A 71448-nucleotide genomic window follows, 5' to 3' on the forward strand; every position below is an offset into this window, starting at 1 on the left:
CCTCTGTTGCAGCTCTCTTTGGAGAGGAGCTGGTCATGGGTGGAAGGGCATCACGTTATATGTAGGCAGAACTAAGGAATCTACTAAAGATTCCCCCAACCTTCTCTAGGACTCTGATGAGTTCACAACGAATTTAAATTAACTGTTAGAACACATAGCCCTGGCTTTTCTGATTTATTTCAATTAGTGCACCTACTGGTTTCTGAGAGAAAAACAACAGAATTACTAAATAAGTTTTGCTAGGGAAACCCCTGTAGAGGAGTCTGCTTCTATTGTAAAAAGTCAGGTCACCGTAAGGATTGTAGAACTCTGAAATGGGATTTAGAAAAAGAAAAGAAATAGAAGCGAGCATAGGGCTGCTCCAAGGACTCTGAGGGCATTTCCCCTTCTTACTAATACTGGGGCTACTTTATCTGTTAACACCACCCGGCTAAGTCACCCTCTCTCGGAGTAAAGCTTCTGTACAAATGGTAGGGATAGCTAATCAACCAATGTCTGTTTTTTTTAAAATCAGTACCTGTTCCCTTCCAACTTGGAAATGTTAAGGGGCAACATATATTTTTACCCCTTAAATCTGCCCCAAATCACCTGATTGTGTGAGACTTTCTAACCAATGATGCTCACATATCCTCCCAGAAGGGTGAAATGTACTTAAAACTAAATGAATCAGATTGGGAAAACGATTTTAAACGAAAGTACATGAGAGAAAACTAGTCTTGAGACTGACTGAATGTTTGTTGCAGGATGTTCCAATGCAACTTTAAGCTTTTTCCAGTACAGATATTGGCAAGGTTAAGTCAGCCACTCCTATTTAAATAACTATGGACAATACTTTGCCTCTACTGCATATTTACCAATATACTTTGAGGCCTGATACACTAGCTGGAATTAGCTCATTATACAAGATTACCTTTAAAAGGGGGGCTTATAATTCCATGTGTGAGTGCCTGTAATTCTCCCATCCTTCCTTCCAGTAAAGAAATCCAATGGAAAAGGATGGAGATTTGCACAGGATCTCGGAGTTATAAAGATATTCTGTGGTTCCAAATCCACATACCCTGTTATCAGCGAATCCTGTGCGTATTGCCAATATTTTTCAGTGATAGATTCATGTAGTGCCCTTTTCAGCATTCCTATGATTTAAAAAAAGGAAAAATCTTTTTGCTTTTCCATCTGGGAAGATCAGCGTTTACTTGGACAATAATGCCCCAGGGGTATACAGAGAGTCCCACCTATTTCTCTCAGATACTAAAAGCTGATTTAAATAATGTTGAATTTCCCAGAAATTCTACTCTAATCCAATATATGGACAATTTACTCTTATGTTCTAGGAAATATTAGATTATTAAGAGGACACAACTTACCTATTACAATAGCTAGTCATAAAAGACATTGGGTCTCAAAGGACAAGCTTTAATTCTGTTTTCCCCAAGTAAAATACCCTAGTTATCTAATATCTAAAGATAGGCTACTAATTAACCTAGACTTAGAGGAATAATAGCCCTTCCTCTTCAAATAACAAAAACAGCTTAAAGGATTCCTGGGTCTGACTACATGCTCTCAATTAGGTTCCAAGTTTTTCATTAAGGCTTAGCCTCTATATATCTTATCAAAACGAGGTCAATCTGATCCAACTCAATGGAACCCTGAAGGGAAACAAGCTAAAGATCTAGACAGTTAAACTCAGTAGTTAAAGGGCTCTCTTCCTGCATGACAGCCATCTCTGCTACAGTCATGTTATGCAAACAGGATAGTTATAGATGCTCCTTTATTTATGTTACTCATTCTGTTAACTCCTTATTGAACACAACGTTTCTGTCAGCCGACTGACTTCTTATAAAGCACTCTTGCTTTCTGCACCTAATATTACTTTAAGTCAATGTAACAGTCTGACTCAGCAACTTTATTATCCTCTTTACAGGATGCAGACATCCACAAGTGTGTTTTTCTTACCAACCACCTTCTTGTTTCTAGGAATGATTTACAGGTAACCCTGAATGATAATGCTGACTCTTATGGGAAAGATAAACAGAAACATTACCAAGCTGGATATATAGTAACTTCCATGGTAAACATAAATTTAAGTTTCTTATTTACCTGAATAAGATCTACCCAACAACCGAAAATAACTGATCTAACAGGAAGTTGTAAATGAGCCAAAGATCAAATAGCCAATATTTACATTGACAGTTGCTATACCTTTGGTGTAGCTCACAACTTTGGAATGTTGTGGAAGCAGCAAGCCTTCTTAATTTCCTCAGGGCAGCCCATTAGAACAGAAAGCAGCTTGCAGAACTTAAATTAGATATCATACTGTTACCAGAGAGTGGGCCCTCCTCGGCGTGCTGTTCAGGTTCTTGGCGTCTTGAGCAAAGAATTGAACGAGACACAGAAATAAAGTGGTGAAAGAGTAGTTTATTAGAAAAGACAGTACACTCCAAAGGAACAGGAGCAGACCCGAGCAGTAGAGAATGGCTCAAAGGATCATTATTAAAAGAAAAAGTACACTCCAAAGGGTTTGGAGCAGGCCCCTAGCAAAGGCAAGGCTCGAGAGGTCTGACTGGCGACGACTTGGAGTTTTTATCCTTTTTTTCTCTAGAATGGGCTGTTTCTTTCCAGGCATGGGACCACTTGATTGACACCTGTGATTGACAAGGGGCTATTACCTCATCTTTTTAGACTGCGCATGTTCCTTCCCAGAATTCAGTCTGTTCTAATGATATTAATGAACTTCCAGGCATATGTATGATATTATAATGATGGTATAATGAGGCCCAGGTGAAATGAAGGTCGTTGTGGCTTTTACTGAGCAGGTGTGAGTGACCGGTTTAGTCTAGCTGGGTATTTTGTACTCATTTGTTTCCTCATAGGGGTAGATAATTACAGTGAAAAGGGGAAGTTTTGGACAGAGAGGGGAGGTCTTTTGGGCGGTCGCATTCTGTGGGTTGGGTTGGATGTGCAAGAATGTAGAGACCCAATGCCTGCCTTGTTTTCCCCTTGAGAGATGTGATCCCCATAAAATCTATATGGGAAGTTGAGGGACAGGAGGTCTTTTCTTCTGTATCTGCTTCCTGCTGGGCACAGGCATGGAGCTGTCCCTACGTATTGGGGGATTCACGGAACTCTCCCTATCTGATCTTAGATGAGAGGAAGGGGTCTTGAGATCTGCCTGGAAGACCGTGTTGGCTTCTTTGGTTGGGACTGGTAATCTTGCTGGGGTATCCGCTGTATCGCCAAGGCCCCTGAATGAGGAAAAATAGATTTTGGTTAAACAGAGTTAAAAGTGTTGGCCCAAGAAGCAAGACCCAAAGCCATCCATGCAAGGTGGCTGTGTGATAGAAATTCTGTTTAGCTTTGTGGAGGCTGTGGTTTTCTTTGGTTAATCCGGTCATTCAGGTGGCAGTGTTCACCCAGGAGCTGGGCCTGGAATGGCCTGGAGCAGGGGAAGGGGGCTTCCTATGATTCAGGCTAGGAACAATATTCTGTTTAAGATTAAAAAGCTAATTTGAAAGCTAATTAAGATCAGGAACTAAGGAGCTAAGAAACTCCTTTGGCCCGTATCAAAACAGTAACCGAAACAACTGGCAATTATCAAAATTCCAGAACATTCTAAGGCTGCCACCATGGAAGCAAAAGAAAATAATTTAGTTGATATGCAGCTAGACCAGCAACAATAAACAGCCAAATTATCCAGACTTGAGAATGTTTCTTCTCCCTATTAAATCATTAAAAGGCTCTTTTACAGTTCCAATGGACAGCTGCAGAAGAAGAAAATAAAATATGACAACAAAAAGGGGAAAACTTTGACCTAAACAGATATAGCTTAGCATGTACATGAGCTAATGCATTGGGGTCTTAGAAAGATGGTTTCATGGAGTAAAGAATATTATTGAAAACCTTCTACTGTAGCTCATAAGATGTACAGCAGACGTTCTATCTGTCCAAATGTAACCCTGGAAAATCACTCCATGGGTCCCAAGGACATTTCCCTTTTCCTTTAGGTCCATTTGAGGTATGGTAATTGGATTTTATCCAAATGCCACCATCTCAAGAATACAAATATGTATTAGTCATGATTTGTTTGTTGTTTCACTGGGTTGAGACATTCCCTTGCAGGAAAGCAACAGACTTACTGGTAGGTAAATTATTTATAATAATAATAATAATCCCCAATTGGAGAATTCCCTGTGAGTTACATAGTAACTGAGAGACTCATTTCACTAGGCCAATAATATAATCTATTTGTAATATTTGGCTTCTTTTACCTCATTTTCATTGTGCTTATCCCCCAGTCCTCTGGATTGGTAGAGTGTACAAATAGTAAATTAAAACTCAACTAGGTAAATTTTCAGAAGCTTTTAATCTCCCTTGGCCAAAAGCCCTCCTTATAGTACTTCTCAACCTGAGATACACTTTCGGTAAACACAGGCTTTCTCCTCATTGGTCATTGTTCACATTATGTGAAGGGACATGTGAACCAATCTTACTAAAAGGGGACATTCTACATTATTATCAAGGACATCAATTATCTGAAAGAAAGAGACAAATTAGTAACCGATTCATTTCAGTGTGCTCCCAGAAGACGAAGATTTCAAGGAACACGACTCACAACCAGGAAATTTTGCCGATTGGAGAAGACATCAATTAAAGACTCTCCAACTTTGTCAGAAGGGACCTATCAGTGGATATCAAAGACTCCTCAAGGACGAGAAGCCACTGACATCAGGGTTAGACAGCTACCCCAAGATATCGAGAGGCCTGTGTATCTACATAATTGACATTGAACTTAAAATAACTATTTGTTTACTTGTCTTTGCCTGTCTCCTAATAATATTAGTAATGAAGATAGTTATGCTTGTTATTTAGGCTTTTCTCAAAACTTGTACTTATATAGCCCAACTGTTAATAATTGCTGAAGGTATATAAGATAACTTTTATATTATCAATAATATTATTTTTATGGTTTTGAAATTTAGAAGGAATGTTATTATAGAAGGAAGAAAAGGGATGTGTATGTATTTTTGAGAGAAGTTAAAAGGAAGTAGTATGTCCTAGTAAGTTGATTATTTCTGAATGAGAAAAAGGAGACAAACTGAGGACAAGTGAAGTTGTAGGTTAGTGGAAAAGAAATATTGAGAAAGGAATTTTATATTAGATCCCACTTATGCTTACCCCCTAACTCAACATAGACTACTAATTCTATTAATTCAGATAGAATCTGATGTGGATGTATATATATATTTTTTAAATGGCCCTCTATAATGGCTGCTGAGGCACAGAAAATTTATTTATGAAATTTAGTGTCCTCCTGGCCTCTAGAAATTTTTAGGTAGTAATTGTAATTTACACCATTATGTTCTTACAGCCCTGACCCCTATTAAACCTTAAAGTTATAGTTCCCAGTTATACAACTAGCAGAAATCAGATTAATGAATGACATTTGATTGCTTCCAATGTAAAGTAGACAGGCCATATTAAATCAAAAAGGTAAATGGTTATGTCTCCGATCAAACTGGAATTCTGAATTTACCCAATCCTGGCGTCGTATCCACCTCAACAAACAACAATATATGGTATGTGGGAAGGGGACTTTTTTTGTTGGGAAGGGTTAAAAATTCTTCTGTCATGCTGATTTCTATTGTAATGACACCAGGTTTATAGTAAATGCAATGGGAATATAGTATAATACTAAAATCATAGGCAAATTAACTTTGCCTGAGGTTAATAAAACCGATGATAATAGTGATAGTGAAAATCCAATATACGGGGAAATTGAACTTAATCCTCTTCTTGAAGTCCTTTCTATGGAAACTAATTGGCCAAAAGAAAAAGTTGGCAAAAAGAAAAAGGAATATAGTCAATAATATTATAATTACTGTGTATGGTGTCAGATGGGTACTAGACTTATTGGGGTGATCACTTCAAAAGTTATATAAATGTCTAATCACTACATTGTACACCTAAAACTAAAATAATATTGCATGTCAACTGTAACTGAAAAATTAAAAAAGGAAAAGGAAAAAACAGAAATCACATCTTATTTTTTTTCTCTGCTTAAACATATTGAGAGTTTCTCATTGCACCTGGAATAAAATTCAAGTCACTAGAAGACTTAGTCTCCATGTAAACTGGCTTCCTGTCTATGTCTCGGACCTTACGTGCCATTACTATTCACATTGATCACTATGTTCCTGTCACGCTGATCTTCCTTGTTGCTGAAACCCAAGCACATGTCCATACCTTACAGCGTTTGCACTTGCTGTTCTTCTGCTTGGTACACTCTCTTCCCAGATCTTCACAAAGATAGGTTCCTTCTAATTCCTTGTATCTCAGCTCAGATATCACCTTTTCAGAAAAGTATTCACTCACCATTCAATCTAAAGTAGCCACCCACTGACTCTCTTTTACATCTTTTTGGCACTTACCACTCACTTACAGGCATTAGTAAGACAGGGGGGTGTAATGGTGGCACTAAATCTTCTATTTTGAGATTTGGAACTCTAGTATAATTCAATTTAAAAAGTGTAATTTAGCTTGGGACTTTTAAAAAGTTCTTTTTCTTTTCTTTGCCTCCCTACCCTCAATGGTTCTGTTTACTTTGGCCCTTGCAGGGAGAGGTTTATCATCAGTATGGGATCCACTCCTGGCTGCAATTTAAATCTACATAATATATGCAAAGGTTGTGATAACCAGTTTAACCACACCTTCCCCTACCCCAACTGAGCAATTTACATCCTGGTTAGAAAATATAAGACTGGGCTGCCGGTTGGCTCAGTTGGTTAGAGCGCAGTGCTCCTAACACCCAGTTCTCCAGTTCGATTCCCACATGGGCCAGTGAGCTGTGCCCTCCACAACTAGATAGAAAACAATGACTTGCCTTGGAGCTGATGGGTCCTGGAAAAACACACTGTTCTCCAATATTCCCTTTTAAAAATTTAAAAAAAAAAAAAAAAGTCAGACTAAAAGACTCAAGGCAGTAGTTTCCAGCAGACTGCCCAGCTCACCCTCCTCCTACTTTAATAAATCTGTCTTCTGTATTTCTATCTGTGTCGTGAATTCACAACCCTCGAGTGAGCAACCACTACAAGCACACCTCGTTTTATTGAGTTTCGCTTTATTGTGCTTCAGAGATGTTGCATTTTTTACAAATGGAAGGTGAGACCCTTCACTAGCAACTTACTTTACTGAGGTGGTCTGGAACTGAACCTGCAATATGCCTATGTTTGAAATTTGTATTTATTTTTTCAAGTTGTCAGTTTCACCATCTACCAACTAAAATGTGAGCTCCAACAGAACAAATATTTTGTTTCTTTCCTCTATTCCCAGAGCCCAGAACAGTTTTGGGCACATAACAGCCTACTCAAATATTTGCTGAATAAAGAAGTTAGAAGTGTTAAAAGGCCTCAGGTAATAACACACTGGATTCTCTCAGATTTAGAGTTCAATCTCTCTTTTAAAAGATTTAATTTACACAATAATAACATTCAGATATGTAATAATCCTGCTGCATCAAGAACTAGAAGGCACTTTTCCAGGTTGCTCTTTGTTTTGTGCAGGTGGACAAGCCATCTATGACACATGGATTGTTTTCTCCTCTTTTTTTTTTTTTTTTAATTTGTATTGGGGAATATTGGGGAACAGTGTGTTTCTCCAGGGCCCATTAGTCATTGTCCTTCAACTAGTTGTGGAGGGTGCAGCTCAGCTCCAAGTCCAGTTGCAGTTTTCAATCTTAGTTGCAGGGGACGCAGCCCACCATCCCATGTGGGAATTGAACCGGCAACCTTGTTGTTAAGAGCTTGCACTCTACCAGCTGAGCCATCCGGATGCCCTGGTTTGTTTTCTTCTTGGTAGCTTATTGAATTGTTTTCAAATGCTTTTAGGAGTGTTTTCTGATGCCCAACTGGTATTTCTTGAAATAAGATTTTTTTTTACCTTGTTTGGTCTTGTTGAAGGAACTCATATAGAATCTGAAGGCTAGAAATAAATGATAAAGATTAATTCAAGGCTCTTAGAGTTTGCAAAGAGGAACACAGCTAGGCAAAAACCCAGCAAAAAAACAAAGAAAAGGTGAGTTCTTATAGTGAAAAGTACATTCTTGAGAATTATAGGTTGTTCTGGGATTGGTCCAGGAGGGTCATCAGTCAGATGTCAGGTGGTCTGGTTACATGTGTCCCTCAGGGCATAATAAGGGGGTTATCTGGAGGTCTGGTATATGTCCAGATGTATATCCAGGCATTGATGCAGGACTGGAAAGTTCAAAAAGCTTAAGTTCCCAGGGTAGTTAGAATAAGAATAGAATCATTTCCTTAGGCCTCAGCCTACTTGATTTTAGTAATGTAGGAGATTGATTATAGTGACTCCTTTTTATTTCTTCACTCTATTCCTCAGTCTGGACACAAGTCAGCAGTCTTTTCATAGAAACTTTCATTTATTTTGAAGTATTAAAATAACTTTGAGAGTCGATACAAGAAACAAGTTTATTTTCAAGAAGCTTGGTTTTCCTTTCCAGTTAGTTCCAGAAAAGTTCTGTTATTTGAGGTAAGATGTTAGAAAGAATTAAGTACATTTCTGAAGGCATAACAAACCATCTTTAGGAAGCAGGAATACTGAACCGTAAATGTAAATGAAATGACCAATATCTGTGTTAACATTTTTATCTTAATTTTTTAAAAATCTATTATGCTTTATGGAAATGTTAATATTTCCTTGTGTGAAACCTGCTGGTAATGTTAGCTTCTCATTCTCTTTTTTTTTTTTCCAATTTAGAATATAATCACTATTGAAGTGTTTATCCGACAGATTACATTTAAAACTGTACATTTAATTCTCTATCACTAAACCACTAGTATTATAAAAAAGAATATGCTGCAACGTTAAATTTATCAGCCTTAATTCTTAAAGGCCTTAGTGCCGTCCAATAAGATAGCCACCCAGCTACAAGTGGCTACTGAGCACTTAAAGTGTGGTTAATCCAAATTGAAATGTACTATAAAATACACACTGGCTTCTTAAGATTGTAAAAAAAGACCAACGATTGTTTTTTTTCTTTTTTCCCCAAGTCAAGTTGTTGTGCTTTCAATCTTAGCTGTGGAGGGCACAGCCGTTGCTAGTTGCAGGGGGCACAGCCCACCATCCCTTGCGGGAGTCAAACCGGCAATCTTGTGGTTGAGAGGATGTGCTCCAACCAACTGAGCCATCTGGGAGCTCAGCCGCAGCTCAGCTCAAGGTGCCAGGTTCAATTTTAGTCGCTGGAGGTGGAGCCCACCATTCCTTGTGGGAGTTGAGGAGTCAAACCCTCAACCTTATGGTTGAGAGCCCCCCTGGCCCATGTGGGAATCGAACTGGCAGCTTTTGGAGTTAGGCACACAGAGCTCCAATAGCCTGAGCCACTGGGCCGGCCTGTGGATCAATGATTTTTTAATACAGGAATGTGAAATCGATAATTTCTATATTGATTACATGAAGAAATGATGTCTGGATATATTGAATTAAGTAAATATATTATTAAAATTAATTTCACCCATTTCTTTTTACTTTTGTAATATGTAGGGTTGCCAGATAAAATACAGGATGCCCAGTTCCATTTGACTTTCATGTCTTTGCATATATTTTTTAAAACTTTTATTTCAGTGTGGTTTTTCCAGGACCCATCAGCTCCAAGTCAAGTAGTTCTTTCAATCTAGTTGTGGAGGGCACAGCTCACTGAGGCCCATGTGGGGATCGAACCCACAACCTTGTTGTAAAGAGCACCAAGCTCTAACCAAATGAGCTAACCTGCAGCCCCTTGCATATATTTTTTTAACACTACAAAACTGTTATCTGAAATTCAAATTTTAACTCGGTGTCCTATATTTTTATTGGCTACATCTGGTAACTTTATTAATATGGCTACTAGAAAATTTTAAATTACAAATTAGCTACTTACTGTATTGGACAGTGAAGCTTTAGAATCACTTTTTTCTTTTTTTACTTTTTTAAAAATTGGCGGTCAACTGTGAGTTAACTCCTGTGCAGAAATAACTAATCTCAGAAGAATATTAATCCTAGGCTGGGATTGTCAATAATCTTGAAGTTAAATTTTTACATTTGTTCTAGTCGCTAAAGGACAACAAAAGGGCTTATTACAGACCAAATATGGAAAGGGCACTTGTATTAGAATTAAAAGTCATTGCTCCCAGCCTCTCCGTTGGGTAGTTTACAGTTCAGGTTTCAAAACAATCCCTGTCACTCTTACCAGGATGCGCGATGCCAAGGGCAGCTAACTAGCAGTGAGACCCTGGGCCAGTTGCAGTACCCTCTAGGCCTCAGCAAACACTTGTGAGATGGGGGCAGTATTTTTAACACTGTACTTGAGCCTCGCTACCCGATCGCCAACGCGTCCCTTCCCCTGGCTCCGGGCTGGGTCAGCTTGGCTCAGACACCGAGGTTACGAGTCCCGCCGTCTTCCGAAAGGCAGCCAGGGCTCCTCTGGTTGGAGCCTCGGGACTGAGTCCCAGGTGCTCGCAGAGGCCGCGGCGGCCCACCCGCCGTCACGCGCGGCCCCAGCTCCGCCCCTGTTGGGGCCGCTCCGCGGGCGGCGGGGCGGGCCTTGCGGTCCAACCCCAGAACCCTCCTCGGCCTCGCGCCCTATGTAAGGCCGGTGGCTGCGGCGGGGCCGCTGTAACAGCGGCAGCTCGCGGGCCTGCTCAGACGGCCGACAACCCCGAGTCCGTCCCTCGCTCGGTCCCGCGGCGGGGGCCAGCTGCGCACGCGCACACGCCCGCCGCGCCCCGCCCCCGCGCCCCGCGCTCCGCCCCCGCGCGCCGCCGGGTCCCTATAGCCCGGGCCGCGCGCCTCGGGCTGTTGAGGGTGGCATGCGGGACTACGACGAGGTGACCGCCTTCCTGGGCGAGTGGGGGCCTTTTCAGCGTCTCATTTTCTTCTTGCTCAGCGCCAGCATCATCCCCAACGGCTTCAATGGTATGTCAGTCGTGTTCCTGACGGGGACCCCGGAGCACCGCTGCCGGGTGCCAGACACCGCGAACCTGAGCAGCGCGTGGCGCAACCACAGTGTCCCGCTGCGGCTGCAGGACGGCCATGAGGTGCCTCACAGCTGCAGGCGCTACCGGCTCGAGGCGATCTCCAACTTCTCGGCGCTCGGGCTGGAGCCGGGGCGCGATGTGGACCTGGAGCAATTGGAGCAGGAGAGCTGCCTGGATGGCTGGGAGTTCAGCCAGGACGTCTACCTGTCCACCATCGTGACCGAGGTGGGTGTCAGCCCCGGGCCGGGGCCGGGGACCGGGGTGTGAGGAGGACCTCCGCAGCCTTTGGCTTCACACACCACCGCTCACCACCACCGCTCCACCTCCCCACCCCCCCGCAAGGTGTGAATTGATGCTGTCACTTTCGTTCCCCCAGCTCGCTACACACTGGTGATGGGCATCCATCCTCCAGCCAGGTGGCTCTGGAACGCCTTGCGCGGTGACTTCCACCCAGAGCATGCCCCCTCACAGCACGGGTGTCAGGCTGGCCGCCTATCCTGATGGCCATGATGCTGAAAAGCGCTGAGGAAGTGGGTCAAAGACTTCCTCTAGTTGGGGTGAGCGTGTTAAGGAACAGAGCCAGCGCTTGGGTCTAAGGACTCACCATTTTTCTTCCAGCCTCTTGGCATTTGTTCAGGAAAAAAAAAAAAAGAAATACTCCTTTGTGAACTTTTAAAGTTCAGGGAAGCATGTGTACAAAACTGTTTCTTGCTCCTTTTTCCTGTTACTGCTTCCCCAGCTACCCTCACCCTAAAATGACAGTCTCATCACACCCTCTAAGGTATGTTTACCTTTTACTCAGGGTTAGTTATCAGCCTGTTAGGCTCCATGCATCTGAAAATCCGTTCAGGGTGACTTGTTGACCTGGAATGTTATATCTGAAGTAGTTTGTAGGACGTGGGGGAAAGCTTTTCTCATTCCCCAGCCCCTTGGATTTTTGTTTTGGGTGGCTTTGTCTATTCCCTGGTGACCCCGCAGTCATTAGAGCTGGACATGTGACATGATGTTAATGGATGAGTGTGGATGTGCTTTGCATCTTATTCAGACACTGGCACTAACTCCCTGGAGTTTCAGGGGAACGGAGCAAGCAGGGCAGTGAAAGAACCCTCCTTGATAAGCACCAGGGTCCCCAAGTTCACTGAGTGTCAGATCAGGGATTTGCAGATTAGGGAAGGCTTCCTGGAGGAGGAAGCTTCTGGGTGAATCTGGGGTGTTCAGCTCAGCAGGTGCAAAGTCTGGAACAGCAAGAAACAACCTAGTGGGAGGGCAGAGTTCACAGGGGCTCTCTCAGCTAGTGACATTATTCTAGTGTCCTGCGGTGTTAACAAAAAGACACTGAATGGAGGTAGCTGACTGTGCTTTGTGGCCCAAGAGTCCACAGAGAATCAAAACTTGCAGTCATCACAAATCTTCAATCCCAGCCTCACAAGACAGCCGGTCACCTTCCTAGAAACCAGTGAGAATTGTGAAAGCAGAGACTGCCCTTCCGGTTGCAGGCAGAGGCTATAGAGGGAAGCTGTACCCCATGACACAGGAGTCCCTACAAATTCTGCTTCTGGCTGCTCATGGAACGGGGCAGGGGCAGTGACGTCAGAAGAAGCGCATGGCATCTCTGGATTTTACCCTGGTCCCTAGGGTCCCTTGGCAGTTTATTCTAGTCATCTGCTCTTGCTTCACTGAAAATGTCGGTGGCACTGTGAGCTCCCAAAGGCTGGCCCTTTTGGAAGGGTCCTTGAACTATGTTGCTGCCAGTGTCAGTCTTTCCTTTTTTATATTTAGTCTATTTATTTCACTGTCTTAGCAGTTTCGTAAGAGCTGTGTGCCCTTTCCCCTACTAACAGGTTGTCAGTCTTTGCTGGGAGGCTAGATTAATACTTTACTTAGCCCTTTGTTTGGGGATGTTGGAAAGCCTGACGTGACACTCAAGGCTCTTGTGCCTCTCAGGTGAATAGGCACTGTTGGAAGCTGTTGCATTAACATTTTTCTCAGACCCATTTTCTTTCAACCCAGACCTGGCCTGCTGACCATTGCAGTTAGTCCTGTGCCTGCAGAATGTCCCCAGGCCTGCCCTCTACCCCATGTCATATGTAGAGGTGTTTCTAAGTATACTGGTATTGATTTCCTAGATGTGTTTTCCAACAGAAGAAAACCTCAGGTCTTCTGTATGATACTTTGTTGAAGTTAATCTGTGTACAGGTACTACAAAAATTAGTGGTAGATTTACATCTTTGCATCTCCCACGGGTCCTGACATGCTGTTGGATACAGAAAGGGATACTCAGGAAAATTTTTGTTGAATGTATTAATGAATCATTTAAGAAATCTTCTTTAAAGTTTGAGAACTGAAGAAGAAAAAGAGTTTAATTCATAGAAGTGAAACTTGGAGGTGGTTGAAAAGCATTGACTGAATATTTTAAAGGAAATGTAATACCCCTCCCCCACAAACTGGGGCTTACCCATATGTGGGTCTCCCACCAGGCGCTGGGATTGGCAGAAAGAATGGGACACTATTTATGAAGTGAAAGAGGACGTTCTCCCATGTTTCAGGAATGGTTTAGCGGCCCACATGCATCTGGCCTGGCCATTTCTCTGGTTCCTCAGTCATCCCTGGTGTTGGGGAATCAGCCACCCCACCGTGCAGCTCCAGAGTGCTGCGTGGCCCAGGACTGCCCCCTCCTCTGGGAACCTGGGTGATTTCTCTGGTGGCCTGGGCCACTTGCATTTTGGTGTCTCCATAGCCCAGCCTGCAGCCAGAAAGTTTCGTTTTGAAACTTCTAGCTCTTCTGACACCCACCCATGAGCTGTGTCTGTTCAGCTAAGACCTGACAGTCCTCTGTGTCCCCTTGCCCCCAGCCTGTCTCTGTTTCCCAGAAGCCCCCTGCCCCAGCCCTTGGCAGCACTTGGACTCATTCCCTGTTGTCCTAGAAAGCCTCGTCGTCTGAACTAGCTTTTCTACCAGCCTTACCTCATGCGTAGATATTTTGGAAGATAAGAGAGCCCCCACTGTTGTCCGCAAGCCCACAGCACCTGAAGGGAAGGCCACGTCAACCAGAGAGGTGGGCTGGGCCGACTCGGGTGGGGAGTCCGCCCAGACCTTGAGCTTGTGCCTCACCACTGTGCCTTCGCTGACTTCTCTAACTTAAGGGACACGCAGACCCTCATCCCTGCCTTTGCAGCTCACGGCAAACCAGAGAAGCTGCTTGCTGGGCCCTGGAGCCCCTGTGCACCACAGGCATAGCAGACCCAGCCGGCCAGAGTGGTCAGACTGAGCCCGTCTCTAGCTGCCGGAGAACTCACACCCTGGGTCAAAGGTCTGACAGTTGACACAGGGAAGCGCTGACAAAGCAAAGAAAATCTGTCCTGGAGATTGAAGTTCAGGGTTCATCTGGGCTTTGGGCAGCCAAACTGAAAGACCAAGCCCAAAGGATACTACAGTGTTGAAGGTTCACAGCCCTTTTATTCATGTGTTTACTCACTCACTCACCTGTACATCAAACAGCTACTCAGCCTGTCCTCTGCAGGGCACTGCCAGGCATTGTAAAGGATATGGTAGCAGATACTTCTCCTTGCCCTGACAGCCTTGGGACAAGGGTCTGCCACTAATTGCCGCAGGAGGCAGGATGAAAGGTGTGTAGTAATACATAGCATTCGGTAACAGGTGGTTTGACCATTGAAGCAGTCAGGCCAGGTACATCTCAGGGAAGAGCTTTTGCCCTCGGGGCATAAGCCCTATCTCTTTTCCCTTCCAGCCATATCACAGATAAGAACATTTAGTCCCAAGAAACTGCATCATTTCTATACTTCCCAGAACTGAAAAGCAGCACCAATTACATAATGAGTATAAGAGACACGCTTCTCTCTCTTAAAATTTTTAACGACTTTATTGCAGTATAAATGACATAACATAAACTGTACAGAACTAAAGTGTGCAATTTGAAAAGCTTTCATGGATATGTATGTCCGTAAAACTATCACCACTAGAGAGGTATACTTCTTACCAGGAAAGATGGCAAGTCTAGGCACCCTGCCAGAGTTGCTCTGAGATTTTTTCATGTGGGTCCTTGGACCCTCCCCTTTCACAACTCACCCAGCTAAGAGGTCATGATGACTCAGGACCTGATCTTAAACCCACACATTTTGTTCTAACTTTACTACCTGTTGTCATCAGCCACTACAGCTCATCCCACATATGGATGAGCTGGTTTGTAATTGCTTTAGTCACGGCTGGGGAGCCAGGAGCTCAGTGTAGGAACACTAGATTCCTTTGTAAACACAACAAGCCGGGGTACATCGCCTGGACTCTGTGGGCTTCTTAGCCCACCCGCCTCAGGAGGATTCAGGCCGAGTCCCGGAGCCCACTGCGGCCTAGCTGGTGGTTGACAGGGAAGTGGGTGGGTTGGCTGGGTGGGACCTAATCCATGACTGCCCTTGGTTTATTTTTTGAGATCTATTACCTTTCCTGACCCTACACACAGGCCCCCTGTGGCCAATAGGAAGTGTTAGCCCATGTTTGCTTTTGGAGGGCCCAAAGCCAGGCCCTGAGAATTGTTAAGAATTGTCAGTGGTGGGTAGAGAGCCCAGGCACTCCTGGGAGTTTCCCGCTCAACCGGAGTAAGGACAGGCTGGATCAGGTGGCAGGGGTGAGGCTGCGGGAGCTGGAGACGTGCTCCGGGGACCTCTCCCAAGATGAGCACTGTTGTCGCCTGGTCTCCTGCAGAGCATAGCCTGACCTGTTCTCAGGTAGCACCTGGCTCTGCCAGGCCACATTTCTCTAGAAGCCTATATAGGGAGACCTGATGTGGGAGTGGAGGGCCCACCCCAGAACTTCCTGCAGACACCCCTGTGAATTTCTAGTCTGGCTCAGCTGTGTTAGTCCCCAACCCTCATGAGAGACCTGTTGAGAAGCAGCTACTGATTCTTTTTTCATTTTTTAAATCTCTTGCTACAAAAGTGATGCTTGCGAGCTGAGAGTAGATTCCATCTGATCAAGAATAGATCGCACAATCCGGGCCCTGAAGCTCTGCCTGACACCCTACCTAACACCCAGACGCCAGTGCCCGTCACTGAGTCCCCCATCCCTCAGCTCTGACTCCCCTACCACTCCTGTCCTGACCTTAGCAGCCGACTCTGGATGGGCCCTGCCCTAGGGTAGCACGTACCCTCTTAAGAGATGGTATCTGGGTGCCACCCCTGAGGCTGCGGAGGTGGGAAGGCTGCCATCGCCTGAGCACCCAGGCCTTGGTGCGCCGAAATACTGGCTTCCTGCTAGTCTGGACTTTCTCTAGATGTAGGAGTTGGAGACCCCACACTGTTCCCTGGGGCGGGGACTATCACCCATTCTCAGCCTAAGGGCTGCCCTCCAGCCCTGCTGAGGTGCCCAGAGGCTGTGTGCACACACTGCCCAGCAGGGCAAAGAAGCAGACTTGTTTTTCCCCGCTGTCACTAGCCTTGGAAGCCACACACTCCCCCCCGCCTCTGTGTATTACCAGGGAGCCCACAGACTGCCCAGAGGGCAAGCCAGCAGCCTGGTGCCGGGCAAGCAAGGGTCTGACTTCCCTAGAGGGTGGCCGTCTCGCTTACTGCTGAGTGCCCTCTTTCTGTTCTGGGAAACGTTTCTCTGGGAAACACCAAGCTTCCTGTTTTGCTTTTCTTCCTTCATTCAGCTCCTTGTTAGGCTGGGCGACCTCACATCTAAGTGTTCAGCTGCTTCCATATGCCCGCAGACCTCTTTTCATGGTAACGATCAGATCAGTGGAACCGCACATCGGGTTCGGGGAAACTCCAGCAGTGTTGCCGGTTCCCTACCCCAACCCCTGCTTTACAAATGAAATTAAGGCACAATGCGGGGTGGGAAGGGGGATCTTATCTGAGGTTGGATAATCAGTTAGCAGTAGAATAGAAACTAAACCTCAGTTTCTTGACTCCCAGCTCAGAGCTCTTGGCTATAACTGGGCCTGGTGTTGTTAGCACAGCATCAGGGATCCCAGCTCTAAATGTCACCAGAAGGACCCAGAGGTCCAGGGTGGAGACCTGAGCGGAGCGGAAGGAGCAGATCCACGTGGTGCATCCCAGGCCCACTGGCCTTGGTCCCTTGCTGGATGCCTTGACCCTTAGAGCCCCAGAACCCTGCTCCAGAGCCACTCCTGTGCCATTCCTGCCGCTGGCCTGAACCCCACTGAAAGGGTGCCCTGCCCCGTCCACAGCCCTGGGCTCTGCCCAGATTCTTCAGAGCGACCACGAGAGGCCGCACCTTCTCCTGGGGTGGAACATGGGCCGAGTACCTCCTCAAACTGGAAGCAAAACAATGGAGCTGAAAGCTGTGAAAAACTGAATGGGGAGGGAACCCACTCTCCGTGTGGGGGAACCTGCTCTCTGGCTGGCTGCCCAGAAGAGCCGTCTCTCACCTGAGCTCCCACACTCGCGGCGTGGAAGCAGAGGGGACAGGGATGCAGGTGTTCTGATTGCATTTTCTGAGAAGCCGTACATTTCAAACACTTTCAAAAAGAAGTGAGTGATACATCCCTTTGCTCCTTTTACAGTGGAACCTGGTGTGTGATGACGACTGGAAGGCCCCCCTCACGACCTCCTTGTTTTTCGGGGGTGTGCTGGTGGGCTCCTTCATTTCGGGGCAGCTCTCAGACAGGTAAGGGGGGGCTCTATCTCCTGCAGCTGCAGGGTCCCAGCAGTGAGCAAGGAGCGTGTGTGTGCCTGGCCCTTCACGTCAAAGGGTAGCATTCTTTAGCCCAGGGCTTTGTGTTTTAAAAGAAGGGGAAGCCTAATCTACAGACTCCGCACCTAGTAAAGAGCTGAGTGTATCCATGCTGAATGAATTGGATTTGACCAGGAAATATGTCAGGATTCACTTCTGTACGAGCCTGGCTTTCCCAAGGTGAGTCCCCGAGCAGGGGAGAAGTAGACAGCACACACATGCACGGAAACTGTTTTGCAGACCTAAGGCGTACCCGCCTCTTCCCAAAGCCATCGCTTTCTCTACAAGGTGAGACTAGTCAGTAGTGGCTTCATGGGCAGAACTCTTGTGTCCACAGGGCTGATGCCCCTTAGCTAAGACGCTTGTGGATATGGCCTTTACTCCACCACAAGCAGGAAATGGGCTGTGTTGACCTATAAGCAGGTTATTTGTGTAACTTAAAGGCTCTTAACTCAAGGTCCATTCATGACTTAGGGAGTTCAGTACTCCCTGTGCAAATTGTATGCAAAATTTTAGAGATCGAAAGGTCCATAGTTTCAGTGAAGTTCTCAGAGGGGCCTGTTATATTGTATCTCCCTACCCCCAAGGTTTGGAGTCTGTCAGAGAAGCCTCTAGGGAGAGGAGCGGCCTTCAGCAAGGTCCTTGGTCACACTGTGTCCCCCAGTAGAGAGGAGTCCCAGCGCTGTCCCAGCTGGTTGGGGTCTCTAATAGAGAAGTTCAGGATGAGACTGTCATTCCACCTTTAGAACAAGGCCCGTTTATCCTGTAGCACAGACTCAGGGTGAAGTTTTGGCACATTTACATCTATGGATTATTGTCCTTACTGGAGAAGTCCATTTCTCACTAAATTTGTCTTTTCTAGAATGTCATCTAGCGATTAAAAAGGAGACAAACTCCCACAGTCACCAGTGTGCATTAGAGTTCAGTGGGCCACGATCACGACTAGTAGAGATACTTGCCCCTTCGGGGAAAGGCCTGTGCTTCCCCAGATCCTTAATCTAGCAACAAGCATCCGCTGATTACTGACATTTATTTAACAAACACATAGCACCTACTATGTGCCAGACACTCTTATAAGCACTGTGCGAATTAACAAGTTAATCTTCATAACCCTATGAAGTAGGAAGTATTAGTATTCTCATTTCACAGATGGGGAAAATAAAACCAGAGGAGTTAAGTGACTTGCCCAGAGTCACACAGCTGGCAAGTGGCAGAGCGAGGGTTTGGGCCCAGAGAGTGTTGATCCTCTGTTTTGTATGGACTACTGTTCTAGGCTCTGCTCTTCTAGACCGTACCTTCAAGCAAGGCAGGAGGTATTAAACAACTAATTGAGGGAAGCACTTGCCATCTTGGTGAGGCAGAAACATGCAGGATGCTAAGAGAGGCTCTGACCAAGGGGGCCGGGAGAGGCCGCCCTGAGAAGGTGAAGCATGTGCTGGGAGTTGAAAGGTGAGGAGAAATTAGCCATTAGGGGGTGGGGAGAGGAAAGAGCATTCTGGGCAAGAGAGAGCAGCATGTCCTTAAGTCTAGACTCAAGAAAAGGAATAGCACATGTTAGGAACTAGAACAGTCCCCTGTGGTGCAGAGATGTTATGGAGACGAGGTGGGGAGGCAGGCAGAGGCCAAGCAGAAGAGTGGGTGGCTTAGCAGATGGCAGGAGTTGGGCTTTAGTCACAGAGCAGTGGGGAACCATTGAGAATTTTTTAAAATGGGAGTGTGACATATTCAGATTTGCAGTTTTGAAAAGATTATTTGATACCTTTGTGGATAAAGGATTGAAAGGAAGAATAGGGGCTCTGGAGAGACCAATTCAGAGGTTAGCGCAGTAATTTATGCAGGACGTGGTGGTGGCTGGGGCTGGGCTGAGTGTGGTGGAAACGCAGAGGAGTGGTAGGAGGGCAGGCCAACAGGACTGGGCTGTGGGGTGGATGGGGGAGGTGAGGAAAGGAAGGTTTGCAACCTGGACAACCGCTAGGTGATGATACCCTTCTATGACAAAGCACTCTGGAAGAGGACCGTGTTTGCAGAAGAAGACGGTGAGTTGAGTTTGAACCTACTGAGTTCGGGATGATTGGAGACGCCTAAGTGGAGGAGTTGAATGTGCAGTTGGATAGTATGGATACGGTGCTCCGTGAGAGGTGTGGGCTGGAGAAACACATTGGGACTTGTCAGCTCATAGACTCCTCATCACAACCCAGACAAGGATGAGCTTGCCTGGGAAGATTGTACAGTGAGAAGAGGGGAGGCTGGGACTGAGCTCAGAGGCCCTCCAGTGGGATGGTGGGAAATCCCTTCTCTTGGGGCTGAGTGGTGAGACTTCGAGGTGAAAAGCAAGGAGGAGTTACCCCAAGTGCAGAGTTGAAACTCAGTACATTTTTCTGGGTCAGCTGTGTCATGGGTTAGGTAGGTTTGTGGGCGAGCCTGAGAACCCGATCACCATGTAACACGCGATTACCTGAGGGAAGTGTTCCCAAAAGACCTGCTTCCAAGGCAACGAAAGAAATGTAATGAATGTGTTAAGGACCACCTTAGTCTTCAGAAGGGCTAGTACAGTGGTTTTCAAAACTTAAAAAATCTTGTCAGCGAACTACTTCTTTTAAGTAGGATCATTAGAGTTCAATAAATGAAATACAGCTGAAAGTGTGGCTGTTCTGGCTGTGTCCCCTGCCTTCAGCTCCCAGAGCCACCCCTGAAGCTTGTCTGCACCCCCACGGGAGGCCCAAGGCTCCATAGGGTGGACAGTTTCTCATCATTACAGCTAAGTACGCCAGTTCAAACACCCAAGCCAAACAACTTACCTAAGAGCAGTAGATTCATGCCCTCAGCTTGTTGTCTAGTATACCAGCAGTAACTTTTTATATCAGACAAAGGCTTAACCTTCTTTCTGGAATATAAATAAGGCTGAAATTCAAGATCAATAAAATAATCCTGGATTGTCAAAGCCTTTTATCTGACATAATATTAAGGTACCTTTAAGTGCATGAATTACAAGAAGCACAACCCCGGGAAGAAGTAGACTGATGTTTCCGGGTATTGTAGACATGTGTGTGTTTGATGTTTTGTTGACAGAGTTTCAAAGTGAGTGTTTCTAGACCCTCTCTGGACTGCCAAGGACTGGTGCTATGGAAGGATTCCCTGGGTCTTTTTCTCTCCCGCCATCCCAGGGAGGCCTTGGGCAGGGAAGGCAGGGATAGAGGTTACAGCCATCTGCCTGCAGTAAGGGACCACCCTTGGATGGCATGCAGCATGCCCTATAACAAGAAAATGCAGGGGGAGTCAGAGGCTCCTTCTAGACCAGGGCTTCCCAACCTCGACCCTATCGACATTTGAGCCAGAGAATTCTTTGTTGTAAGGGGCTATCCTGGGCATTTTAGGATGTCTAGAACATCTCTGGCCTCTACCTACCAGATGCCAGCAGCACCCAAAAAGAAAAAACACACAAACATGTTGCAGTAAGTAGAAGCAGCACACTCATGATAATGACCGCAAGCCCCCCCGCCCCCCTGCAGTGTGGCTCCGCCCACCTCTGCAGTCTCCTTGTGACTAGCTGGCACCAGCTGTGCTGTCCCGTGGTGGTCGTCATGCCTCTGCAGCCACAGTTGTGTGTGCGCTTCTCAGTCTGAAACATTCCGCACCCCGCCCTCGTGGCCTCCTGTGACCGGAGGCTAACTCAGGGTCCCTTGTGCCTTTCCTTCATAGCACCTATCAGAAATTGTCCTCATGTGATTAATGTTGGTCTCCCCATTATTCTGTGAATATCATTGAAAATTTAGTCCCTGTCAGTACTTCCCGTTGTCAACAACTGCTCTTCTTTGGGGCCTCACGTCAGTGTCCCATCATCAGGGATTCTCTCCCTGAATGCCCACGTCCCAGTCGGTTCCCTCACTGTGTGCTGATCCCTCAGTGCCCTTGTCTCAGTGTGTAGCTGTGCATTCAGTAGTGTGGTTGTTGGACTAAGTGTGGTTACCGTCTGCCTCACCGCCTATAGACTATAAGGTCCTGGAGGGCAGAAACAGCGCCTTTTTTTATTCAGATGTACCCCTATTGCCTGGTATATAACAGATGTTCAAACAAACATTCATTGATTGAAAAGGGGTGTCAGCCTGCTCTGGGCCAACTCAGGCCGAATCTGATGGTTGACCTGCCAGTGGCACTGTCTTTAAAAACAAAAACAAAAAGAAAAACTTTTTTTTTAAGGAGGGCACAACTCAAAGTGGCCCATGTGGGGACCGAACCGGCAACCTCAGTGTTATTAGCACCACATTCTAACCAACTGAGCTAACTGGCCGCCCCCAAACCAACATTTTTTAAATTTAAAAATGAACAAAAGTAAGAAAACCACACAGAACAAATGTGTGACTTGATGAATTATTCCAGGGAGATAACCTCATAACTACCACCAAGTCAAGAAATAGAACTTTGCTGGCCACCAAGAAGCCCTCCCCCAGAAGTAACCACTAGCCTTTTACAATAATTACTTTCTTGTGGGTTTTTTTCGTAGTTTCATCATCCAAATGTGCATCCTTAAACACAAATTTAGCGTTGCCCACTTAAAAACAATTTGCTACATCTTCATCTGCTTAATCTAGGGACTCTTCTTCCATCCCTTCCTTTGCCTTACAGTTGATTTTTTGAAGAATGCTGGCTGTTCCACTTGTTGAGTTTCCCAGAGTAGATTTGGCTGATTGCATACTCATGGTGCAGTTCAGCGTATTCCTCTTTCCTCTGCATTTCTTGCAAATTGGCAGCTGGATCTAGAGACTTGATCAGATCCAGGTTCAGTCCCTTTGGCAAGACTGTAGAATTCATGCAATGTTCAATTGTCTCTTTATGATGTTAAACAGTCATAGAAATACAATGCCCATGTCTGTTCATTCACTGGGAGTTGTAAAATGGTGATATTCTAATTTGATCCCTTCTTTTTCATTCCATAGCTGTCATACTTTTATAAAATGATACTTCCCCTCATCTATGATTGGTTACTGTTCACATAGGAAAGTCAGGACAAGTGTTTCTTTCCCTTTATTTACCAGATTTCATTTATAATGAAGTGTTTCCCCATCACCCTCCATCGTAAACCAGTTCTTTTTAAAAAGAACATACATTATGTATGTATAGATTTATACATAATAAATGTGTCGCAATCCTTGGTAATCATCATCATAATTGTGGCACTGCGTTTTCCGCACCGCTGGTGCCCGGGTTACACATTGGTCCTGAGGAGTGGGCTGGCGGGGTTACAGCATAGGCGCTGGGAGACTGGGACGCTCCCTGCACCAGGGGCCCTGCCCGCACTGTCTGTGACCCCTCCCTGAGTGGCTCTGGGGAAAGCCCCTCTTGGTGGAGCCCATTCCTGCCGTCTTCTCCCAGCTGCTTCTGTCACTCCCCTTTCCTTCCCAGGTTTGGTCGGAAGAACGTGCTGTTTGTGACCATGGGCATGCAGACGGGCTTCAGCTTCCTGCAGGTCTTCTCCAAGAACTTCGAGATGTTCACCGTGCTGTTTATCCTTGTAGGCATGGGCCAGATCTCCAACTATGTGGCAGCATTTGTCTTGGGTATGGCCATCACGTCGGAATTGAGTACTTGACGCTGTGTTTCACCATCCTCTCTACTCACTTTCTGGAGACAGCTCTGATACCCCTCAAGGGGAATTGGCCTCTAGCAACGCCGAGCAGGGCTTCTTGGAGAACCCAGTTTGTAGTCAGGGAAACTGAGTGCATCAAGGCTCAGCCTTGGGTCCCCAGCCGCACCATAGCCTGACCGCTGCATTCCAGGTCTTTTCTGGCCTCTGAGGTCGCATTAGTACTTCATGACCATTGTACTAGAACTCACCCAAGATCATCCATCAAAAAAAGGGCTGCCACTGCCCAGGGCTGAGGTAGTTAAGGAAAGAGGGAAGTATGACGTAAAGAACAAGGGCCAAGATTGGCAGGCTCGCCAAGGAAGAAAACTGCCTCTTCTGCAAAGCATTGTGGCCAGTGAAGTCGACTGGCAAGAGTGAATTGCTAGGCATGGGCTTTGGTCATGTGAGCTTCGGGGTTGGCATTCAGAGTTCACACTGCAGGGCTTTGGCCTGTTCTCACTGAAACGTTGCCAGTCTCACTGTTTGGAGGACTCTAACTCTAGCTTATAGGTCTTTGGCTTCCTTGGGCTGTATTGTTGAAAGGATTACTTCTTTCTTTTCACATTTAACATACTTTTTTCCCCTTAAAGTTTAACAGTCAGCATGTGCAGCCTTAGTAATGACTTCCCCTTTAATGAATTCTTCCTCATGTGAGGATTAAATTTTGAGGCCTAACATGGCATCTTTAGCGTATGGTTTTGGGAAGCGATGAAGTTTTCATGTAAGAACTGTCGCTGAGGAGCCTGCGAGGGCTTCCCTGAGGCACCCAGCAGATGGTCAGACAGGATTGGGTTCAGAATCCCATCCTACTCTAGGGCTTGGGAACGTAAGAGATAATTCTAGCAGCTTTCGTGTCTTTATGTTGAAAATTATAACAAGAGAAGATTAATAAGGAAATCACCTAAACTAAAATGCTAATACTCCTCCCTTGTTTTGAACAGGAACAGAAATCCTTGGCAAGTCAGTGCGTATTATATTCTCTACGTTAGGAGTGTGCATATTTTATGCAGTTGGCTACATGCTGCTGCCACTGTTTGCTTACTTCATCAGAGACTGGCGGAAGCTGCTTCTGGCGCTGACGGTGCCTGGGGTGCTGTGCGCGGCGCTCTGGTGGTGAGTGTGGCCTTGTGCCTAGAGGTGGCCACCGGCAGGATGTCTTCTGTCAGGCCTTCACTAGGGGGCAGCAGCAACCCACAAATCCTTGTTTGGGCTCCCAGAGACCGGAAGTATAAATATCTATGTTGTTTCAGAATGTTTTCTCCACACTCAGAAAAGCCAGAACCAAACAAAGTCTCAAGAGATCAACAGACTTGTTCTCAGCCCTGGGCTGGATAGATTGGAGTCCAGGGAAAGGAAGAAGCAGTAGCTGCAAGATGATGGGGTCCTGCATGACCTCCAGGAAGTTATAAGACCACAGGACAGGACAACATAGGACAGGACAACGTAGGCCCTGCTTCTGGCTGCGTGTTGCCAAGGCCTCAGCCACAGGCACTGGAAGAAGAGGGAGAGCAGTGCAAGCGAGAGTCCTCGGGAGCAGCACAGAGGAGGCCAGGCTCCATCTGAGCCTCCAAGACCGAGGAGTTGCACAGGGGGAGAGGAGGCTGTCTCACACCGAGAGAGGGAGCACAGCAGAGGGGTTGAGGCGGGATTGCCCCTTGCAGGCGGGGATGGTGAGAGCACAGCCCCCACGTGTTGCTGAGACATTTCAGAGCATAGTGGGAGAGGATACAGGGCACAGCATGGGTCCTGGTCATGACTGAAGGGCAGGGGCTACTGGTGAGGTAGAAAATAAGATCCACAACATCCCAAAGCACCTCGGTGCTTTAATAAGCATAGGTAGAGAGTCTAACAGGTCAATTGGATGAATCCATAGGGGGTGAGGAGAAACTAGAGGCTAAGAGACCAGTGTAGAAGCTTCTGTGGATGCCATAGACAAGCAGGGAAGTGCAGCCCAGCAAGGATCTAGGCTGGGCTGAGCCCACAGCAGAAGCCAGGCTTCAGGAGCCCTTCTAGCACCCGGCTCCTTAGTGTCCAGCAGGTGGCACTACTGCTCTTCAGAAAGGGAGGTGGCCAGCCTGAGGAGGAGCCCCATGGAGTGCTGAGTGCCAGTCCCTCCAAATTCTGTGCACTCCAGGACTCAAAAGCTCACTCTTCAGGTCATTACTGGCTGTAGTATGGACCATCTCTGCTTCTGTCTTGGAAACACCAAATATTCCCTAAACCTAGCTTGATTCTGAAACCCCATTTCCCACCTCTACCTAAGCTCCCCCTGGGCTGTCGGGCAGGAAAACCTCAGGGCGTTGCTCCTTACACTGCAGGTTCATCCCTGAGTCCCCCCGATGGCTCATCTCTCAGGGACGATTTAAAGAGGCAGAGATGATCATCCACCGGGCTGCCAAAATCAATGGCATCGTCGCACCCTCCACCCTCTTTGAACCAAGTGAGGTAAGCGCTACATGGGAGCTGGTGGGAGGGTCTTGGTGACCATGATTTGAGGGAAGCACAACAAAGGCCAGAAGCCCTCCCCTCACACAGGACCCCAGCCCTCTCCCTGCCCGAGCCCCAGCTGCCCCCAAGGCAGGCCCTGTTAAAATTCTGAAGCTTGAGGAGAAGGTTCCAACTGCCTCAGTCTCTCCACTTTTCCCATGGGTTTTAGGTTTTCATACTTGATATACATCTTTTCTAGATAATCATATAGTCTAACCATTACTTTCAATAATAAATACTCTGTGAGTAATAGGCCTTTCATGAAGTTGGCATTTGGGAAAATAATTATTTCTTATACCTTATGTAGTTTCTCATTGTAAAAAAATAGTACAATACAAAAATTTGAAGCGAAACGAAACTTGGAGTTAGTTGTGTTCTTTCTCCCTCTGCCCGCCAGTGGTTGGTTGTTTATTGCATGATCTTGCAGCCAGGTCCTTTCTGATATCTGCCCCTTTGACCTACCCCGACCCAACCCTCCCTGCAGACCCTATTCTCTCGCCATGAGTGATTTCCTGGCTTTGCTTCATTCCTGTGTCTTGTTTATCCTTGTTCTCTCTCCTTCCACCCTCTCAGCAGCAGGCAGTTCTCTTCAGTCTCAGGACTATAAAAGAGGTTGGATATTGCAATTGCTGACAGGGTTCTGGGATGTGTGTCTACTCTGACAGGAAGACAGGGGACTGGCTATCAGCTACCAGCAGTCCTGCTGAAGTGTGTGTGGAAGGCATGTTAGAGACACTCAGGACTCAAGATGCAGGCCTGGGGCTTGGAAAAGAGAGGCCAGTTATTATAGGCCCCAGAGAAGCCACTAGCTGCCGCCAGCCCTGCCAGCCTCATAGTTAAGTGACCAGCAACCACTCTCAGCACGGATTGGAAAGGGCTTTGGTATACAAAGGTCAGGGTAGAAGATGGCAGAGACGGCTTTTAAGTGAGGTAGCTTTGGTGGCTTTTCGGTGAGGGGTCAGTCTGGGTGATCCCATAAGGCCCACTGGCACCCTTGAAGAAATGAGGCTTTTTCAGGGGATCCATTCAGTCAAAAGTTGACCTTTTGTTGAACTGCTAACTCGGGAAAAACAAGCTCCAAAGCTGGGTTTGCTTAAGAAAGCAACATCAGTGTGTTTAGACGTGTGGTTTATTAATGACCTTGGCTGTGCTGACTTTCATAGGAAGTTACTTTGGGTGAAGCTGAGGTCAATTTTCCTGTTTTGCTATTTGAAATTTTTTTGGGTTTGGAAGTAGGCCAGTAATGACATGGTATAAAGACTGGAAACATTAACTCTTTTAAAATATCAGATCAATAAACTACATGGCCAGTTTCTCTCTGACCCAGAGGGCAGGGATCCAGCCTTGGGAAGGAATGCTCAGAGGCCTCCCTGGAATGTGGCCACTGATGGAGGCTGGGGGTGGTGCCTCCGCCTTGGCTGCGTCCCCTGAGGGACTGGTCACCTATTCTGCCTCCTCATTTTTGTTCACTAATTTGCTACGGACAAAGCCTGGGGAAGCCTTCCACTGGCTGAGATACAGTCATTCCGCTTACTCTTCTTTTCAAGAAAGAAACAAAGCACTCCCCAACTCACAGACACAGAAAGCTCAGATGCCAGGGTTCCAGGTATGTTATTGGGTCTCTGAGTCTCCGACCTTCTCTCCCTCCTGTGCCCTTGTCCTATCGTTCCTGCAGCTGCAAGACCTAAGGTCCCAGAAGCAGCAGTCCCACAGCATTTTGGATCTGCTCCGAAGCCGGAACATCCGAATGGTCACCATCATGTCCATAATTCTGTGGTGCGTAATGGAGACCTGCCAAGGCTTCCAGACAAAGCCTATGGCAGTGGCTCTCATGCCTCTCGCTGGCAGATATGTCTCAGACCAAAACAGAAAGCCTGTGTCATCAGAGAGCGAAGAGCTGTGACTTGCGATCAAAGAAATGAACGTGTCACAATTCTTAACTTGACGGAATCTCAGAAAAGGAGAATGAAAACCTCTGTGTGGGCTTTTTTTTGGGAAATAAGGGATCTTTGGGGATCCCTCCAGGTCCTGAAGTGAATCCTTTCTCACTCTGGGCCCTAGTTTAGTTGTTCCTGTCCCCTGTGCCTCAGATAGTGACTGAGGAAGACAGGTGAGGCCCTCGAGAAGGCTCTAAGTGGAGACGTCCTGTTCTTTCAGTGACAGAGGCTGCTGAGTACTTTCTGGAAATGTGGAAGCAGGATCCCTCCCTCTGGGATGTCCTGGAGACTGTCCTGGAGGTAGTGCCATGGCCTAGGTGTCCTCGTCAGTTTCCTTCTAATGAGGCATTTCACCAAGTTTGTCAAGCAGGGATATGAGTTACCAGAGAGAGGGAACACATCCGAGTGCCTGGAGAGCGCTTGCTCAGTGGCCAGACCCTCGGGATTCTAGGCCACTGCCTGGTCCTGCTGGGTGAGGAAGGCGGACTTCGTCTCAGAGTCCCTTTTACTAGAGTCAGTCAGCCTTGGGACAGCCAGCTATTTTGCTCGCTGGGGTTTATGATGAGTCACCCATTTCCAAGGAAAGGCCCAGGATCCCTCAGGGCAGTGTGCCACCCAGGAGCCGGCCTCAGACAGGGCCAGCATTCAGTCTGCACCACAGGCGTGCCAGCCTCTGATGCGTCACCATTCTGTGGTTCATGCAGGCTCCTGCTGTGGATTCCCCAGAACTTCTGCATGTGCCCTTTCTCTGAGTATACCAGCTGTGCTTTCAACCTGCAGATGAGTCCAGTCTGACCTACAAAGGCCTGGTTTGCCAGAGAGAATGCCCACAGGGGACAGGGACCAGGCCGGGAGGCATGCAGATGAGAGACGATGTGGTGATCCCTCCATTGGGAGCTCCCTCTCCTGTCCGTGAGCACCATGGCACAGCCAGCTGCCTCTGGCCAGCCTCTTCCTGCCTGGTCGCCACAGAGGGTCTGCTAGGGCTCTTTCTCCAAATGTTTGACCTGATAATCGTGCCTTAGTTTTTCTTATCCCTCCAGTCCTATCCCATTCCCCTTGCTATCTGCCTCCTGACTCATTCTCCAGTTGCTCCTGCAATTGCTGGGTTTGGGGAGGTCCAGAGAGTAGGGAAGTAGGCTTTGTGAGAGCTTCCGGCTTAGGATTTTTAAAGCTGAAAGGTAGGTTGGATTTGGGTTTGTCTGTTTTTCCAACAATGTAAGTCTATCTGAATTATATAAGCCTTTTTGCTGTTTGTGGTGTTCTGAAAGTGTTCTGGCCTGGAGTTTACACTGGGCTGGGGGAAGTCATCTTTCGTTGTAAGAAGTAAGACTCGGGGTTAAATCTGCTGCCCTGTAAAGATAGTTTAGACTTTCCTGCAATAACTGTACTTGAAAAGTCCAGGTTGGGAGGCGCCCGCGTGATTCTGCTCCTCCAGCTTTCTTCTGCACTGTTTCAGGATGACCATATCCGTGGGCTACTTTGGCCTCTCCCTTGATACCCCTAACTTGCACGGGGACGTCTATGTGAACTGCTTCCTTTCGGCAGTGGTTGAAGTCCCGGCGTACATATTGGCCTGGCTGCTTCTGCAGCACCTGCCCCGGCGATATTCCATGGCCACCGCCCTCTTCCTGGGTGGCAGCGTCCTCCTGTTCGTGCAGCTGGTGCCCCCAGGTAGGGACCATGTACATCTGCGGTCTGAGGTCTTTGCTGAGTTAGTCTCTACTACCAGGCTGTCTCCTCCAGTTAATAAAGAGAATAAAAGCATGCTGTCACAGCTCACCTGCATATCTTCATTCTTGGCCAAAAAGTCAAGAGAAAGTGTCTCCTAGGACCAGACACGCTCATGGCCCGGGTGTGGGGGGAGTGGGCAGAGCAGCCTGGTGGAGCTCGCGGTTAAATTTACTCTCTACCCAAGTTAGTGTGTGCATATTTGGTTTTCTCCGTACAGTAAACCGGCAGAAAAGAGAGCCATCCCCATTACTTCTTAACCTGGCCGGCCTGTCTTAGTCATTTATTCAACAAATAGCTCGGCAGTGCCTGCTGTGGGCTGGGCACTAAGCTCGGGGCCAATGGTGCAGAAGTAAACAAGTCGGGCAGAGCCCCAGACCCTCCTGCAGCTCACACTCTAGTTGAGAAGACAGACAACAAACAAGTAAATAAAGGCTTAATATAGTGCAGACTATTACCTTTTATAATAACAATAAAGGACTGTGGAGAGCTGGTTCACACAGTGGTCACGGCAGTGTCCCTGAAGAGGGGGCACGTGAGCAGAAACATAGAGGAAGTGATGGAGAAAGAAAGCCATGAGAAAGTTTAAGAGCAGAACATTTCAAGCCAAGGAAATAGCAAAGGCACAGACCCTGAAGAGGGAATGAGCCTGCCTGGCATGTGTGAGGAGAGAGGGAGAACAGAGGGGCCAGGTCACAGAGTGGGTCTCACAGGCCATTTACAGGACTTCGTAAAACCGCCTTGTATCCCACAGGTAGGGGAGGCAGCCTTTTCCAACAATTCATAGCACAGTTCATGGCTTATCATGACACCTAGAGTTGTCAGTGTACCCACGGATTTGGGAGCCTCTGGTGATCGATTGTGGGTGCCTGAGGCTGGCAATACTGTGCAGGAGCAGCCCCCCCGCTGTGGCGTAGCGGGAAGCCTGGGAATGTGTGTGGAGGTTCCCCCGCCCCTCACAGCCACCTCCTCGGCACAGTGAGCAGGATAGATCGGAGGAGGATTGTTTCTGAGGGTCTGCTGGTCTGTGAATTGTTGAGGTCTGAGTAGAACAAAAGCGTGAAGTGAGTTTGAATGAAGTCCCCGTTCATCCACAAGTCATCAGTGAGTTTCGTGGCACCTGCAGCATGAGCCTCTGGGTGTCAGCTGACCCCTGACAGACTGTAATGACTTCAGGCCTGGACAGCAGGTTTGTTTGGGCTGTTGAGGGGCTCACTCTGGTGGTCTGTAGGCTGAGGAGACAGCAAGGCCTCACACAGCTGCAGGTCCCCACCTCCTCTCAGAAATCAACTTGGAGGGCTGTTGCCCCTTGTCCCACAATAAGAAGTTATGGAAACTGCGCCCTCGCCCCCCCAAAAAAAGGGAGAAAGTATCTACCCGCAGACAGAACTCTCGGTAGCAGTGTGCCTGGAGCTGGTGCCTTCTCCTCCTCTCTTCCCTTTGCCTCTCCAGACTTGTATTATTTGGCTACGGTCCTGGTGATGGTGGGCAAGTTTGGAGTCACGGCGGCCTTTTCCATGGTCTACGTGTACACGGCCGAGCTGTACCCGACCGTGGTCCGAAACATGGGCGTGGGAGTCAGCTCCACGGCGTCCCGCCTGGGCAGCATCCTGGCTCCCTACTTCATTTACCTTGGTAGGTCCCGTGGCGGAGGGCCCGCAGGAGTGATGGGGGCAGGCACTGGTGAGCTTTACTGTGCGCCAGACATGGCTTGGCAACAGGAAAACAAGCACACACAGCAGATGGGATCTGTCCTGTGCTGGGATCTGTGCCTGGAGACGGTTCTCGTCCAGGTGCGTGGTGGGGGAGGCACTCACGTGTAAGTGGGAAACAACCTATCAACCAGCTAGAACGGGATGAGCAAAGGAGAGAGTTTTGCTGCTGTTTGGGGCCTTCCATCAGAGAATACAGTTCCCTGATCCCAAGGAACGGCGAGTGGCCTAGGGTGCCAGTGTACCCGACTGGAGAAATCTCTTCTTGGAATCAGAATTTAAAAGGAACCTGAAGGGCACAGATGCCCATTCAAGAGGTCTGATGAACTGAGAATTTCTGTAACTGGGAGCACGTGACACAGTGCTTTCCTCCTGTGTGAAGATCCCTTGTGCCATTTTCTGTAACGGCACCAGTTTTCTCTCCTTCAAAATCATTTTCTGAAACATGACCGCTGCTGTTGCCCTGTATATCCCTCGCTGGCACATCTTTGGGGAGGGGTGGCATTCACCTTGAGAGTTCCCAGAATGCTTTGTGGTGTACATGCTACATAGATCTGACAAGCAGAAGCACCTTGTTTGGCCTGAAGGCAGATGGGTTCTGACACATCTGGGGAGGTGGAGGAGCTATTCCGGTCCCTGGATTAGTATCTTGAGTTCCTTGGAAAATTGGGAAATAGGAATAGTAATCATGGCGCACCTCCCCTCCCCTGCACCTTGGGCACTGCTGGACCTCTGGGCATGTCAGTGCCAAGTCTGGGTTCTGAGACCTGTCTAGGTGCCAGGCTCCAATCTGGCAGCTCAGACTGTGGGACCTGCAGAGGCTGAGAAGGCAGGTGATCCCCTGTGGAGAGTCCTGGGAGCACAGAGGGTTGGAGAGAGACCAGGTCTAACTGCACCCCGGCTTGGGGCTCTGTCTGCTTTGCCCTAGGGGCCTACGACCGCTTCCTGCCCTACATTCTCATGGGAAGTCTGACCATCCTGACAGCCATCCTCACCTTGTTCCTCCCAGAGAGCTTCGGCACCCCCCTCCCAGACACCATTGATCAGATGCTAAGGGTCAAAGGGTAAGGAGGCCTCCTTCCTTCACAATGTGGTGCCCTGGGCCTGGGCCTGGGCCTGGCAGAGAGCGCCCCACAAACCGTCACAAATGCCACAGCCTAGTTTAGCCATCAGAGGGTTAGAAACGCCACGGAAGTTACATTCTGTCCTCTGGTCGGACCCAGACCAGTGTGTCACCATGTACATCAACACAGCACCAGAGGCTCTGGGGTAGTGCAGAGATGAGGAGAAACCTTTCAGAATCTGCTGTATGACTTTTGCACCCTTTCGCGAGATCTCAGTTCTGGGTTTGCTGGTGGGTTTGCTTTAAGACTGGTAGACGTCTTTTTAAGATTTGTTACTAGCATTTGTCTTGCTCATTTTTATAGAATCAAGTACAGGCAAACTCCAAACCACACAAGGGAGTTAAAAGATGGTGAAGAAAACCCCACGGTCCTTAAAAGCACAGCCTTCTAGCAACCTCAAGTGAGTGAGAACGTGAAGAGGAAAGACTGCATCTTGTCGGAACGGCTGGTGCAGGCACTGAGTCCTTGGGGCAAAGGTCTTCGCTGTTCATTCTGTTGACTTTGAGTCTGGTCTGCTCGTGGGTGGGCACCTGGCCACAGAGGCTGCACGTGGTCCTAGAGCGCCACCTTCCCTCAGAGGACCTTGTGACCACCGACAGACAGCTTTAGAGAAGTCCTGACTAATGCAGTGATGGACTGTGCGCTTCCCAAGAAGTTAACGATTCACTAGAACCAGTGGGATTTGGAAGAATATGAGAGGCATCTGCTAAATTTACATTTTAATTTCGGACGGCCTGAAAAGGTCTCCGATAAAGCTGGAGGTCTAATCTTACCCCTCCCCACCCCCGAAATCTTTTCCCCCTCTCTCTCTAATGGTGCACTTTAGAGGAAAAGAAATCATTTCACAGGGAATTTGATTTCTCACACCTTGTGAGCTACCAAGGATATTAAGTGGGATTGTTGCTTCCCCAGGGCAGGACAGCCAAGGTCTGGGGAACTCAGAAGGTAATTAACAGGAGGGGACTGAGCAGGTACTGAGCACAGGCAAGTGCACTGACGTGGGAGCTCCTGGACCACTCAGTGTGACTACCGGAGAGACGTGTTTACATCTGATCGAAACACTGGGCTTGTCTGGGCCCATAGCAAACACATCATTGAACCTACTGTTCTTGCTTTCATGCCACGTGACTCAAACCTCCTAGCTGTAATGGTTTCGATGTATGGTTTGAAGGAGTATGTCAGTGAGAAAGAAAGATGAGCAAACTTGTCTCTTCTCTTAAAACCATAATGTGGATTCTGTGTTTTGTTTGTTTGTTGTTTATTTGTTATGTATTTTCCTCCTTAAGTTATTTGCCCTTCAGAGTCGACTTAGGAAAGTCTGGTTCCTTGGCCTCCTGGTTTGTGTCTTTTTATTTTTTCCACCCAGAATCACTCTGGCTATGGTCTGCAGTTGCCACTTGTTACCAGCCTTAGCCACTAGCACTTCTCTGAGTGCCAAAGCTGACGTCGTTGTGTGTGTTTTTTTTGTGATGCCTAATCATGGAAAAAATTTACAAAGGAGAAAGTTAAATCATGTTCACAGTCTTTCAGAGTTGCTCACTTCAGTCGTGTGACATTGGGAAATATTTTGTATTCCGTGTAATTGTCTTCTCTTTCTGATTGTTACCATGGTACTCATAAAGCAGACACTTCACCTGGTTAAAAAACCATATCTTGGGGAAAGCTACTGAAGTGCCTTGGAAATGAAAATGTTTCAATAAATAAAATGATTTTTTAAATAATAGCAACTGGAAACCTTTATTTCCACAATTTGCTGAGCCATACCACATCATCATCTGACTTCTCTGTGTTACCTTGGGTTAATTCTAACAGTGGTTTGTGATTGTCTCTAAGGCTAAGTTAAGATTTAATCTCAGTGTGCTAGAAACCTTCGCTCTATATTAATTGATTATGGATTGAGCCAGCCTTCTTAGACAAGTGTCTTAGCCTGGATTCCCCTGAAAGCAGAGCCTGAGACCAATGCTTCTGTACAGTTAGGGAGTTTAGGAATAAGATTCAGGGAGCAGGAATAAAGGATGGGGGAGGAAACAGGGAAGGAGCGAGACCCATTACAAGGATGCATTTGCAGGTTGGCCAGAGCCAAGCGCACAGCTCCAGCCAGCCAGAAGTTCTGAAGAGCCTTATGAAATACATCTCAAAACCATCTGCACCCTGGATAAAAGGGGGAAGTGTTTATATATTGGCCCCCACCCCCTATTTGTCAAAGGCAGCCCATAGATGTCAGCTCCCCACATTTCCAGGTTACACATGCGTGAGTCCCAATGTAGAAAACAAGAGGTAATTTTGCAGGCCTGAGGTGAGGCAGTGTCAGGTTGCACCACCAGGGTCAAAACCTGTGTGAACTGGTCACTGCAACAGTGGCTGGAGTAAGTGGTGGGGCTGAGAGGATTGGGGTTTGGATGTGGTGCCCAGACATATGATTATATACCAGGGGTGCCAAAAAAATGTATACACGTGACTTGTATTCATCTTTTGTTAGCGGTATGTATTGAGCATTACTATTTGGATACAGTTTTTTCCTTTCTTAAAATGCGTATACATTTTTTTGGCACTCTCCGTATATATGTGTCAAACGGCAAATTGAGCTAGAATGCGTAGATAGATCTGGGTAAAAAGCTCCAGTGTTAGATAGATAATTCAAAAAGCATGTTGCATAACTAAACAAGCAGCATCAAACTTAGGTGGGAAGGAAGGAAGCTTGTCTTCTGTGCCTGTTGGCTTCTCTACTCTCCTCAAACCTGGTCCTAGGCTGGTTCCTGATTAACTGACTGCATTGGCTCCAGAATATGAATTATGGTCCTGCCTGTCCTTTCTCCTCTTGCATGAATGAAGTTTCTGAGTTTTCTCTCTTATACTCCGTGTCACTGATTTCAGTGATTTGTGGCTTCCTGGGAGCAAAAAACCACAATTACCTAAATGCTTGGAGCTCTTACTGTGGGGACAAGAGCCAAGTCACTACTTCTTGGGCTGAGCCAAGTATCGGGAAACCCAAGGCCTCTGTCTGGGCCTGCTGGACTCATGTGGCTTGTTTCCATCAGACCTATGCCTGGATGACTGACCAAGTTGCCCTGACCAGGGATCTCCTCTTAGGAAGAGAGGCATGCAACACCTGTAGTCCCAGGAAGAGTTGGTGAGTGATGAGCTGCTCAGCTAACACTGTGAGAATTAAAAGCCAGGGCACCCATAGAAATACGAAGGGCAAAGCAAAGGAGGTGGAGGAACAATTCAGATTAAAAATATAAAAATTTTCTACTACAGATCAAAGTTTACCCTCTAATTTTTTCCTATGCATAGCAACTTGTTCCTGTCTCCATCAGAGTTCCCTGAACACCCTCCTGAAGGGCCGATGTTTGCCAAAGAGAATATTCAGCTTAACACCTAGTCTAAGTGATGGTGAATGAATTGGCAGAGGGCCCTGTTCTGTTAGTAACGCAACAAATCATTCCCTTGTTCCATTTAGTTCCTGTTCCTAGAGGGCTTCTAGGCTGATAGAAAGAGGCTTAATGCAATACATCATTAGCAATACCTTACATTGTGTGCCAGTGCTATAGCAAAAGCACTTTGGAAAATACGTTATCTCATTTGATCTTCGTAAAAATCTGATGAGATTGATAGAGGATGCCCAGGATGACAGAATCAAAGGTATCTCAGTGGAAATCACGTGTCTTCCTGGAGTCCCAGGCAGACTCACCCCACAAGGTCTCACCTTAGGAAGAAGGAGCCTAATTTCAAGGACAGTTGTGCAAGAAGCGCCAGCGATGCTGGAACGTCATATTTCTGTTAGGCCAGCCAGAGGGCAGCAGCCAAAAAGAGTCACCTGACTCTTTTTACCCTCTCCCTCTCCCTCTCCCTCTCCCTCTCCCTCTCCCTCTCCCTCTCCCTGACTCTTTTTACCTCAGAAATGTCACCTGACTCTTTTTACCTCAGAAATGTCACCTGACTCTTTTTACCTCAGAAGAAGTCTCACATCAGAAACTCTTCATGGATGTGTGGAGGATGTATGGAAATATACTCTACACATCAAGGATAGAATGCTAAATGCATGCAGTGGTATCAGTATTTGCAAATATTTATATACTCGTATACCAGTTTGTTTATTCATTCATCCGTTGATGGAGACTTGTGTTGTTTCCACCTTTGTCTATTTTATAGAATGCATTGAACATAGGTGTACAAATATGTTTGAGTCTCTGCTTTCAATTTGTTTGTACATATACCTAGAAGTGGAATTGCTGGATCATATGGTAATTCTGTTTGATTTTTTTGAGGAAATGTCATGCTATTTTCCATAGCAGCTGTACCAGTTTACATTCCGATTAGCAATGCATAATTGATCCAACTTCTCCACATCCTCACACAAATACGTGTTATTTTATGTTTTTCATATATATGTATATATTTAACAGCCAACAAAATGAGTGTGAAGTGGTATCTTATTGTGGTTTTGATTTGCATTTCCCCAATGATTAGCACATCTTTTCATGTGCTTATTGTCCATTTGTATATCTTTTTTGAAGAAATGTACACTTGAGTCTTTTTGCCCGTTTTTACTTTTTTTATTGTTGAGTAATAGGAATTCTTTATATATTTTTACTATTAACTCCTTATTACAAGATCTGACAAATAAGTTCAAAAGCTTGTTGCAATGATGTTGCTAACCTTTTTTTTAATATCAGAGGGATTACTCATTATGGATTTGTACCAACTGGACAAACAGTTAACCAAGTTTACTATTTGGAAATGCTGAAAAGGCTGTGTGAAAAAGTTAGGCGACCTGAACTTTTCACCAACAATTCATGGCTTTTGCATCATGACAATGCACCCGCTCACACAGCACTTGTTTGCAAGGAGTTTTTAGCCAGTAAACAAATAACTGTATTGGAACACCCTCCATACTCACGTGATCTGGTCCCCAATGACTTCTTTCTTTACCCAAAGATAAAGGAAATATTGAAAGGAAGACATTTTGATGACATTCAAGACATCAAGGGTAATACGACAACAGCTCTGATGGTCATTCCAGCAAAAGAGTTCCAAAATTGCTTTCAAGGGTGGACTAGGCGCTGGTGTCAGTGCATAGCTTCCCAAGGGGAGTACTTCGAAGGTGACCATAGTGATATTCAGCAGTAAGGTATGTGGCACTTTTTCTAGGATGAGTTCATGAAACTTAATTGTCCAACTTCGTATACACCTAAAATGCTAAATTTTATGTTATGTATAGTTTACCACAATAATTAAATTAAAAAAAATTTATTAGGGAATATTGGGGAACAGTGTGTGTTTCTCCAGGGCTCATCAGCTCCAAGTCGTTGTCCTTCAATTTAGTTGTGGAGGGCGCAGCTCAGCTCCAAGTCCAGTTGTGGTTGTTAATCTTGGCTGCAGGGGGCACAGCCACCATCCCATGTGGGAACTGAACCGGCAACCTTGCTGTTAAGAGCTCTCGCTGTAACCAACTGAGCCATCCAGCTGCCCCTCAACCTACATTTGTAATGTAATCTAGCTCCCGATATGACACACTTCCAGTTTTATATTTCTTCTTGACACTCCTGGCTCCATCCAACCATTGTCCTCCTTCGTCTCTCATTATCCCAGTTCTACCCATGTTCAAGGTTCACCTCAAGCATACTCTCTTCCTGAGAGGCATGATAGCTTACTGGCTAAGTGCGCACACCAGGAGCAGATGTGTGGTCCATGCAGTCCCAAAGTAGGCTTCTCCACTGACTAGCTCTGTAAGTATGGGCAAATCACTTCACCTTTCTGAGACTCAGTTTCCTCATCTGTAAAACAGATGACCTATCTCACAGGATTTTTATAAGGATTAAATTAGATCATGCATATAAAGTGCTTAGCAGTACTAAATTGGTACTGACAGTAATAATATTGCAATACTGCTATCCCACCTGCTCCTTTACGTAATTATTGACTCTACAAAAAATTAGTCCTTCTCATAGTCTGTTTGCTTCTGTGAGGGAAATTATAGCTACCTTTGGGTGAAAAGACAGGTCTCCTATCCCTAAGGTACTTAAGAAGTAAATTCACTTTACATTGCTTTTTTTTTTTTTTAATTTTAACAAGTACATTTACGCATTCATTCTTTAATGAGAGTCAGGGCCCTCAGGAAAACATACCTCATGATGCCCACACCTACTTTCTATTTTTAGTCCAGACTAATGGTTTCTGGGCTTCCTGAAAGCAGGTAACAAAACATGTAAACTCACCTACTGCCAGCTCCACATTTCACGGCGAGATGGGTGCGTACAGCCTGGGGTCTGCGATTAGTGAAGGAAATGTTTGCCCTATGAGAGAGCTCAGTGTGCAAATATTCACGTAGCAGTCATGATTTTGTTCACGTCTGCTTCGATAGGATGAACCAATGTTGGACCAGAAGAGCTCTGCCCTCTCACCAGTGATTCACTCAGACAGGCTGCTCATGACTGCAATCTCTGTGACGGGGTCATCATGCCACCCAGCTCTCTAAGGGCACATTGCTCAGGGACACACATCAGAGCAAGAGTGCCTTTTGGAGTGCTAGCTTCTTTTTCCCATGGAGTAACAGAAATTTCCATCTGTGTTGCCAAATATGTAAATGCTTTCCTTCAGGAACGTTTATAAAAAAGTCTACTCCTTTTTCCCAGAAAACTAGGGCCCCCAAAGCAAAATTATTTACCTTCGATTGTTCAAGAACAATTGCTCACTCCTTTTCTATTTTCTGATTTTTGACTTTTCCTTAAGGAAATTAAAGGATATTTTTGCTATTGGTAAGTCGTATTTTGCTAGAGGCAAACAGTTCTCGTATTGACTTCTAAACAGAAGTTTGGGGATTATCCATGGAACAAGCATTTCACAGAGAAGACCAGACAGTAACTCGCACAGAGGACATAGTTGATAGTTTAGTAACAAACCACAAACATGTCTTATGAATAGGAAAAGTGGATATGGAAGTTCCCTGCCCACCTGACACGTCACCCAACATGTGCAGACTCAAAGCCCTCCAAAACCTGGTCCTTTTCCAAGATTCTCCAGCTCAATGAAGGGCATCATTGTGTCAGTATGAGTCCTTCTGCAGAAGATGCCAAGCGGCTCTGAGAAAGTGTTGGCCACACTGATGGGAAGCCCCAGAGCCCAGATTACCTGTCAGAGGAGTCTCACCTTGGGCAGAAATGGCCTGGCTCTGATACCCCTGCTGTGCTCATTCATTGGCTGGGAGCAGCCAGAGAGTGCGGGGCCTTCTGTGAACCCTGCAGCAGAGCTGAAGGTGCAGCAGCGGCGGCTAGCTGTGTTTTTTGTAGAAGACAGATCCGAGTACCTACGTGGCTGCCACAATCATTCATTCAGTTGTGGAGCCTGGGAGTCATGCTTGCTATCTCCTTCTCCCTTATCTCTAAGGCCCAATCCATCACCACGTTTCTGACCACTTTACCTCCTAAATATCTCTTTCATTTGTCCATTTCTCTTCATCTCCTCCACCACGACCACCATCATCTTGTTCCCAACTGGTGACTATGTTTCAATCCATTTGCTCCACAGCAGACAGAGCAGTCTTTTCAAAACACAAGTGAGATAATATAACCCCCTGCTTAAACAACGTCAGTGCGCACAGGATAAAGACCTAAGTCCTTAGCATGGCCTTCAAGACCCTACCGGTTATGGTATTTGCCTTACTTTCCAGCTTAGTATGGACTCTCTCTGCTCCATTTAACATTTGGGCATCAGATAAATAATGGTTCAAATCCAGCCTGCTTCCGGGTCCCCAAATGCTCCAAGTTCTTTCTTGCCTCAGGACCTTTGCACGTGCTGTTTTTCCAACCCCATGCCTCTTCATCCAGTTAACTAATCCTCATTCCTTAGCTCCCAATTCAAACAATACTCCTTCAGGGAAGCCTTCTCTTACCCCCAGGCGAGTTCAAATCCTTTGTCATTCCCTCTCATAGAATTAAATACACTTTGTAGCATCTAGGATAGTATTCTATACTTGACTGATCATGCACTGTCAGACTACCTCAGTAAAGTGTGTCTCCTGAGGGTAGAGAACATGTCTATTTTTGCTCGTTACTGAATCCCCAGCATTAGCAGAGTGCCTGCATTTTGTAGTTGTCACAAAATATCTATGAAGTATCTAAAAGGTATTTTGAGTTTTTTCCTTTTTATTTGAATCCCACACCAGGTGTTTTCAAACCAGTGAATTCTATCTTTCTTTCTATTTATATTGTTCTCCAGCTGTGTTGCATGATCCACCCTTCCACTCCCCCCTGGTAAAAATCTTTGAGGGATGGCCTTGGACTTGAATTTTTGGGTCTTCATTGATGAGCATTACAGCCTGGATAAAGTGCTTATTGCAGAAGTTGCTATTGCACAAGATTTTATTCTAGAGTAAGGAGGCCAGGGAAGGTAGGAAGGTAAAGAAAGTGAGTTTCCTCCAAAGAGTTGGGCTACAAAGTCTCTCTTTGAAAGTTAAATTATAAATCAAGCCAATCAGAGCAAAGATGTACGAAATGCCTCGGTAAAGAGAAATAAGGATTCCAGGACCTACACTGCCTAGTTGTACTATCACTCAGTAAGGCCTTGCTCTATCTAAAAAAGAAACGTGTTCACCTTAGGAGGGGCAGGCCAGGTAGCATAATAAAGAGAGCCTTGGCAAGAAGAAGTGTCCACCAAGCATCATCTCAAGGAGCAGGGCCAGCCAGGCCAGTGGACATGAGTGACCAGTTCTCCCAGCAGTCGTTTGGCCTTTCATGTGGAGGCTGTCCAAGGATGATATCATTAAACATTTAAGCCAGATAATTCACTCTTCTGGTTCTGATTCCAAGCTCACAGAGACGGCTTCTGACAATTAGGCTACAAATTACACAGTTACAAGAGAGTGGACTCACCAGACAACCTCAAGAGTCTGGTGTTCCTGACCTTTCTGCTTCTAGCAGGAAAGGTTAAGCTCCAGGTGTTGGAATCAGATGGCCTTTATTTGAATCCTGCCTCTACCACTGACATACATACTAACTGTGTGACCTTGGGGATTCCCCTCATCTTTTTTCCCACAACCGAAAAAAAATCACAATACACCACATGATTATAGGGAGAATTAAATAAAGCAATGTATGTAATGCACTTAGCATAGAGGCTAGCAAATAGAGCTTACAAAATATTAAGTTGGCATTCTGATTTTATATAACGTTGATTTTTAACCAACGCTGGAACACTGAAAAGATGAAATTTTTGATTCCACAAGGTCGAGGACGGAATGTGGATCTTGGGGAATCACCAAGATGACAGACTTCAGACTAGCCCTCGCCTCCTGGCACCCCTCTGCTCACGTGTGTTAACACCTGTAACAGGTAACTAGGATTTATCTTTATCTTCTTGTATCTCTACCTTTCTTTTCCTGATCCTCATCTCCCAGACATACTTTTTATGCGTAAGCAGATTTAGCTCTACTTTACTCTCATGGAGTCAAGAATTCTTTATAACAAGCAAGTCTCCAAGGCATGCCTTGGTTTTTTGTCTTTTTCCTTCACATGCAGACCAAGAACATCATCCTCTAGCAGGGGAAACATGGGCTTTCGTTCTTCCCAGGCCATCGTTTGGCCTGCCACACTTCCCCACCTGCTCTTGAGGCAAATATTACCAGGACACCAAGAAAGCCCTATCGTCAAGCCTCCATCACACAGGGAACATCCCCAAATTACAGCAGGCAAACCAAAGTGACTCTGGCAGACTAAGCAGTTTATTTATTTTTCTGTTCCAGTTATCAGGCTGCTCTATGACAAATACAAACAAACAAATACATGGCAAATTGTGTTTGCAGCATGGAGTCTTGTCAATGTTTTCCAAGTAGGAATGCTTACAAAAATATTTTCAGATCTGAGACCGATGCTGGACAGAGCTGTAGGGACTTCCTCCAACTTTGTAGCGATGCTCTAACAAAAACTTGGTACAGTGGCATACTTACAGGGGCTAATTGTCAGGCAAAGTGTGTGGTGACTTTGAAAAAGACTGCAGTGCCATGCCCGCCCACCCGCTCTCCACCAAGTCAAAATAACACAATTCACACTTTGAAAACTATCCTGTTATCATGGAAACCTCCAATTCTATCAGTTGACCATTAGAGAATGTCTATCAAGCATCCAGAAAAACAATGACTTGGTCACCGCCCTCAAAGAACTGACCTAGATAGAGCCTAATAGAAAATACTAAGTATTTTCTCCCTTACCTGGTTTCATTTAATTCCTACAACGCTGACGTAGGTATGGTCATTATCCCCTTCCTACAGGGGAAGAAACTAAGGCTCAGGGAGTAAATATTTTGCTTCAAGTCACAGAACCAGTAAGTGGCAGAGCCAGGGCTTGAACCCTGGAGTCTAAATCCTTGGGTATTGATGGGCAGCATTTAGACAAGGAAGCCCAAACCTTAAGCTTGCTGTTCCAGTTTTTCTTACCAAAGGAAGGGTCCCCATTTCACTAATACCATTGACTTTTGATTTCTCCGCTGATCCAGGATGAAGAGCCTGGTACCTCTTGCCAGAATGAGGCTGTTAGAAGAGCTGGTGCGCAGTTTGGCAGAGGGACCAGCACCCGTGCCTGCGCTTGGGAGCCAGGCTGACCCCTGGGGTCTGCGAGCCAAACCTGCCCCAGTTCGCTCAGCACTTCCAACCGGTACCCCTCAGAGGCTTGTTCCCAGCTGCCAGGCCAGAAACCCACGAAGAGGCTCCAGCAGTCAGGGCCTGGGGGAAGCATCCCGACAGGCGGAGGCGTGCGGGCCTGTCGGCTTGCTGTCTGGCCGCCCAGCCTGCTGCCCAGCCCCGGCCTCTCGGGTGGACGGGGCTCCAGCACCAACACCGCTCGGCCGGCCCTGCGCAGCCCGGAGCCCCCGCCTCTGGCTGCCGGCCCGCTCGCGGTGCTCACTGCGCGCTCTGGACCGGGCCCGCCTCTCCGCGGTTTTCGCTTTCGCTTTCCTGCCGATATAGTTGAGGAAAATGAAAGTGGCCGTGGCCAGGACTGGCGAAGCTGCCGTCGGGGCGAGGGGCGCAGAGTGCGGCAGCGGCGGGTATGGAGCCTGGAGCCTGGAACCCCGGCCGCAGCCAGCGCCGGGCGAGGTAAGCGCAGCCCCTTCGCGGCCGCCTCGCGGGCTCCTCCTTGCGGACCGGGCGGGCGGGGCGCCAGGCGGCCGTTCGACGCAGGCCGGCGGGCCGGGGGTTCTGCCTCGGGGCTGGAAGGGCCTGAAACGCGGCCGGCTGGGGTTTTCAGGGCTCGGAGCCTCCAGGCCCGTTGGAAGACTTGGGGGAGATCTGGTCTCCTGAGGTCGAGGTGGGACCATGGCAAGTCAGCCACCGCTCCCACCACACGTTTCCTTTTTGTAGAACACCGAACCCCTTTTCCCCAACCCAGTTTTCGTAAAATCGAAGTGGGATGGATGGATGCAGAGTGCCTCACCTGAGCTCAGTGGGCAAGAAGGAGCTCATAATTTACCATTCTTACCTATCAGACCCCTCCTCCTCCCCACCGGGCCCCATCCCTCGTGTAGTTTGGCTTTCTGCTGTTTTTAAGATCTGGTGCACTTGGACGCCCCTGCGGGGCCCTCCACGCGTCTGGCAGCTCCCCGCAAGTTGTTGCAGACTTGGAAAGCAGCTAGGCCAGGATGCAGCCTCTCCCCAAGGCCCTGCCCGTGTGAAGACTCACTCTGCAGGACCCCAACCCTCAAGGCTGGCAGAAATGGCCAGGCATGGGTGCACTCTGGGACCCAGTCTGTCCCAGACCAGGGAACTTTCTGTCCACTGCGTCCGCCAGCAGAAGGGTGAAAGATGAGCGCCCTGATCTTTGCCCTTGGTGCAATCTACCGAGCTCCTTCGTGGTATGCGAGAATTGGGCGCCACCTTCAAGGCTGTGGAGACAGGCCCTGCCCTTGGGGTGTTACCCACACCCTGGCAAGAGAAGATGTATGCCAGTTGCCCACAAGACCAGTTGTGTGCAACAAGCATACGTGAGAGGAGGCACTAAGTGTTGAAAGTGACGAAATCTGCAAACACTTGACTTAATTTGAGTGATGCCTGTTTTTGTAGCCAATACCAAGAACCCTCTTCTACTCAACTTTTGTCTCAAAAGAAAGGAATGCAGCCAAATCACATGGATCTGATCATAACACCCATTACTGAAACAAAACTGGAATGATCTTAACTTTGAAAATAGCCATCTGAATTTGACAAAAGATGACTCAACGCCCTAATTTTTAAAACATGGAGTCCCCGCTCTGTCCCGCCCCAGAAGGGTGGTGAGTATTCATTGCTTTTAGAAAATACTGCCTTTATCATGAGCCACAAAATCAGATTCTTTGCTTTTGTGACTAACCTTCACTGAGATATTCCTTTTTCCCCCCGAGTTCCCTAATGTCCTTCTCTCTCCCTCTGTTAACTACATTTAAACTGTCATGGATGGTTCTTTCCCTTTCTTCTTGAGGGGGACCAACATTTGCCACGCCACCAAAATACACCTTTTGGGACATTGATGTTAAGTGGGTTATTTTTAAGAAACAAAAGACTCAGAAAGAAACTTAAAAAAAATTTTTTTTATTGGGGAATGTTGGGGAACAGTGTGTTTTTCCAGGACCCATCAGCTCCTAAGTCAAGTCATTTTGTTGTTGTTGTTGTTTTCAGCCTAGTTGTGGAGGGCACAGTTCAGCTCCAAGTCAAGTCATTGTTTTCAATCTAGTTGTGGAGGGCACAGTTCACTGGCCCATGTGGGAATTGAACCCGTGACCTGGGTGTTATGAGCACTGCGCTCTAACCAACTGAGCCAACCGGCAGCCCCAGAAAGAACCTTTGACCCTTACTTGCCTAAAGGAATTCAGAAAAAACCTGCTTCAGGAAGGGAACATTGAATATTCACCTAAGTATATTCACCTTAGCATAGGAATTAAGTGTCGCAGACTGGGCGAGATCTAGCAAAGCCTGTTTGCTGGACTCCCATTGTTTCTGGGTGGCCCAGCAAGAATTTGTTTACTACAGGTTTGCTCTTTCTCATCTACCTGTGAATTGCCTACTTTCCTTTTGAAATTCTAGACCCCTGCCTCCCTCTCCTTAGTCCAGAATGGCATATAAACTTCAACTGGCCAGTGTGCTTTGTGTCTCATATTCTTATGGAACCTCCATACGTAATAAATTTGGACATTTTCTCCTGTTAATCTGTCTCATGTTAATTTGATTATTAATCCAGTCAGGAGAATTTAGAAAGGTGGGAGGAAAAAATTTTTTACACCCCCATGCTCTTAACCTTCTATTTGCTGGTAGGAGAGAGGGATGGTGTAGGTGAAACCATCCTCCACATTTTCGCCACCCCAGGTTCTTGCTTTCATATCCCTGAAAACTGAATGACTCAGCTGAAGACCAAGCAAGCCCATGTCTTCCCCTTTCTCCTCCGTAGCTTTATTATTCATTGGTTTAGCCACTAGCATGTGATGCCCTTTGTTATTACATTTTTCCCTAGAAAGTAATTCCTGGGGTTTTATTTATTTTCCTTAGGATCTGGGGCATGCAGAATTGAACTGCTCATACTCCTTAGTTGGTGGCACACTATTATCTTTGATCCATTTAGAGTCACTCTTTCGTTTTGTTTTATTTTGTTATTTCCTCCCTTTATCCTCCATTTATTTCTCCTCGCCCTCCTCCCACCCCCACCCCCTGCCCCACAAACTTAGACATATTTGTTTGTTCTTGCAAACTACTTTTCATTAAACTTCTTTAAAAATGTGTTTCTTTGAAAGATAGGCCATGTTTTGCTTTTGTTGTGCTTATATAAATAAATAGCAGTGTGCTATAAATCTCATACTGTTTTTGTCTCCCTCAGCATTGTATTTTTGAGTCAAACCACTTTGCTGTATGTAAGTCTAGTTCGTTACTCCTGGCTGTTGCATAGTTTTCTATCAAAAGTGTACACCACAAGTACTTAACCGTCTCCTGAGAATAGACATTGGGTGGCCTTTTAACTCCTTGCTTCCATAAACAATGCTGCACCAAACATTCTGTCGGTGTCTCCATGTGGTTTCGTGCAAGAATTTCTCTGAGATAGACAGATAAATAAATAGATGGTAGATAGATAGATAGATGGTAGATGATAGCTAGCTAGCTAGCTAGCTAGATAGATAATAGATAGATATAGGAGATTTCTGATTCTAGGATATCTGCATGATATCTTTTTCTAAAAATGGCTACTTTGCTGCAGAATGGCTTCATCAGTTTCTGCCCACCAGGAGTACATGAAGAGTCCCTTTCCCAACATCTGTCAGCACTTGCTATTATCTAATTTACTAATTTTTGTCAATCTGGTAGATTAAAGCAGTACTCCATTTCTGTTTAATTGAGCATCTCATCATATTGTTTTGCTATTGGTGAATTGCCTCGCCATCTCATTTGCCCTTCTTTTAGGTTTCTGATATTTTTCTATCTGGTTTGAATTTTACTCCTTATATATTGATGTCCTGAGACATTAAAATGTTAATCCTTTGTTAAATGTAGATGTTGTAAATCTTCCCCTCATCTTGTCACCCATCTATTAACCTCATTTATTGTCTCCTTTTTATTATTCATAGCTTTATTGAGATATAATTTACAAACCATAACATTCACCTGTTTAAAGTATACAATTCAGTGGTTTGCAGTATATTTAGAGAGAGTGTAACTATCACCATAATCTAATTTTAGATCATTTTTATTACTCCGTTAGCAGTCACTCTCCAGTATCCTTAACATGCCCCTCCCAAACCCTAGGCAAGCACTAATCTATTTTCTGAGTCAATATTCTTGCTTATTTCTGGACATTTCATATAAATGGGATTACACAATATGTGGTTTGTTGTGACTGGCTTCGTCACTTAGCATAATGTTTGGGAGGTTTATCCACATTATAGCATGTATCATATCAGTAGTTTGTTCCTTTTTATTGCCCAATCGTGTTTCATGACATGGGTATACAGCATTTTGTTTATTCATTCATCAGTTGATGGACATGTATGTTGTTTCTACTTTTTGGCTATTATGAATAATGCTTCCATGAGCATTCATGTACAAGTTTTTGTGTGAACATATATTTTCATTTCTCTTGGGTATATACCTGGAAGTGGAACTGCTGGATTATACGGTATCTCTTTTTAAACTTTTAAGGAGCTTCCAGACTGTTTTCCAATGCAGCTGCAACATTTTATAGTCTTACCAGTAGAACATGAGGGTTCCAATTTCTCTACATCCTCACCAACACTTGTCTGTCTTTTTGATCATAGCCATCTTAGCAGGCATGAAATTGTAGCTCATGGTGGTTTTGATTTGCGTTTCCCTGATTGTTAATTTTGAACATCTTTTCATGCACTTGCTAGTCCTTTGTATATCTTTTTTGGAGAAACGTTTATTTAGATCTATTTTTTAAATTGGATTGTCATTTATTAATGAGTTGTAAGAATTCTTTATATATTCTTGATACATATGATTTATCAGATCGATGAGTAGCAAATAGTTTCCCCCCTTTCTGTGAGTGTCTTCACTTTCTTGATGGTATTCTTTGAAGCAAAAAATTTTGTTGCGATCCAACTGATCAATCTTCTCTTTCATTTTTTGTGCTTTTGGTGTCATATCTAAAAAACCTTTGCCTAACCCAAGGTCATGAAGAAGTCACTCCTATGTTATCATCTAAGAGCTTTATAATTTTAACTCCTATATTTAGGTTTATGGTCTACTTCTCATTTTTAAACATAAATCCTTACATTTTATGTAGTCGTGCCCATCATTTTTCTCCTTTTAGTTTGTGGTATTTGTGCCTTATTTAAGAAATCCTTGCCTACCTGAAGATTGTAAAAAAAAAAAAAAAGATTCTGTATTTTCTCCTACTGACTTTATTGTTTCTTCTACATTTACATCTTTAATCCAATTGGATTTTATTTTTATTACTATGGCTCTGTTATATGTCTTAATATATATTTTTTCGTCTTCTTTTTCAAGCTCTTCTTAGCTCGTCATGGACTTGTTCTCCTGTAAACATTTTAAAATCTGTTTGGAAAGTTTGCAAAAAGCCCTGAAATTTTGGTTGGAATTTAATTGAAATCATAGATTGATCTGGGAAAAACTGATACCTTTCAATGTCAAGTTATCTCACCCATGAATTTGGTCTGTCTCAGCATTTATTCATGCTTTCTTTTATGTACTTTAATCGAGTTTTAAAAATTTCTCCACAGGGCTCTTTTGCATTCTTTATTAAGATAATTCCTAGATTCAATAATATTACTATTGTAAGTAATTCCTAGATTCAAAAATATTACTATTTTGTTACATTGTTGCCTGTTACTCTGTTTCACATTTTCTGGCTTTCTTTTTGAATGAGGATTTGTTACTACTGGTGTGGAGAAATGCAATTGATTGTTTTTAGGTTGGGCTCATATCCAGCTACCTTTCTGAATTCTTATCCATTCTAGTAGTTTTTCTGTGGATTCCCTTGAGAGTTCTATATAAATAATAATACTAGTTGCAAACACTGAAAACTTGTCTCTTTCCTTTCAATTTTATATTTGTTGTCCTTTTAATATCTCCTCATAGTAGCTACTGTCTCTATAATTCTGTCACGTGGTAGTGATGGAAGCAGGCATCCTTGTTTTGTTCCATTCCTTGAAGAGAATAGCTTATTAAGTATGACGTTAGCTATATGTTTGTAGATGGTAGCCTTTATCAAGTAAAGGAAGTCCCTTTTTTTAGGATCTGAGATACCAGAGAAAATAAATAAAATCCCATGTATTACTTTCTAATGAAAAATTTAATAACAAAATGTGGTGGCTAAACCAATGAGTAATCAAGTTATGAAGAAAAGGTGGTGGGGAAGATGGGGGTTTGGTATCCTAATTCTACTTTTCTAAGAGTTGCTTTTTAAATTATGAATTAGTCATTGAACTTTGTCAAATGTTCTTTCCTACCTGGTGAGATGATCATGTGATTCACCCACCCCAATTTTCCACGCATTATTAGGGTATATAATGTTAGCTATTGTAACAACTTCAACATTTCAATGGCTTACATCAATACAGCTATTAATTTATTACTCATGACACAGTCCAAGTGTGTTGGTGAGATAGTGGGATTTTCTTCACTTAGTCGTTCAGGAACCCAGGCTCTTTCTAGCCAGTTGCTTCCCCATCTGCTGGGACCTGAGTCCTTCAACAAATCCTCTACGTTGGCCAGAGATGACAAATATCACTTCTACTGGCAGTCTATGGGCAAGGACTAACCACATGGTCCCATCTAATTGTAAGGTGGTTGAGAAGTGTAATGGTGTTCCCAGGAGGCAAAGGAGAACAGAGAGATGGTGCTGAGCAGTGTTAACCTTTTCCATAATGCATTCATGTAGTGATATATGTGTACACTGAAAGATTTTCTGACTTTGAACTATTTTTTATTACGTTGTCATAATGTATTCTCAATACATATTTGGATTTGATTAGATAATATTTTATTTAGGTGTTTTGCACTCATGTTTATAAGTGAAACTGGCTTGTATTTTTCATTTTTTGAACAGTCCATATTCCAAATTTCAAAATTATAGAAACCTTAAGTTGGGCAATGTTTTCTCTTTTTTATTTTTTTTTATTTTCTTAAGCAACATATTTAAGATAGAGATTAGATTGTCTGTACCTTGGAAGTTGGTAAAATGCACTTGTAGAATCTTCTGGATCTGAGACTTTATGGGGAAGAAGTTTTTAAAATGATTTAATTTTCTTAAATTCACATTTTCTATCATTTTGTGCCAATTTTGGCAATTTTTCTACAAGTTTATTATTCCATCTACGTTTTCAAAATGTATTGTCATATCGTTATTTATATGATTCTTTTATAAGTTTAAAAATGTCTACTATATTTGTAATTTCCTCTTTTCTGTCGTCCCCCCCACCCCCCAATTTCTGTCAGTTATTCTTGATCAGTTTCCCTAGAGGTTTGTCTATTTTCAAAGAAACACTTTGGGTTTTGTTAGCCACCTTTATTTTTTGTTCTCTATATCCTCTATTTCATTGATTCTGCCCTTATATTTATTATTTCATTTCACCTTGTTTTTCTGGTTACGTGCTACTTATAATAGATTCAAATAATGTAGACACTCGTAAAGTGAGATAGGAAAGTCCATTCTTGTCTCCTATATTTCCACTCTATAGGCAACCACAGTTACCAAATTGGTGTGTTTTTCTGGGTCCTTTTCTCTGCTTATGCATTTTCCTACAATTTTCTAAACTATGTGAGGCATGACCCTTTTTCTGTGGTGTACACATATACACACACATCCATTAAAGTGGAATATCATAATTTATTTATCTATTTTCCATTACTGGTCATTTAAAGTCTTGAATTTTTGATAGTGAAATTTAATTCATTCATATTTATTTTGATCACTGATAAGTGTAGCCTTATTTCTGCCATCTTGTTTTCCCATATATTTATCATGAATTCTTCTTTTTTTCTTATGACGTTTTCTGGATTCATCAAGGTGTCTTTGTTCCCATTCCTTCTTTCCTTCCTTTTTATTTAGTGACTTGGAATTCTGTAGCCTAGTAGGAGCCCTCATTAAGTTCTTAAGCACAGATAAACTTATATTTTCCCATAAATGCCAAAAGTTAATCTGAATCTCTAACCTCCTTCCAAACCTAAGAAACTTTTAGCGTGTTTTTAATTATCTTCTCCTCCCCCCAACTTTCCCCCACAAGCACATGCACACATGGGTATCTGCCTAGGAATTATTGAAATAATCTGAAAGCTTCCTTTTGTTATTAATTCTTCATGCTTCAAAATACAGTCTTCTTTTTCTATTTTAGAAATCTTTTTTCCCCTCAACCTTTTATTAGAACCAGCAGACCTGTGTAGGAAGATGAGACACATGGCACTCTGATTCATAACTCTGCCTGGGTGGTTAACAAACAGGCGATGTTCCTTGAATGTCAGTAGACTTTGAAGATTTGGGGAACTTTGTAGAGAACCTAGGATGACTTGGCTAAATACTTTTTTTCTATTGTAGAAATCTTTCCTTAACAATTGCATTAATCTATAACCTATTTGTGCAATTGCCTATCACACCAGGATTGGAAGGCTTAAACATGTGTTTCTTTTAGAGTTTTTATTGACTTACTGAAAATTTGTAGTGATTTGTGTCTCATGAGTAATGCTTCCCTGGGTCTCTGATTTCTCAAAAGTATACTTTGGAATCCATGCTATTCTGATCCTCATTTGACCTTTGCTGGCACAAAAACATCCTGAAATATTTGCAAATGCTACAGTCACTTCCTCATGTTTTACTGAGTTTACTTTAGCTTGGTTAAACCAAGTGCAATGTCAGTTTGTATAAACTTACCACTAACTGAAGGTTCATATAATGGCCCTGCCTCAGGGTCAGAAATTGGCTAGAGAAGTATGAAAATAGCTTTGAAAATTCAGCTGCTGAATATCTTACAATGAAAAGCTTAACATTTTAACATTTTTGTTTATCCTTAGCATTTGAGGGTGAAGTAAAATGGGCACTCTCGTAGTAAAACTATGGTCATACTAACTTGGCTGGTGTTTACCAAAAGCTTTTTAAAGTGTCCATACCTTTTCTCCCAGTAATTCTACTTCCCGGAGTATATGTAAGACATGCTTCCCATGCGAGGTTATTTCAGCTGGTTCAGGGTAATTGTAGGTGGAACACATTTACGACAGTGTTTAACCTTGACTCACGTGGAGAGAAGTTCTTCTCCTGCTCAATTCCTTTTCAGCCTTCTGATCAAGAGAAGCAGAAAAATCTCATCTTGGTGCTAGGATGTCTTTAACACCTCTCTAAACCTTCCTAATCTCCCTTTTGATATAAAAGGATGAGCCAAGGGATAGCAGTGTCTCAACTATATTTTCACCACGCTTTCTTGTTTTCCATTGTATTTATTTTTACAGTTGCCTTCATTTATGACATATGATGCTGGTTTTCTATTTACAATAGTAAATAAGGTTTGCTTTTAAAACACATTTACTTAAGGGCAAAAATGAGTTGATTTAAAGAGAAATGTTAAGTATGGTACAGATGGGATATAATTATGACGAGGTAGTAATGGTGATGTGTAGATGACTGAAGTGTACAAAACCTGACCCTAGGGAATTACCAGAACTTCAGACACAGATTTGAAATTGGGGCGTTCTTATGTATGAGGCTGTTCCTCCCAGTGTGACTTCTGCTGTCATAAAGTTAGGAACCACCCAGTTGTCCAACAATAAGGAATTGGTTAAGCGATTTTGATACCTTTTTATTTTGGAATACTGCCAACTATTAAAAAAGTATATTTAATGACATGGAAAAATTATAAACTGCTAGATAAAACAAAGCTGGTTGTAAAAGAAAATATACACAATATCCTAATATTGTTAAAAAGAAAGTATGGATATTGATGTAGATCTAGAGATATGCACGCACGCACACTTGTACATACACACACTAAAATTATTGGAAAAAAGATTGGAAGAAAATATTTCCAAATAAATTATCTCTGGGTGGTTGGGACTACAGGAGATTTTTGTGTTTTCCAATAGTAAATATATGTTACTTTTGTCACCAGAAAAATAATATGTACATACGTATTTTTTTTTAAGATGTTTTTTTTTTAATTGGGGAAGGGGAGCAGGACTTTATTGGGGAACAGTGTGTACTTCCAGGACTTTTTTCCAAGTCAAGTTGTTGTTCTTTCAATCTTAGTTGTGGAGGGTGCCATTCAGCTTCAAGTGTTGTCCTTTCAGTCTTAGTTGTGGAGGGCGCAGCTCAGCTCCAGGTCCAGTTGCCAGTTGCTAGTTGCAGGGGGCGCAGCCCACCATCCCTTGTGGGAGTCGAACCAGCAACGTTGTGGTTGAGAGGACGCGCTCCAACCAACTGAGCCATCTGGGAGCTCAATCTTAGTTGCAGGAGGCGCTGCCCACCATCCCTTGCGGGACTCGAGGAATTGAACTGGCAAACTTGTGGTTGAGAGCCCAATGGCCCATGTGGGAATCGAACCGGCAGCCTTCGGAGTTAGGAGCATGGAGCTCTAACCACCGGAGTCACCGGGCCAGGCCTACATACATATTTTTTACTTAACTTGTTCCAACCCTAATAGGACCACCTAGTATTTTGCCATCTGCAGGCACTCTGGGTGCTTATATGCTTCTAGAATCCAGTTAGGTTTGAGGCCTTTGCAAAGCCACTTGGGGGTGGGTTGGGGGAGTAGTGCCCCAAAACTTCTTTGTCACCCCTCAGTACACTCCAAAGCACTTGGTCTTGGTGGCTGTATATTTACACTTTTGGAATAAAATAGGGAGAATATATCTAAAATTCTTTGGAATTATTTTTATTGTTTTTTCTTCTCAACAGCCCTATTAGGCAGGACCAAATAAGGATCCCACTTTCTCAGTAGGTCTGTATCATTAAATAGGAATGGAGTAGATGCTGAGAGGGGGTCTCCTAGTTTTTCATTTATTCTCTTTCTTTAATTTCTGCACTATTCTACTGACAATGAAATATCTACATGTTGGATATAATTGTGGTTATGCATCACCTGGGTTGGAGATATGTGTATATAAATGTGGACGCCTCATTTCTAGAATTATGAAATCTCTTTGTTTGGAACAAAAAAATGTTCAACTGCAAGGCCTAATGCTTGGCAGAAACAGTTGCTACCTTTTGCCTAGTACAAATTCCCTGGCTGTTACTTCTTAAAGCTTGTTCCTGGAAACCTCTGGACTCCTTTGTGGGAATGGGTTTGGCAATTCCCTGTGAAGTGAGTAGAGGAGTGGTCTTACAGCCCTGGTGCGAGCTTCCTCCTTCTACAAAGGATGCTGGGCTCTGCCCAGGGGGAGCCAGCCAGACCCTGAGCCGGAAAGAGGCCTGCTGTGGCAGTCCACTAATATCTGCCAGGTTGCAGCAAGAACTTTCACTGGCTGACTCCTCCCCTCCTGGGGTCCTTCAAATCCTCTCCATGCCCACAGCCGGCCACTGCTGTTGTTCAAGCTCTCACATCTCTTGACTGGATAACACAAAGACCTCTGACTGGCCCCTACCTCCCCTTCCCCTTACCTCTAGTCTGTTAATTCACAGATGCTAGTGTGTGATCAGTCTTCTATTGCTGCTGTAGCAAATTACCACAAAGAAGGCTTTTCTGGCTTCTAGAGGCTTCCTGCATTCTTTGGCTCATGGCTGCTTCCTCATCTTTAAAACCAACAAGACTTTTTCACACGGCATCACTCTGACACTCTGCTGTAGTCAAATCTCCCTCTGCCTTCCTCCCTCTTAAAGACACTTGTGAGTACATTGGCCTCGCCTGGATAATTTCATCTGAAGATTTTAATTTAATCACATCTGCAAAGTCCATATTCACAGCTCCCAGGGATTCAGACATCAACATCTTAGGAGGGGCCATTATTCAGCTGGCCACATAGTGTAATCTTTTAAAACCACACACATCCAGCCACATCCCTCTTCTGCCTAAGACCCTTGTGCGGTGCTTCGGTTAGCAGAGGATAAAGACTTCCAGTGGCTGGGATTGCCTCGCAAGGAAGGGCTGCCCACACCCCTTCTCCACCTCCTCCTGCGTCCTCTCTCCCCATCCCACCTCTGGCTTACTGTTCATGATCCAGCCTTTGCACACAGTGTGCTTTTTGCTAAGGATACTTCCCCCCGCACTCCATCCCAGGCCTTCCTGAGGCTCCACACAAAGTCAGGCGTTCCTGGGATGCCCTCAGAGACATCTGCGCCATTCTGCTATTACACGTACTACAGCTGAACAGCTTTGCATTTATTTAGGGCGTGATTTGATTAATATGTGCTCTGCTATGTAGGTACTCCATGCAGGCAGAGACCATGTCTGTTTTTCACCCGTCATTGCATCGTAGCACAGTGCTTGGCTTGCGGTAGGTGGTTAGTAAGTACTTGGGAAACCTGGGAACAAATGAATAATTGAATGATATTAACAGTATTGTCATCACTCTCTATCGCCTTTATCCTGCTTTTTCTGTGCACAGCATTTATCATCTCTTCTGGTGTCGCCTCCCTCCACCAAAATGGAAGCTCCGCGAGAGCAGGGACTTGTGGGCTCTTGTGGGCTCATGTCCCTATTCCCAGGTCTTAGAGGCACTTGATAAATATGTCGGTAATGAATGGTCTGTAGGATGCTCACAATCTCGCAGTTTCATACCTGACCCCTCTTTGAAATCAGGTTTTAGCAAGTTCTTCATTGTAATGACCCAACCTAACTCAATCATCAGGAAGAGAGGCAGAGACCTAAAATATTCACCTGTTCACGTGAGGATTAAATGAGTTCACAAATGTTAGAGTAAATAAGTGTCTGGCACATGGTGAGTCTGGTGTAAGAGTTTCCTGCAGTTGTTCAGAAATACTTGAGCCCTTGCCAGTTTAGAATTTTTAGTGACTATGCCTGTCGCAGCTCTGTGGTGGGATCCCAAACACAGAACTGAGTTCTCCTGACTCTTCCACCCAGGTCTCACAGCGGCCTGAGAACAGGCCCAGGCTTCTGGGCTTCAGGTGGGCGATTTGAGCCATAATTGTGCTTTTCCTCGTTTTGCCTGCAGGTGGCAGCACGGCCTGGACTTCTCCGCACTGCAGGCAGGCGTGGGGGCTGGACGGCAGGGAATCAAGAAAATGGACTCCCTTCTCCTGGGCACATGAATGCCAGCCACCAGCCAAGGGTGAGTTTAGAGCTTGACCAGTTTTCCTCTTATTTGTTCCACATTATTATTTTTTTTATTGTAGGAATTGGTGTAAATCACACGCGTTGGATTTTGAGATAATTTGTTGATTTTCACAGTTGGTTTACAAGAAAAAAAACAAGAGCAGTAAACCAAAAGTATTACTAGAATGTTGCCGAGGGGATCAGGACAGTGGGGCGATCCTCTGCACTGTGAGTGTGGTGTCCCTACTGGTCTGCGCTTTGGGCCTGTCCCCTGTGTCATCCAGGGAGGCGGTACTCACGCACAACAGTTCCCTTTAATTCAACAACTATGTGGTAAGTGGGAAAGGTGAAGTGTTCTTTTCAGGGACCTTGTGGTCCTTCTTCCACTTGCTCATGGGGTGGACTGTTCGTGTTCTGCCAGAGAGCCGCCCCTGGCCCAGCAGAACCCAGGGTCTGTCTGCTCGCGCAGCTTGCCCAGACCTTGCAGCCCCCTTGGTGGGCTTCTCCCTCTGCGCCTCCCCTCCTCCCACAGCTGGTGATTTCAAAGCTCCCGCTTATTGATCCCAAAACCCTATTTGTGCTGTAGTCACAGCAGCTGGGTGGGGACTGTTTGTGTTCTATTTTGACCTCATTTGTTAGCTTTGCCCTTAACAGACTTTGCCCTTAACTTTGCCTTTCTAAGTTTCATATTTGGACATAAAGATACTTTCTGTCCTTAATGCTAAGGGCAACTACACCACTGCTTGGCATTCTAACAAGGGGTCTAGCGAAGACCTTCCCTGATTTTCAGCACCCTCTAGGTTTGGTGATATCCTTCCCTTAGCTGCACCGCCTTTGGGGCCCTGCCTGACAAGGATTCTGTGACATCTTTCCTCAGTGTCACAAGTCTTTCTCTGTAGGGAACTTGATGATCCCTCGTCCTTCAGCTCTGCCTGTGCCAGCTCTGTCCCAACCTCAGTGTGTCGGCACTATTCTACACAGTTGACATCTCATTCAGTCCCCACAAAAATAGGTGATAATATTCCTTTGTTACAAATATGGAAACCAAGGCTCAGAAATTAAATCACTTCCAAAGCTAAGATGCTGCAAGCTCGGTGGCAGCCCCAGGGCTCTGTAGCTCTTGCTTCTTATCAGAAAGTGAGCCTGGCCACTTATGGGTAGAAGATGAATCACATTTGTTCTTGTAGACCTGAAAGAGAGACAAAGTGAGATTAATGGAGCAAACGCACAATCCCCAAACAACCCCCATCTCTAAATTTGCTATCCTAACTTTACATAATAGTATTTTTCTTTCTTACTTTATTTGACCTGAATTGTTGGCACACACTGGTCAAATTTGCCTTTATTACTATTTGCTTCATGTTCGTCATTAGGTGCATCACTATGTAGATCAGTTGATGCAACGTAGTTTTGTTGTTAATTTGAAGGACTTATCACCTCCAAGATTGGAAAAGTTTGATTTGAGAAATTGGAAAAGTGCCTAGGAAGTTCGGTGACGTCTTTGAGGACACACACACAGCTCCTGCAGCTGAACCTGCAGCTCCCTGAACATGACTCTGTCAGCCTAGTTCTGGTAACTGATGCAACCTAAGTCCAAGGTGTTGTCAAAATCAATTATTTTATAAACCACGTCACACTCATAAGTGCCTGCTGATATCTGAATGTTTTAAAATATTGTAGTTAAAGGAGTTTTGGGCAAGGTGGTAGAGTAGGTAATGCTGTACTCACCTCCTCTCACAACCACATCAAAATTACAACTAAACTACAGAAAAACCGTCATTGAGAATTGTCTGAAGTCTAGCTGAACAGAAGCCCCGTAACTAAGGACATACAGAAAAAGCTACATTGAGACTGGTAGGAGGGGCGGAGATGCAGAAGGATTGGTCCCACACCCATGTGTGGTGATTAAAAATCGGGAGGGACTAGGCTATGGAAGTCCCCTCACCCCGAGGAGTAAGGGGTCCCTGCCCCACACCATGGTCCCCAGCCCAGGGTTCCAGTGCCAGGAAGAGAAGTCCCCATAACTTCTGGCTGTGAAAACCAGCAGAAATTGTGGTTAAGGGAGACGGAGGGCAACTGGTGTCCCATATGCTCCTCTTAAAGGGCTCATGCCAGGACTTGCTGATGAACTCACTCAGCACTGGGGCAGTAGCTGGAAAAGGGACATATGGGGAGGAACTGTGTCATTTGGCTTCAGGATGAGGGCTGGACGGGTAGCTCTGTCAGGGCAGGCACCATTTTGTTCCTTTGTTGAGCCCTCCCCACTGCCAGCATCCAGACTTAGGCGACCAACCGATCTGAATCTCCATCAACCTGGCTAAAACTATACACCCTACCCTGGTGATTCCCTGAGAACCCACCCCACTCAACTTGCTGGCCTACCCAAGCCACTTCCAGTGTCTTTCCTGTACAAATATCCTGTCTTGGTTCATGCTGTGGACTTTCCTAAAGTCTCTCAAAGGCTTACAAGCCCCAAGCAATCAGCATCAGTCCTCAGCATGCTTCATACCTCTTTCTGAACAGCCCTAAGTCCAGCAGTAGTGGCAGCCAGCCTCAGTTTGCTGCTCAGCCTCTCCCAAGTACCTCCAAGCCCAAGTGGCACAAGTGGCAACCATCTGCAGATAACTTTGTAGCTTATACCATGTGGCCCAGGGCAGGACACAGGCAGTGGCTGAAGTTGGCCTGCAACAGAGCCCCTCCCAAGAGGCGCCAGAACCAACACACCTGGTGGCCAGCTTCAGACAACACCCAAACACCACCCAACCACCTCCACAAAAGACACACCCAAAGGGCACACTGGGTAAGCACCAGAGCCCTGCTAAAACAAATCCTACTCCATAGGGTCAGCTCCTGCCCAACAACTGCTCCATTATAGTCATGGCCTCTCCTCACAACCAATCAGCCTGAGGGTCAGTTCCTCCCACTGACATGCAAATAGCAACAGAGGCTCAACTACAGCAGGAGGGTACACACAACAAGGGACACACCTGCAGCACCTGGCTCAGGTGACCAGGCAGAATGTGCCACTGGGCCCCACAGCACGGGGAGTATAGTCAGTAGTATTGTAATAACTGTGTATGGTGTCAGATGGTGCTGGACTTATTGGGGGGATCACTTCGTAAGTGATATAAATGTCTAATCATCGTGTGGTACACCTGAAGCTAATATAATATTGTATGTCAACTGCAATTGAAAAATAAAATAATAAAAAGAAAGTATATTATAGTTAAAACTGTAGTCAGTGAAAGAAAAGCTGTCCTTTGTCCCAGGGGCACCTTCCTGAGCACTGCTTTGGGACACTTCTCTGACCACTCAGGACAAATAGCCACAAGGACACATTAACTGTGGATGTTTCAAACTGATAAACTTACACTGCAGCCACTCTCACAAATAGTCGCTAACTTACTATTGTGGGGTATTTTTTTGTTGTCCTTTTTTTTAACAGCTTTATTATAATTCTAATACCATATAAGTCATCCATTTAAAATGTACAATTTAGTGCTTTTGAGTGTATTCACAGAGTTGTGCATCCATCACCAGAGTCAGTTTTAAAACTTTCATTACCCCAAAAAGAAACTCTATACTACTAAATTATCACCCCCTAGTCTCCCAATTTTCCCTATCCCCTGGCAACCACTAATCTACTTTCTGTCTCTTTAGATTTGTCTATCCTGGATATTATATAAATAGCACCATACAATATGTGGTCTTTTGTGTCTGGCTTCTCTCATGTAGCAGGATGTTTTCAAGGTTCATCCTACACGTTGTAACCCGTGTCAGTGCTCCGTTACTTTTCATTGCCAAATAATATTCCGTTATGTGGGTATACCATATTTTGTTTATTCATTCATCATTTAATGGACATTTGGGTGGTTTCCATGTTTTGGCTGTTATGAATAATGCTGTTATAAACACTTTTGTGTACAGGTTTTTGTGCAGATGGTGATTGAGTTTTGTGACTTTGTTAAGGCACAATGAGCAAGTCCTGTTTTTCAAAATCTGAGAGAGGAAGAGAACTAAGCTGAGGTTGTTTGAAATTTAAATGGTCCGTTCCTTTGTGTAGATGTAGAATTGCATTAAAAATGATCAACTTCCTAATATAAGGTTAAAATCAAAAGGTATTAGATCTAATTCTTCTCCATATCACTTGAGTTTTCTAAGCTCTGTTCTAATAGTCTTGTTTTAAAAAGCATAAGAAAGGAATATGTGTTAGTCCTGAGGTCTCACTTGACATAATGTGGAATTAATTTGGGTAGAAGGTTGTGCAAGGACTTTCTTCCAGATGTATTGAGCAGGTGGGCGGGGGAAGTGGAGGCCTGAACCAGAGAGAGGAAGAAGGCAGAAGGAGAATCTGTGTGGTGTGGGACACCCACGTGCTGTGGGCTCATCTTCCCCCTGGCCCACCCCGGTGGCCACAGGGCCCTGGCCAGTGATACCGTGGCTATTGCTTGCTGCCTGGGTGATGTGCTTCACAGCTGAGTACCTCTATGTCCGGTTTCACTCTGCTTCTGACTCACCGCGCTCTGGCGTTGGACTGTTGGTTTTGAGTAAAAGCAGGTGTCAGGGAGATGGCGTTGAAGGACACATCAGCCCCTGAGGGACTTTGATAGACACAGTACTAAAAACATTTCCGGGCTGTTTGTTGTGTTTTTTTCTTAAATACCAGTTAACAGTTTTCAGTTTAACTGTGTTTTCCTTCCTGAAATCTTTAAGTGAGGCTGGTCCTTGTGATTTATTCTGTGCATTGTTTTTAGAGCGTTCCTCTGCTTGTTAAGTCTGGTTTGCAGATAGAGATGGTTTTTTTGCTTTTTTTTTTTTTTTTCCCCCACACACACAGCAGGCCCGCAGAAATAGGAGTGATTTGAATTTGTTTCCACTTTTAATTTATTTCGATATCTTTCTTTTCCTTCCCTTGGGAAATAGAGAGAATATTGCAGGGGGCATTTTAATTTTGAGTCAGTCAGCAGGAATTTTTGTGTAGATTGTTTAATGCCTGGTGGGGTGTGTGGAGACATCCTAAGAGAAGAGACAGTTGCCCTCAAGCATGCCACGTTCAGATTGGAGAGTCAGCCTGCCTGTTAACATGCAGTTCATACACCATTGACTGTCCAGTGCCCAGAAAAGCCCAAGTCAGGGAAGACTTTGTGAGGCCGGCCCCTGGGGCTTCAGTAAACTCAGATGGGAGAAAAGAAGGCGGGGTTGCCTCCAGGCACACAGGTGGGAGGGAGCAGGGGCATCGGGAGGAGTCTGGAGGGATCACACCAGGTAAGTTGGGTTGACCTGATTTGGGTGGTGGTAGGATTTGACTATCAAGCCAAGGAATTTTGACATTAATATCATACAGGATGGAAGTGCAGACTTTTGAATAGGAAGATATGCTTCCGTTTAAAGGAGGGACTTTTATTTCCATTTTGTACCTGAGAAAAGCAGTGCTTTTCAAATATTGTCTTTTCAAATACTTCTTCAAAGTCAAACGGCTGATGGAGGTTGGATCTGCCAGACCCCAGAGTCCATGCGCACGCTCACCCCTGCGTTACCTGCAGAGAACAGGTTGGTCTTGAGATCAGCAAGGCTTCACCCAGCCCTGACTTTGTGTGGCCCTGTGCGTCTGTACAAGACTGCATACATGCGTTTGCCAGAGTCACTCCCTTCGCTGAGCTGGTTAGGGGGAGAAGGAGGACTTTGGGTAAGTCACTTCCCAGCCTATCTGAGGCCCTGGGGCAGGAACCCAGCCAGGCTTCCCTGGTCTGCACAGCAACAGTCCAGACAAGTCCCAAGAGTTGCAGAGACTGTCGGGGAGTTTTGGAGATACAGGTCCCCAGACAAGTCTTTCCTCCAAAGTGGGAGCCGCAGGGCTGATTGTGATCTGGGCAGGGTGACAGCACAGCTGCAGCCACAGCACAAGCTGCCTCTTGTCACTGCCCTAATCCTCCAGCACAGGCAGGAGAATGTGAGGACTTGCCTTGCACTGAAGTTTTCCATTCATTCCTTTGTTCATTCCTTCCTAGAGTATTCAGCAAATCCTTAAGCACCTGAAATGTACCGGGCTCCACTTTGAGCTGTGAGCGTACAGCAATGAACAGAATAGCCTAAACCCCTGCCCTTATGGAGCTTACGGTTCCGTCTGGGAGACAGACAGTGCTTAACACAGTGTCAGGGAGCAGTGGGTGCTCTGAGGGCACAGAGAGACAGGTGCAGTCCAGGCAGACTTCTCTAAGTAGGGCTATTTGAGCAAAAACCTTGTGAAGCCAGGAAGCAAGAGATGAATGTCTGTCCCAGGCAGAGGGAACAGCACCTTCATAGCCCTGAGATGGGGTTGTTTGGGGAGCAACAAGGAGGCCAGTGCATGGGGAGCCGGGAGGAGCAGAGGCCACAGAAGGAGGGGCTGGTCACGAGCCTCGCAAGCCACCATAGGAGGATGGGATTTTGTTCTTGGCACAGCTCTAAGGTGTGTTTGAGGTATGTTCCTGGCTGGTTGGCCTCTAAATCTGCAGCCCTCCCAGAGAGCCTTTTGATCTATTCAGCATCCTTCTACACACGTTGTCCCTTTTTGGCAATATTAAGTGCCATTAGTTCTAGTGTCTGTAACTGTGAGCCTTGTCCCTTACAGAGCTTAGTGAGGGGAGGAAGACCAGCTACATTTAGAACTGAATGTTGACCAGCTTGGTAGAGAAATAAAATTTGTTTTTAAGGTTAGAAAAGACGTACTTGGATACTACACTAACATGTTTCGATGTTGGTTGGAGGGGCTCCCACTTTGACACGAATGGGCCTTTTATCATCGTTGTCCCTCCCCTCTGAGCCAGGGAACTGCGTTCTGTCTCCCTCCTCACCTGCCCCCTGAGGGCCTAAGCTCGTCACCCTTGACCTTTCTGGTCTCACCTGTAGAATTTAGCTCGTCATAGCATTCCTCCCCAAACAGATTGGGGCAAGAAAACAGTGACTTACTGTGGATCTTTCCCATCGTGGAGGTCTGTGATTCTGTGGACAGATTCCAGAGTGTTCTTAAGGAAATTAGGAATATTCCTTAAGTCATGTCCAGGGGGTAGTGATTTATGTTTATATTATGCAGCCCTTCCCCTTTTGCTTTCAAAACACGTTGACATCTCTCCTTGATCTTTATAAAGTGACTCTGTATGTCACAGTGGTTAACAGCTTGGAAAAACAGACATGGTGCTGAGGGCCACGTCCCTGTTTACCAACCGCTAATGTACTGTGGGCATGTTCCCTGGACTCTCCTGTTCCTCCACAGTTTCCTCGTCTGAAAACGGGCATGGAAGCCACACCTGCCTCAGAAACTCTGAGGATAAATGTGCTGGTGCGTCCAGCACAGGGCCTGGTTCAGGGGAAAACCTCCGTGAATGTCAGCTACAATGATGATGACATGGAATTCTTCCCCTGTAATAGGAAGGAAAGCCGAGACCAAGGAGGTTAAGTGACTTGCTTAAGGTCATATGGAGAGTTATGGAGAAAGCCGGAAATAGGAGCCCGGGCTCCAGGGGTCCTATGTGGGTGCTCTTTTCCTGGAATTCATTTTGGTCTCCAGGAGAAAACGTTAATATACAGACACTTCTATCTGAATCTGACCCTTTGGCAGCTGGTTCTGGCTTTTGTAAGGGGTAGAGGGACAAGGCTTCCTCAGCACACAGGTCCCTTAATCCTGGACATTAATAGCTCCCCAGGGAGGGGCATCCATGGGAGCTGAGGACAGGGAGCTGGGGGTGATATGCTTCCCGTACTCCTCCCCCCACTTTTGCCTGGTGCTGGCCAGATCCTGCAGTTCCCCCCATCTCCCCACCCCTACCCAGGCATCACAAGACTGAACCTGGAGTGGGGAGGGGGCAGAGACAGGCATGCAGGTGTCAGGTGGGCACTCCGGAACTCTCCCTCCCTTCGCAAAGCTGGGTGTTCACTCCTGTGGCAGGACTCTGGCTCAGGCCTGAGAAATGGGTGTGGGAGGAATCTCCCTAAGGCTCTTTGGAAAAAGAGAGCTGACTTTTGTCCTATGGGGCAGGGGGCAGCAGATGCCCTTTGCAGCTGCCCTGGTCACCCTGTCGCCTGAGGACTGTTCCCACTGGTCTTAGCTGGTGCCCTTTCTCCTGGCAAAGTAGATTTAAGGACTACCCAGGTGGGTTTTCCCAGGAAATGGACAGCACTTCAAATTTTGCTTCAGGCAGCATAGCACAGTGGAGAAATCCAGTCCCTTAGACCTGGGTTTGAATCCCAGCTCTGCTTATTTGTGTGTGGGGGGGGTGGGGTGGAGGTGTGCTTGAGAAATTATTTAGCCTCTTCAACTCTCAGTTTCTACGTCTGTGAAATGGGGCCAATACCTACCTCACAGATTTACAGTATGAATTACATAAAATAACCTGCGTGAAATGCTTAGCATGTGCGTGGTCCATGGTAGCTATTTTTATCATCCTCGTCATTATTATTAAGCATATCAGTGGTCTCCACCAGTCTGTGGGTGGAAATGACTTCCTCGTGCATCTGCTGTGATGCAGGAGCCTAAAGTGACTGAGCCAAAGAGCTCAACCCTGTCTTTGCTATGTTGTTATTTGCAGTCATTTCTGTTATTCAGGGTGGATGATTAAGCTTCTGCTGGTGTGTGATGCCATGCCATTTTATTTCTCTGCTTTTCTGTTCAATTCAGTGTTCTTGAAAGAAAGAATAGTTATAAATAAAGAAAGAATAGTTATATCGCTAAAATGTAGGAGGGTTTGCTATACTAAGAGTTTTACATACATTATCTTCTTTAATTCTCATAGCAACCGAATGTAGAAACAGGGAGGTTAAATGATGCCTTAAGGCTGCATTGTTTCATGCAGATCTGGCTCTCATAGGTCGAGCTGTGTGCTCAGCCCCTGTGCTATCTCCTTACACAGTGCACTGGCTGACTTGGTGGCCTTGACAGATCAGGGAGTCTGGTCCATCCTCCAGCCCCCTTTCTGGACTGAGCTGTGTGTCAGTCACGAAGGGGAAAATCTGTCCTACTTTAGAAGCTTTCCTAAGAACACGGTGGGTCCTCCTTTGGTGCCATGCCAGGGTCTACAGGGACAGTGGCTTCTTCCTTAACCCTCTTGCAATATCCCCTTGAGGCTAGCCCTCCATTGTTGGGGGTAGTTAGGGACATGATCTGAGAGTGTGCTCAGTCCTCAGGTGGACACGAGGACAGTGAAGGTGACCTTCCACTGGAGTGAGGGTGGTGGGGCCTTCTGCCCCCCTGACTGTGGGATGTGGCATCCAGTGCGAGTGTCACCAGACATGGTCCTCACCTGCCCTCCAGCCTCACCACAGCTGGCTCCTTCCTCACAGGTCTGTATCCACCTGGCTCTAGGGCCAGAGGAAGTGGTCTGTGGGCCAACTAGATCACTTGAGAAGATGAGTGGCCACATTAGGTCTGGCCTGCAGTTCCTGGGGTAACTGAGGTGACAGGTAGAGGTGGATCTGCTCTAGCCACAGTAACCGCTGAGGGGTTACCTACGGGCCTTGAAGCCTGAGAACTAACATACCCCCTAGTGGTGTCTTCATTCAGTAGGTATTTATTGAGCACCTACTGTGTGCCTTCACAGGCCATGTGAAGGAGACCTCAGATGAGGTGGGGTAGGGCTGCCTCCAGCCCAGTGGGCACGGCCACCAGTGAGCACCAGGGAGCTCCACTGCTCTCAGAAGGATCCAAGGCTGGCACAGGGGACAGGTTGGCTGTGATGCTGTTTATCTGAGCAGTTTCCATGACAACCAGGAGATGAATACCTGAGGTTAAGCAAAGTCTGGAGCAAGATTAAGTGTCTGGTTAGGGTGGAGCCTGTACTGTGATTTGGAGAACTTTAAGGGACCAGAATCTTCTGGGTGGCCTACATAATATGCTTAATTTGTCTGTTAATTAATTTATGTTCCACCCTCTTCCAAAAAGGGTTCAAAGGGGCTCCTTTCAGCAGGTGTCTTAGAGGAAAGAAGGTGTCCTAAGCTGGCTCTGAGTAAAATGTTGGGGTGTAGACCTTTTGTGAGTCCTTTACCAGCTGCCAGCTGAGCTCCTGTTCCCAGAGCTGGCTGCCTGAGAAACAGTCTTTGCTGCCAAAGCTGGTTTGCAGCCTTTCTGTAATCATCTCCTGGTCTCTTTGCAACAACTGGCCCTGACACCTTCCTGCCTTGAGGCAAATCATGTGACTTAAGAGAAGCAAATTTGACCTCAATTACCAGGTGCAAATATCAGTCATGGGAGTAACCAGGAGGCCAATGTCCCTGGTCGTTTCAGCCTCCGGCGTTAAATATTAAGAGTGCACTGTTCAGGGTGTGATAAAGGCTGTCTCTCACAGTTTATGATTTCCAGTAAACCGGAGGCCTTCAAGGAAGGGCCATGGGCAGGTGAAAGACTCCAGGTCTGGCCCTCCGCTGAGCTGGCAGAGCAATTTCTGCCGGAGCGGGTGGGGCAGGGACGACCAGTAAGGCAGGGCCAGTTTCTGCTCCCAGCCAGGCAGCTACGTGCACTCTCAGGGTGGCAGTATGGGAAAAGGAAGACATCTGTCCTTAGTGCTGGCCACTGCCTGCTTGCTGCTGGGTGCCAGGCCAGCTAGGAGCCCTGGGTACATTCCTCTGTCAGCTGGAGTTGCTCTCACAGAAAGCTGGAAGAGCTTTTCCAGTACCTGGGGCCTGTAGACACAAGGGCTGAGATTCCTCAACATCTGGCCACAAAGAAGCTGTAGATGGGCAGCATACTCCAACTTGGCCTCGGAAGGGAACGGAGATGGCCCTCCCACCCTCCATTGCCTTCTCAGTTTCTCTGGAGCACCTAATCCACCAGCAAAGTAGAAGACATATATCAAACTGGATCAGAATGCAGCAACAGTAGCCTGCATTTATTAACAAATACTGAATGGACACTTTGCTATGCGGCACACACTGTGCGAGATGCCTGGCATACAACCGTGAACAGATAAGGTCCCTGCTCAAAGGGAGCTGACAGTCTAGTGGTGGAGACAGACAACAATTAAACAAACACATGCATAAAATGTTAATGCTAGCAATAAGTGCTGGGTAGCAAATTAAAATACTCTGATGGGTGAGCAAGTACTTTGGAGTGGGTGGTCAGGATGGCCTCTGAGGAAATGGCATTTAAGAGGACATTTGAAGGGGCCAGCCTGGTGGCTCAGGCGTTTAGAGCTCCATGCTCCTAACTCCGAAGGCTGCTGGTTCGATTCCCACATGGGCCAGTGGGCTCTCAACCACAAGTTTGCCCATTCAATTCCTTGAGTCCTGCAAGGGACGGTAGGCTCTGCCCCCTGCAATTAAGATTGAACATGGCACCTTGAGCTGAGCTGCCTCCCAGATGGCTCAGTTGTTGGTTGGAGCGTGGGCTCTCAACCACAAAGTTGCCAGTTCAATTCCTCGAGTCCCGCAAGGGATGGTGGGCAGTGCCCCCTGCAACTAAGATTGAACACGACACCTTGAGCTGAGCTGCCGCTGAACTCCCGGATGGTTCAGTTGGTTGGAGCGCATCCTCTCAACCACAAGGTTGCTGGTTTGACTCCCACAAGAAATGGTGGGTTGTGCCCCCTGCAACTAGCAATGGCAGCTGGACCTGGAGCTGAGCTGTGCCCTTCACAACTAAGACTGAAAGGACAACAACTTGACTTGGAAAAAAGTCCTGGAAGTACACACTGTTCCCCAATAAAGTCCTGTTCCCCTTCCCCAATAAAATCTTAAAAAAAAAAAAAAAAGAGGACATTTGGAAAAGAAGATTGAGGAAAGAGCAGGTGAACTGTCCTGACTGCTGTTGGGGAAGGAAAGCCAGGGTGACAGGAGGAGGGAAGAATGTTCTAGAACATATAGATTGGTTAACTTGATTCTTTGGGATTGGGTGACACTTCTTATTTTCGAATTATGCCCTAAACACTTACTCAATAAACCTTAATCGAGTGTCCTCTGTATGCCAGCAGACTTTGCTGGACGGTGGGGGAAGGAAGATGCATCTGTCAGGGTCTCTTCTCAACATGCATTCAATCTGTTGATAAGAGTTAGGCCAAGACACTATGACAGTGTGCTGAGTAGTGTGGGTGCGAGAATCAAAGAGGGTTAGGGGGAGCATACAGAGGGGTTCCCCAACCCCTGTGGGCACTGAGTGGAGGAGACACTGTCCAGTAAGGTTCTCTGGAGGAGATGACACCTGAGGAGTTTTGGAGAATGAGGTGAGATTAGCCAGGCAAAGAAGAGAGACAGTGTGTGTTCCAGGCAGAGAGAATGGTTGGTGCAAAGGCCTGGAGGGAGGGTAAGCAAATGTGAGAAGGGTGCTGGAGGTAGAACAGTGGCAGAATTCTCTGCTCTGGAGCCTCCTGTACCACATGCTCGAGAATAGCTTGTGGAGTTAATGAGATTCCTGAGGGGCCAAGTCAACACCAGGCAAAGAGTTAAGGAAAGGACGCTGAGGTTCACGAGCTCAGTCCACTCTCTGGGCCACCCTTCCTACCTGGACTCACCCGATGGGAGGACCCACGTACTCCCAGAAGCCATTTCCCAAATCAGAACAGAAGCTGCACCTGAACCAGGCACCTAGATGAGAGCGTGGAAGCATCTGAACAGCTCTGTGAACACATTTGACTACTTGGTTTTGGAGGGAAGGGGCACTGAGATAAAACCTATTAATGTAGAAGTTACAACAAGGATTTGCATTTATGGCAGGAAGACCTTCTTTGCAACTCTCACAAGGCTGTACAATTACAAAGGCACGGTTATCACATCCCAGGAAATGCAAAATTTCATCATAAAGTAACATAATCCTGTGTTCGTTCCAGCCTGGTAGGTAACATGGCTTTCTTCCATCCTTTCCTCTTACCTTCTCCCCTTCTTTTGTTTCCCTCCCATCCCTAGTCCCCAGAGTACCTGGTTATCTTTGTTACACACTCATTACTCCCTCAAAACCCTCCAATATAGATAACAATACTTGATTACTTGGAAGTTACCTCAACAATTCGTGACCTGTTGAAAACCAGGAAGTAAGCAGTAAGTAAAAAAGGCGGCCAGAAAGAGCAAGAGAGGGCGAGAAGAAGACCAAAGTCCAAAATTAATTAACATTTGCTGAGGACTTGTGGACTTAACAATGTTCAAAGCACTGTGGTAACAAGGCTCATCACATTCTCTATTTTGTTTTAAGTTCTCCAAGCTCTTCCATTTGCCCCTCCAGATCTGCTGCCAACCCTCTGCACCTGCTCTGTGCCCTGGGAGGCTGACCTGTATGCTCTGCATGACCCCCTACCTTGCCTCTGGCTTCTGACATGTTTGGCTGATGGGCAGTACTGGAAGGAGATCAGCAGGCACATGATTTTTTTTTTCTTTTCAGGTAATCAATTTTTTTTTTAAATTCAAGTTTATTGGGGTGACAATTGTTAGTACAATTCTATAATAAATCATCCATATCTCACATTGTGTGTTCACCACCCAGCGTCAGTTCTCTTTCCATCACTATATATTAGACCCCGTTTACCCTCTTCTAGAGCCCCGCTCCCCCCTTACCCTCTGGTAACCCCTAAACTATTGTCTATGTCTATGAGTTTTTGTTTCTTCATTTGTTTGTTTTGTTCTTTTGTTGTTTTCAGTTTTATATACCACATATCAGTGAAATCACATGGTTCTCTGCTTTTTCTGTCTGACTTATTTCCCTTAGCATTATAATCTCAAGATCCATCCATGTTGTCACAAATGGTCCTATTTCATCTTTTCTTACCGCTGAATAGTATTCCATTGTGTATATACACCACAACTTCTTTATCCATTCATCTATCGAAGGACATTTTGGTTGTTTCCATGTCTTGGCCACCGTAAACAGAGCTGCAGTGAACATTGGAGCACACATGTCTTTATGGATAAATGTTTTCAGATATTTTGGGTAGATACCCAGGAGAGGGATTGCTGGGTCATATGGCAATTCTATTTGTAATTTTTTGAGGAACCTCCACACTGCCTTCCATAGCGGCTGCACCAGTCTGCATTCCCACCAACAGTGTATGAGGGTTCCTTTTTCTCCACAGCCTCTCCAACACTTGTTACTATTTGTCTTGTTGATGATAGCCATTCTGACTGGGGTGAGGTGATATCTCATTGTGGTTTTTATTTGCATTTCTCTAATGATTAGTGATGTTGCACATTTTATCATATATCTATTTGCCATTTATATATCTTTGGAGAAATGTCTCTTCAGGTCCTCTGCCCATTTTTCAATTGGGTTGTTTTTTTTTGTTGCTATTGAGTTGTATGAGTTCCTTGTATATTTTGGATATTAGCCCCTTGTTGGAGGCGTTGTTTGCAAAAATCTTCTCCCATTCAGTTGGTTGCCACTTTATTTTGTCAATGGTTTCTTTCGCTGTGCAGAAGCTTTTAAGTTTGATATAGTCCCATTGATTTATTTTAGCTTTTACTTCCCTTGTCTTTGGAGTCAAATTCATAAAATGCCCTTTGAACCCAAGGTCCATAAGTTTAGTACCTATGTTTTCTTCTGTGCAGTTTATTGTCTCAGGTCTTATGCTGAGGTCTTTGATCCATTTTGAATTAGTTTTGGTATATGGTGACAGATAGCAGTCCAGTTTCATTCTTTTGCACGTGGCTGTCCAATTCTCCCAGCACCATATATTGAAGAGGCTGTCTTTTCTCCATTGTATGTTTTTAGCTTCTTTGTCAAAAATTATCTGTCCATATTTATGTGGTTTTATTTCTGGGTTCTCAGTTCTATTCCATTGGTCTGTGTGTCTGTTTTTCTGCCAATACCATGCTGTTTTGATTAATGTAGCCCTGTACTACAAGCTAAAGTCAGGGAGTGTGATACCTCCAGCATTGTTCTTTTTTCTTAGGTTTGCTTTGGCTAGTCGGGGTCTTTTGTGGTTCCATACAAATCTGATGATTTTTTGTTCTATTTCTTTAAAAAATGCCATTGGGATTTTGATGGGCATTGCATTAAATCTGTATATTGCTTTGGGTAATACGGGCATTTTAACTATGTTGATTCTTCCAATCCATGAGCACGGAATGTCTTTCCTTTTCTTTGTGTCTTCAATTTCTTTTAAAAATATCTTATAGTTTTCAGCATATATGTCTTTCACATCCTTGGTTAAGTTTATTCCTAGGTATTTCATTCTTTTTGTTGCAATTGCGAAAGGAATTGTTTTTTTAATTTCTTTTTCTGATATTTCATTGTTAGTATATAGGAATGCAATGGACTTTTGTACATTGATTTTGTAGCTGGCAACTTTACTGTATTCGTTTATTGTTTCTAATAGTTTTTTGGTGGAGTCTTTAGGGTTTTTTTACATATAGCTCATGTCATCTGCAAACAGTGACAATTTAACTTCCTAATTCCCAATTTGGATGTCTTTTATTTGTTTCTCTTGCCTGATTGCTCTGGCAAGGACTTCCAACACTATGTTGAAAAGCAGAGGTGATAGG

At 45.4% G+C, this 71448-nt stretch overlaps 1 protein-coding gene and 1 long non-coding RNA gene across 2 annotated transcripts; one reads left to right on the plus strand and one right to left on the minus strand.

Annotated features, from left to right (window-relative positions):
- Positions 1-2566: 2566 nt before the first annotated feature.
- Positions 2567-10546, minus strand: LOC141567263 (uncharacterized). The gene is made up of 3 exons (XR_012489776.1): positions 10235-10546; positions 7933-7974; positions 2567-3242 (listed from the first exon to the last, which is right to left on the minus strand). It is a non-coding gene; the product is annotated as an uncharacterized LOC141567263 (long non-coding RNA).
- Positions 10547-10664: 118 nt separating this feature from the next.
- On the plus strand, positions 10665-34066 carry SLC22A5 (solute carrier family 22 member 5). The gene is made up of 10 exons (XM_019756078.2): positions 10665-11246; positions 17560-17663; positions 23130-23284; positions 24294-24465; positions 25671-25797; positions 27515-27615; positions 29236-29450; positions 30960-31142; positions 32148-32283; positions 32647-34066. The coding sequence occupies exons 1-10, from the start codon at positions 10854-10856 to the stop codon at positions 32732-32734; spliced, it is 1674 nt and encodes a 557-aa protein (XP_019611637.2). The 5' UTR covers positions 10665-10853; the 3' UTR covers positions 32735-34066.
- Positions 34067-71448: the final 37382 nt, after the last annotated feature.

The sequence above is a fragment of the Rhinolophus sinicus genome, linkage group LG10 (genome assembly GCF_036562045.2).
Source record: "Rhinolophus sinicus isolate RSC01 linkage group LG10, ASM3656204v1, whole genome shotgun sequence".
NCBI classification, from domain to species: domain Eukaryota; kingdom Metazoa; phylum Chordata; class Mammalia; order Chiroptera; family Rhinolophidae; genus Rhinolophus; species Rhinolophus sinicus.

What these genes read in the sequence shown, in the direction of transcription:
- SLC22A5 (XM_019756078.2), top strand. Translation starts at nt 10,854, where the DNA reads ATGCGGGACTACGACGAGGTGACCGCCTTCCTGGGCGAGTGGGGGCCT. An exon ending in TGTCCACCATCGTGACCGAG is followed by an intron (nt 11,247 to 17,559) that starts GTGGGTGTCAGC and finishes CTCCTTTTACAG; the next exon opens with TGGAACCTGGTGTGTGATGA. An exon ending in CGTGCAGCTGGTGCCCCCAG is followed by an intron (nt 29,451 to 30,959) that starts GTAGGGACCATG and finishes TTGCCTCTCCAG; the next exon opens with ACTTGTATTATTTGGCTACG.